Genomic DNA, 72,089 nt, shown 5'->3' with positions numbered 1-72,089 from the left:
TACAGATGACCAGCAGTAACAGAAACCATTATTACCTTACTTTTGTTATTTTTCTCTTTTTCACTTACAGTATTATATCCAATGGGTGGTTCAAATTTGATATGAAATCACAACTCATATGGTCTCCCAATTCCCTTGACTTGCATTTAAAATTAAGGTGTTCATTGATGAATCATAATACAAGGGCTATTTAGAGTCAGTGTTAACATTTCCCATGAACAGGTAACAAAACTCACTTGAAATGTTTTTAAAAATTTCAATATTGAGGGACACCTGGCTGGCTCAGTTGGTAGAGTGTGTGACACTTGCCCTGGTTTGTAGATCTCAGGGTTGTGAGTTCAAGCCCCATATTAGGTGTAGAGATTACTTAAAAATTTTTTTAACTTAAAAAAATTAAATATAAAATAAATTTTCAATATTAAAGCAACCGTTACTGCCTACCCTTCCCATTTCTTTATTATTATTTTTTTGTAATAATCAGATGAAAGCCATAGACACTTTCTCCAGAAACATGGATATTTACATGCAAAAACTCATACCTACACCTCTAAGGAGTTTCGAGAGTCCTGGAGGCCCATCTATGGATTCCAGTGATAAATCACTTTTTGGAGAATCCTTTGTGAAGCACATGTTCCTCCTCTGATTTGGATTTTATAACTAATGCTCTCTCTGACTCTCCCTGCCCCCCCACACATATCATGGTATATTGTCTTGTGAGCTGGCATGGTTGCCTTTTTGGGTTTTTAATCACAGAGCAGTTTTTGATTCTTTATATTCTGTGTTTCAAACAAATGTTACTATAACAAACCCTTGGATCTCACAAAACATAAACAAAACTTTAGCTACATCACTTGGCTAAACTGATACAGCAGCTGATGTAAAGACCTTTAATTTTTAATTTAAACCTGCCTTTGACCTGGTTTGTAGATTTCCTGCAGTATACGTTCAGTATTGCTACAGTTCCAGAGCTATAAAAAGCAGATGCATTGCAGGGGGCAGTTGGGATGGGTTCCACACCTGTTCTTCTAAGAGAAATACAAATGGTTGATCATGTAGTTGTTTCTTCTGGTTACTATTTTCAGGAGACTCTGGATTTAAAAGTGCCTCATACACACTTTACTCATTGGTGGGTCAAAATTTGATGTGATAGCACAACTCTCGTGATTCCCAAATTTACCAGGTCTGCATTTTAAAACCAGGATACTAATTGGTGAACCATAATATGGTATGATACAACTTTAATATGCTGTTGTTATAATCTTTACCCAAGTTCACTTAGAAGGTGATCATGTGCATCCTACTCCATGTGTATTAACATTAATCCTCACAACAACCCCAGAATATATCAGAACACCAATTTTACAAATAAGGAAATTGAAACCCAAGATCACACAGGTAGAAAGGAGCCTGTCCACTCTTTTTCAGCTATCACATTGCCTCTCTGGCCTCAATCTGGACTTGGACCCATGTTTATAAAGCATCTTCCCACCCTTTGCAAGTGGAAATGTTCACTTAATCCTTGAACAGGGCTGCCTTTACTAAAATTCCTCATGTTCCTAAAACTTGAAGTTAACCCAGGGAAAGAGGATGTTCAAGCAGAACTCTCAGAGAACATTCTAGTTTCATGTTGTAGTAAGTAAGGAATTTGACCAATTTAATTGTAGACTTTTTAAAAAAAAAATTTTTTTTAAGATTTTATTTATTTATTTGATAGAGATCACAAGTAGGCAGAGAGGCAGGCAGGGAAAGAGAGAGGAGGAAGCAGGCTCCCTGCTAAGCAGAGAGCCAGATTTGGGGCTTGATCCCAGGACCCTGGGTTCATGACCTGAGCCAAAGGCAGAGGCTTTAACCCACTGAGCCACCCAGGTGCCCCAATTGTAGACCTTTTTTTAAAAACCTACATATGCAGTTAGCATCTATTTTTTTTTTTTTTTTTTGGTCTCAGTAAATTTTTTAAAATCAAGTATAATTAATATAATGTTATATTAGTTTCAGGTGCACAATATAATGACTCAACAATTCTCTACATTTCTCAGTGCTCACCATGGTAAGTGTACTCTTCATCCCCTTCATCTGTTTCACCCATCCCCACCCACCCCCTCTCTGGCAACCCCCAGTGTGTTCTGCATATTTGAGTTTGGTTTTTTGTTTGTCTTTTGTTTGTTTGTTTATTTGTTTTATTATTTAAATTCCACACATGAATGAAATCGTATGGTGTTTGTCTTTCTCTGACTGACTTATTTCACTTAGCATTATACCCTCTAGATCTATCCATGCAAATGGCAAGATTGCATTCTTTTTATGACTGCATAATATTCCATCGTACAACTATACCATTTCTTCTTTATCCACTCGTCCATGGATGGACACTTGATTGGTCCTATCTTGGCTACCTTGGGTCTTGTAAATAATGCTGCAATAAAACTTGGGGTGCATATTACCTTTTGGAAATAGTGTTTTTATTTTCTTTGGGTAAATACCCAGTAGTGAAATTACTGGATCATATGGAAACTTTATTTTTAATTTTTTGAGGGACCTCCATACTGTTTTCCACAGCGGCTGCACCAAGTTGCATTCCTACCAACAGTGCAGGAGGGTTCCTTTTTCTCCACATCCTCACCAACATTTGTTATTTATTGTGTTTTTTATTTTAGCCATTCTGATATCGCATTGTGGTTTTACTTTGCATCTCCCTGATGATGAGTGTCGTTAAGCATTTTTTCATGTGTCTGTTGGCTATCTGCATGTCTTCTTTAGAAAAATGTCTGTTCAGGTCCTCAGATCGAGCCCCACGGCAGGCTCTCTGCTCAGTGGGGAGCTTGCTTCTCCCTCTCCTTCTGCCTGCCACTCCACCGGCTTGTGCTCTCCTTCTTTGTCTCTCTTTCACTGTCAAATAATAAGTAAAATCTTTTCTTTAAGTGTAATGCTTACATTTCATATGCTTAAAAATATTTTATTGGTTCCGAAATGAGTCATGAATTCAATCCTCCCAAAATGTATAATTAAGTCCAAGATTTCCTATCACTGGCCTGCTTTTGTGCTGTTAGGTAACATAAGCCTCTCCCGGAAAATAAATGCCACAGTCCTAACCAACCACCTGCCTACCTTGACGGACAAGCAAAGCAAGACCCAGCCTTTTGCATCAAGAGATAATTAAACAACTGGATGGTTTCAGTTTGTGTCAAGAGTCACCGTCTGCCTTTGATCTGTACTTCAGCTAAGGTACATCAAGCGTCTTAGGGGTCATGGGAGAAGAGGGGTAGGGCAAGAGAGAAATTTCAGTCCACCTTGAAGTGTGAAGTGTTTGCTTTTCCCCAGACATCCCGTCTCACTTCCTCTCTCCTGAAAATCTACCCTCTGTGTTCCTTAATGAGCCTGCCTTGGAATTAGCGGGCTCTTCCCAAGGCTTGAAGAGGTTCAAAATGAAGTCAGCACTTTCTGAAAATACCATGAGATTGGTGTGCTCTGAAGCATGCTGTGGGGTTTTTTGAGGCTTCTCTGATTTTTTTTTTTTTTTTTAAAGTGTGGTTCAATCTTTTCATACCAGAATCTACATGCAATGTCTTTATACTACTGAAAATAATCATCATACAATTAATTAAAAGTAATGGCCTTTTATGTAACCCTTCAGTTACAGCCCCACTGCTCCTTTGTCCATTCCTCCATGAATATGACCACAAATTGAAGATCCTACAGATAAGCACAGTTATGCAAAAGAGGGCTTTTTCTCTGGCTTGGGAGGCTGAGGGAAAGACTCATGAAGATCTCCCATGATTTTTCTCCTCTGAAGATGAGAAAAGCTTTATCTTTTTGTTTGTTTCCTTCCTATGACTTCATACCATTCATTGGCAAGGCAGTAAAGTGTGAAATTCTCCCTTTGTGCATCTTTATGCCATCCCCCAACTGCAAGGCCCCCAAATCCCACTAATTTCAAAGTGATTAGCCAGAGCGGAGATAAAACACTGTGGAACCAGAGCGGCTATGCCAGGAAACTTTTCCCCAGTTTGGCTAAGCCCGGAATACTTTTAACCTGATTTTATACATCAGACATCGTGGAAATGAGCAGAGGTGTCACTAGTATCCTTCAGAGGCAGGTGCCTGTAGACAAAAACACTAGCTCTCTAGAACTTGAGGTTTCTGTTCCTTATCCTGTGGAATTGGGAAATAAAATATTTGCCATTGTGATTTGAAGGTGACACTGATTAGCTCTTCACTGTGGACGTAGCTGACTAAGATGTGGAGATAGTGCTCTTTGATTTGTAGATACGGGTTTTTTTGGGAACCTGATAGGGTGACAGGTACCTTCTCCAGCCTGCCAACAGTGCAAGTCCTTGACTCAAAGAGATGAGGCATTTCTTTCTTTTTTTTTTTTTTCAAGAGTAGCAGGGACTGTTTGAATCCTGGCTTCAGGCTTCTCTGGGTTGTGGGCTCACAGGCATTCCTGGAGCTCTCTGCATTTCAGCTGTCATTCATAAGTACAAGTGGTATTATTCATGACCAGAGTAGCTGCGGGGGGAGAAGTAAAGTTGATGACTTCTCGCTGGGCTGCGTTGTTTCCACACAGTTCCCTCTTCACGACAAGCAATAAGGTTCCTCTGAAGGCAGTTTGCTTCCCGCTAAGACATCCTTCTGTCACTCACTTTATCCAGAAGCTGAAGGAAGTTTATCCAAAGGAACAATTCGGTCCTGCCCTTCAGCATGTAATCCTATTATATGTAATCCTCGAGCATTAACCACATAATAATTTTTTTAAATTGAAAATATTCATTTGTCTTTGAGACTTGGTCATTGTCCCTGTCCTCACGCAAACCCTCTTGTAGACTAGGCTTTGACTAATGAGCATGTCCGAATTCCAGTGCTCGTGAGCTTTGACTCAGCACACCTTCTTGGTTTTCATACCCAGCTATCTGGAGAATTGGGTAGTTTTTAACTTAGCTTGAGCCTGACACTGTGCAGACCACAGAAGAGGGTTCAATGTTGATTAAGGAAATAATGGCCTAAATTCATTTTTGTCTTAAGGTTTTGGATGGCAAAATGTTTCTACTGGCCTATCCAGAAGTTCGGTGACATCAGGCTAAGCGTGTTTCTCTCATTTAAAAAGTAATACTCAGGAATTCTAGGGGCTCCCTTGACACTTTTGACAGAAGCTTATTTTCTTATTTAAGAAAGATGTCAAAACTGTGTGTTAAAAAAAGTCTAAAGAATGGAGAAGATATTAGATAAAGGGCTAGTATCCAAAATCTATAAAGAACTTATCAAACTCAACACCCAAAGAACAAATAATCCAGTCAAGAAATGGGCAGAGGACATGAACAGAGATTTCTGCAAAGAAGACATCCAGATGGCCAACAGACACATGAAAAAGTGTGGCATCAGCGAAATACAAATAAAAACCACAATGAGATACCACCTCACACCAGTCAGAATGGCTAAAATTAAAAAGTCAGGAAACAGCAGGTGTTGGCAAAGATGCGGAGAAAGGGGAACCCTCCTACACTGTTGGTGGGAGTGCAAGATGGTGCAGCCACTCTGGAAAACAGCACAGAGGTTCCTCAAAAAGTTTAAAATAGAGCTATCCTACAATCCAGCAATTGCACTACTGGGTACTTACCCTAAAGATACAAATGTAGTGATCCAAAGGGGCATGTGAACCCGAATGTTTATAGCAGCAATGTCCACAATAGCCAAACTATGGAAAAAGCCTAGATGTCCATCAACAGATGAATGGATAAAGAAGAGGTGATATACATATACCATGGAATACTATGCAGCCATCAAAAGAAATAAAATCTTGCCATTTGCAATGATGTGGATGGACCTAGAGGGTATTATACTGAGCCAAATAAGTCAATCAGAGAAAGACAATTATCATATGATCTCTCTGATATGAGGAATTTGAGGGGCAGGGTGGTGGGGCCTTCGGGGGTATGGAAGGAAAAAATGAAACAAGATGGGATCGGGAGGGAGATAAACCATGAGAGACTCTTAATCTCACAAAACAAACTGAGGGTTGCTGGGGAGAGGGGGTTAGGGATAGGTGGTTGGGTTATGGACATTGGGGAGGGTATGTGCTATGGTGAGTGCTGTGAAGTGTGTAAGCCTGATGATCCACAGACCTGTACCCCTACGGCAAATAATACATTGAATGTTAATAAAAATAATTTTTAAAAAAGTCTGAAAGGAAATCAGCAAATGTTAACAACAGATGTATTAGATTGGTGCAACTACATATTCTTTCTCTCAACATTTGAGGGTTTCCTGAGTTTTCTGTACTGTACTTGTGTTAGTTTATAATACTTCATTGTGTAAACTTTATTTTGAAGGAAACAATTCAGGGGCACCTAGCTAGCTCAGTTGGTAGAGCGTGCAATTCTTGATCTCGGAATCATGAGTTCGAGCCCCATCTTGGGCATAATAATAATAGAAACAACTCACTCATCATCTGAGCCAATGTTTAAAACATACATCCATTCTGTCTAGTATTGTCTTCCAGAGTCTTTCTTATATTTTCATGAGAAACATCCTTTTATCAGGAATAGATTCAAACCACTACCACAAAAAGTCCTTTACTATTGAACATTGAGCAGCTATATTATTTGTAAGACATAGGAGTTACATGAGGGCGAAAAGGGACTCAGGCATAGTTTTAGATGGCAGCTGGGGTGACACCACAGAGAGGCACAGATTTTAGGGACAGAGTTTAGAAACTCTGATATCCTTATTTATCTTCGTGTGTTCGTTCTTGCCTAGATTGAAACTGCCTAGATCATTTTCGATAGCACATAAACACGTGTAGAAAGCAACCCTTGGAAAAAAATCTCTGTACTGGGGTCATTCCCATAGAATATGGAGCCATCACAGGTTGCAGAAACACAGCCACGGAAAGACCAAAGTTGAGGGAGGTAAGGAAAGCATTTGCCAGTTTGACTGTTGCCTATTCTACCTGACATTTTGCTGGTGTCTCCTTTTCCATCACGGCAAGTTGTCAAGGTGTTTGTGGGTAAACAGAGCCCCTTCTCTGGGTGATCTATCTTCTTGCCATGATTGGTTTGTGCACGGATCACTGCCCATCATTGAGGAGGCGGCCTAGAAACCTCGATGAGCATTAAAACAACAGCAACCAAAATCAATTGCAAATTGAATTGCTGTCCAATGCAAGAGATTGTGTCTGTGTCCCTGCACCGCTCCACTGAGGCCCTTGATGAGTTGAAGAGGTCCCACTGTCATCCTGAAAGATCTTGGCTTCTTATGACTTTCAAACTTCTGACATCTGTGGCCCTTCTTGGTCTGGTACCAGCCCAACCTCCTGCCTTTGCAACCTCATCTTCCGCTTCCACCATCCCCATAAAAACCCCCATCAGAAATGCCTGTTCTTCTTCTAGAGGCCACCCTACTCCTATGAGATCTTCCCCAGAAGCCTCCTCTGGGTGCCCCCAGATTTTCACTGCAAAGTCTGCTCATGTGCCTGACTTGTGCCAAACTGGTCGAGACTGCATTAGAGACCTCCCAGTATGGGAGAGACTGAATGACTTTTTGCTGCTAGAATGTTAAATACAAGCGAATTGAATTTATTTACATACACATTTACTCACACATGGAAGAAAATTTCTTCTACTCTAGTGCCCTGCATTTGGTGGGACTCTCTCCTCCTACCTGCCGCTCCTTCTCAGCACCTGCTCTCATCCATCCTAGCATCGAGGGAACCAATACTCACTTTCCCTAATTTATGGGCCCAGGTCGTCATTTCTTCTCCTCATTTGACATCTGGCTTCCAATGTGGAATTATTGTCAAGTCATGGGCCCAACAGACCAAGTGACTGAAAATCAATTTACCAAATGACTAATCTGCATAATCAAGTCTAGCTTCACAGTAAGTCTGAGAAGCAGAATTGTAGGAAAGGACTTATTTGAGCTGGCCCTGAAGATTGGGCAAGATTCAGGTGAGCCATGATAGGGGAGATGTGAAAAGGAACACTCCAGAGGGGAAAATCTGCCTGAGCAAAAAAATTCTAACATTCCCACCCCCAGCAGCAGCAACAACAACAGGTTTCAAAATGGCAAATGCAGGATACTCTTCCATGATACATATGCTCTTATTGTTGCAATTAAATAAATCATCAATACCTTTTGTCTTCATATAACTCGGATTTCATTTGAGTAGCTGCCTTCTTCTCTTCCATTTCTCAGTAACACAGGTTCTGCCAAAGGATGGAGATCTAGCCCAAAATAAATTTGCTTCCCTAAAGGGCTCAACTTATGTCCATGGAAATTGGCTTGAGTTAAAAGGAAACTGGCTCACTCTGTGCCACAGCTGGGAATGGGAAGGCAAACTCCAATATAATCAATCACTCACTATTTTTGATAACCTCCCCCCCAAAAGAAAAATGGTACATTCAGTGAGCCTGGCTGCTTTCCATGCAGTATTCCTCCAGTTGTGATGCGAGCTGCCTGCATTGGTGGTGTTACCACAGTGATGGCAGGTCGGGGGGTGGGGGTGGGTAGTTTGGGTCATGAAGCACAGGCTCCAGGACCAGACCTGGATCAGACTCATTGGGAGTGGGTCCCAGGAACCTAAATTTGAAAATCTGGTGGCCGGGGCACCTGGGTGGCTCACTTGGTTTAGTGACTGCCTTGGGCTCAGATCATGATCCCAGGGTTCTGGGATCGAGCCCCACATCGGACTCCTTGCTCAGTGGGGAGTCTGCTTCTCCCTCTCTCTCCGTTTCTCCCCTGCTTGTGCATGTGCTCTCCCGCTCTCCCTCTCAGATAAATAAATAAATAAAATCTTTAAAAAAAAACAAACAGACATAGTTTTCGGTTGATTTAACTTTAAGAACAAATGCAAGGAAATAAATATATCAAGAATGAAATGTGGGTCTTGGAAACATTTTACTTATGTTTTTATAGCCCTTAAGGCCAGCCCTTCTGCTTAATGTATGGTGTATTGGTATTCCTTCTTTCTGGCAAAAGAGCTACTTTAAATGTCTTACATGTAAATACAGGAAAACTCTTAAACATCACAATTAAAAGCCAGAGACTTTCAGACCAAATAAAAGGCAACTAGATGTTGCCTATAAGAAACCCATTTTAAAATTTTAAACCCACTTAGATAAATATGCAATAAATTAAAAGTATGGAAAAATATACACCATGCTAACACTAAGAAGAAAAGGTTGAGGGGCACCTGGGTTGCCCAGTCAGTTAAGCATCTGACTCTTGGTTTCAGCTCAAGTCATGATCTCAGGGTTTGTGAGATCAACTCCATGTTGGGCTCTGTGCTCAGGGCAGAGTCTGCTTAAGATTCTCTGCCTCTCCTCTTCCTCTGCCCCTCCCGCTGAGCATGCACACTCTCTCTCTCTCAAATAAATAAGTAAAAAAAATTTTTTAAAAGATTTTATTTATTTATTTGACAGAGAGAGATCTCAAGTAGGCAGAGAGGCAGGCAGAGAGAGAGAGAGAGGAGGAAGCAGGCTCCCCATGGAGCAGAGAGCCCGATGTGGGACTCGATCACAGGACCCCAAGATCATGACCTGAGCCAAAGGCAGAGGCCCAACCCACTGAACCACCCAGGCGCCCCTCAAGTAAATAAGAAAATTAAAAAAAAAAATTTTTTTTTAAAGTTAGTATGGTTATATTAGTATCAGACAATGAAGATTCCAGATTCCAAGAGATCATGTCATAATGATGAAATGGTCAATTCCTCAAGAAGACAGGATAATCCTAAGTGTTTATGCATCTAATTTCAGAGCTTCAAAACAGAAACAAAAATTGAGAGAACTACAAGGAGAAAGAGATGACTCTGCAGTTAAAGTTGGAGATTTCAATATGCCTCTAACCATATTCAACAGAACAAGTAGACTGAAAATCAGTAAGAAGACTTGGTCAGTATGATCCACCAACTTGACCAACTGACATTTTAGAACACTCCAACCAATGATAGCAGAAAGTATTTTCTTTTCAAATCCATGTGAACCATTTACCATGGTGGACTATGTTTTGGGCCATAAGCGAGCTTCAATAATTTTAAAAGGATTAAAATCAGGCAAAGCTTGTATCTGACTACAGTGGAATGAAAATAGAAATCAAGTCAAATATCTCTGGTAAATCTCCAAATATTTGAAAACTAAATAACATACTTTTAAATAACTGAAGATGAAATAAAAAGGGAAATTAAAAAGGATTTTAAACTAAATGAGAATGAAAAGGTCACATCGAAATTTGTGTGATGCAGATCAAGCTTAGAGAGAAAGTTATAACATTAAATACTTATATATTAGAAATGAAGAAAGGTCTTAAGATAGGGTTGCCAGACTTAGCAAACAAAAATACAGCATAAAGACTAGACCTTCAGGGGTCACTTCTATCATTTGTTACTAAAAATACAGGATATCTGGCTGACTTTGAATTTTATTTAGTGGAGACATGCCCCATGAAATGTTTGAGATATGCTTACACTAAAAAAAAGTATTTATCTGAAATTAAAATTTAACCAAGCATCTTATTTGCCATCATGCCACCTATCTGAATCAATGATACCAGCTTCTGCCTTAAGAAACTAGAAGATGGTGAAATACAAGAAACCAGTAAGGGTTTAAGACACGTGGAGTAGATGTTGGAGAAGAGAGGATTGAATGGACATCAGGTGTGAGAAACAGAGAAGAAAGAGACAGATTCGATAGAATAAAGACCGGGGCTGCCACCTGTGGCTCTTCATTTGGCCTCATCAACGCTGCAGGGGTGGGGGCAGAAGTCTGGTCAGCAGTGACCACAGAGGGGGACTCAGGACACACCTGGGGACAGAAGCCTGGTGGAGGGCTCAGCAGGTACTGAGTGGGACACATTACCATTTCATTGGGTTGTAATGGAAAGAACACTGGACCAATCATGGCCCATCCGGGAATGAGCTATATACAGTGTGACCAAGTGTGACTGATGAAACCACACGAGCCCCAGCTGTAACATCTATCCTGAAGGTTTGGAATGCCTGATCTCAAAAGTCTCTTCTTCCTCCAGTGACCTCTTGGGGACAGAACTTGTACCTTAAAATGAGTCCTGCTGGAGTAGGTGCTTACAAGTCTTTACAGTGTACAAAGCATTTTTAGCACTGGCATCATTCACCCTTTGAGTCCGTGACAAGTGTATGTTGTTATTTCCCTTTGATAGATGCGGAAACTGTGCTCAGAGAGGTTAAATGGTCTTGGGTAAAGCCCTACCAAGTCCAATGTCCTTTTACCCTGACCCCCGCACAGAGCAGCCATGACCCTGTTGCAGAAGACAAGCTCTCTCCTGGAGTGGTGCTCCCAGGGTGTGCCCACAGCTCTTCATCAGCATCTGGGCGATCCTTCTGGAAGCCCAACTTCCAGCCTCCTGGTTTGGAAATACTTGTGGAAGTGGGTGTGGTAGGTTGGATAATGCCCCTTCAAAGATGCCTGGGGTTCTAATCCCCCGAATTTGGGAATATGCTACTTAACAGGGTAAAGGGGGATTTGCAGGTGTGATTAAGTTAAGGCTCTTGAGATGCGAGATTATCTCGGATTATTTGGGTGGGCCCAGAGGAATCCCAGGGTGCCTGGAAGGGGGACTGGAGGAGGATCACAGAAAAAGCAGCGAGGAGAGAAGCAGGGGTTGGAGTGACATGCTTAGAACTCGGAGGGAAGGGATTGGGAGCCTAGGAAAGCAGGTGACCACTAGAAGCTGGGGAAGGCAAGGAAACAGATTCTCCCCCTGAAAACTCTGGAAGGAACATAGCCCTGATGACACCTTGATTTCAGATTTCTGACTCCCAGCACTATAAGAAAATAAATTTATATTGCTCTACATCACTAAGTTTGTAGCAACTTATAGCAGCAATAGGAAAACAATACAGCAGAGAAGGAGAACATTGATATTTTGGAATTAGAGGTATTCATAACATTTAAAGCCTAAGACTCTTTTTTAAAAAATTGTCGCTAAGATTCTGTTTATTTATTTGACAGAGATCTAGAGAAAGCAAGAACAAGCAGGGTGAGTGGCAGAGATAGAGGGAGAAGCAGGCCCCCCACTGAGCAGGGAGCCTGATGTGGGGCTTGATCCCAGGACCCTGAGATCAGACATAAGCCGAAGGCAGCCGCTCAATCGACTGAGCCACCTAGGCACTCCCCAAAGTAACTCTTTAATCATTTTCATACATTTAAAACAAAGAGAAATGTGAACAGGTGTACATGAAGGCAAATCTCTCTCCACCACTTCATCAATATAGTCCATCTATCCTATAACAAAATGGGCCTAAGTTTACTGTGGTTAGCAGATACCATTTAACACAAAGAAATTGTTACACGGTTCACCCTAGGATCCCAAATAAACTTGGAAGAAAGAAAACCCTTTTGTACCCAGAACTGTGCTCAAATAAACAGATGCTAGGGATAACTTTTATTAATGCAAACTCATTCCAGGGTTCAAATGGAGAAAAATAAGTGTTTTAAAGTTCATTTGGAGGTTTTGATCAGTATGCCTGTAATTCTCTGCTCCAGTTTCAAATTTGCCCCCTTTATCTCCATAAATACATGGCAACTTCCCAGGTACAGATTTTTGTTTCAGAAAAACCACTCTCCGTTCTCTGAAAAGAAGTATTGCAATATCGTAGGAGCTTACAAAAAGGCCCATGGGAATGAAGCTTCTTTTTTATTTTGAAAATTCGTCAAACATTTGTTTTAACCCAACTCTGGCTTCGAGAGTGATCTGTTCTGTTGCCCTAAGCCTGAGTTTAGCGATCATTCCAGCATGTGTTAACAGACAGTGACATCATCTGGAAGCAGAAATGGCTCTCAGGTTACCATATAAATTGACTTAAGCTTTGGAAAGGATTACAGGGCAGACCTTGGCTAAGTGTGGAGATGCCATTACAGCTAAATCAAAGGTAACTGTGAGGTCCGGCAGGCACCTGTCAACAGGTAAGGGAAGGAGGAGCCCACAAAGGAGACTTGAGTCAGGATTACATTCTCCAAGCTTTATTTTTATTTCAGGTTAAAGGGTCAGACAGAAAAGCCATTCGCGGTGATCTTTATTTATGGTTCTCAGAGGTCCGGTTGGTGAAGTGTCCAGAAGAAGAAGGATGGCTCAGGTGGGACCCCAGTTTCCCAGCCTGGCTGATGACAGACTGAAGGCCTCCATGCTTTGTGAAAGCCCAGCTTTTTATGAATGTGCGTTTGTGTTTGCAGGCACAACCTGGGAGCCCTTCCTATCTGTTACCTCCTGCTCAGAGAGAGGTGTGTGTTTCCCCTCCCTCCTCCCTCCTCGGCCACCTGAAAAGACTAGTTTCCACCACCTGCCATTGGCCTTTGAGGGACGGGCAAGGAGATCCAAGCATTCTTGGCTGGCCAGCTTGGGTGGGGGAGATTCCCACACACTTCTCAAAGGCTCGAAGATGAGCAAAATGTTTTTTATTAGAGCCTTCTCTTGGGGCAAGAGTAAGTCTCCACCCTTTGGAGAGGTGCCGTGCTTCGGGAAGGTGACCAGAGAGCAGCAGAGAAGCAAGGAGACCCCTACTTTCAGCCCCATCCTGTTCCTCAGGGCCACCTCTACTTCCTTCTTGTCCTTTACCATTCAACTTGGGTCTCTTTCCCTCTCCAATTGGACTTCATGGTCCCCTGCTTTTTCACCGCCGGCTGACACGGGGGTAGGAGACAGAGAATGGCTAGGGTGGAGGGGGAGAGAGCGGGATTGAAAATCTATTTTGCCAGCCGAAAATCTATTTTGTCATCCTCTAAGGATTGGCCTCCTCCCCTGCAGAGCAGGACCGATAATGCCTGCCCCCTGCGCAGTGTGGTTGGAGATACTTGTTCTCCATCTCGCAGCCTGGCTGTCTCTCATCCCCAAGAGAGGCCTGCCCTCGCTCATTCTATCGAAGGGAGCCCCCACTTCACCTCCCTCCTCCCCCAGCCAAAGTGAAGGGACCTCGTCTTTCTTGTTCCGTGAAAGCGGCCCCCAGAAGCAGCTTGAGAAATAACTTGTTGACTGATGCAGACTCAGCCAGCCTAGGGGGACGTGTCATCCCAGACCACTGGGGGGCACAGAGCACGGCCATGTAATCCTTCCATGCCACGGATTTTACTACGCGATGAGAAGTTGCCTTCGTTTTCAATTAATGACACCAAAGGGGTAGAGTCGAGGAAGGGCAATCAGCTCTTACTGGGGTAGACCAAGTTTGGCAGAAATAGGAGGAACAAAAGTATAAGGAACCGTGTTTCAAGCATCCCCCTACTTTTCTCAAGAGATCGAGAGCTCCCTGGGAGGCAGCTGATAGCTTATTCTCTCTTGATTCCTGCCTCCGGCACAGTATCTACTTCCAGGTGGTGGCAAGCAAAATGATGGGTGGATACATGATTCAAATGTCTTTGCAAGTACAGAGAAAAGAAACATTGTCCTCTTTGTTGTCTCCACTGGAGGGAGAGCTGAGTGCTTTCCCTACCATTTTATCTCTCAGCCACTCTGAAGACTCCTTCCCACTGCACATCATTGGCCTTTGGAGGACGGGTGAGTAGGTACAAGTATCTTTGACCATCTTGGCCATCTTGGACCTGGGAGGTTCTCACATGCTACCAGGCAGCTAAACTCTAATGAGGGGTTAACTGATAACTGATGTGTTCATTGATAATAAAGTGTAGCCATTTCAAGGAGAGACTAGCATTTAGTCTGATGATTCTTGAAGAGGTTTTAGCATGCACAACAACAAAGGTATCATCGTCAAATGAGTAGATCAAATGAGTATAATAATCAAATGATCAAACTGGAACAGTGAATGACCCTGAAAATCCAAGGGAAAGCATTTTCATTTCCCCCAAAGAAACTCCATATCCATTAGCAGTCGTTCCCCATCCCCCTCCCCACCGCCCCAATGAATGGAACCCTCAATATGTCATCATTGCAACTGTCTCGTGAGCCACATGCCTTTTTTTTTAAAAGATAGATAGATAGATAGATTGATTGATTTGACAGGCAGAGATCACAAGTAGGCAGAGAGGCAGGCAGAGAGAGAGGAGGAAGCAGGCTCCCTGGTGAGCAGAAAGCCAAATGCAGGGCTTAATCCCAAAACCCTGGGATCACGACCTGAGCTGAAGGCAGAGGCTTAACCCACTGAGCCACCCAGGCGCCCCTATGCTTTTTTTTTTTTTTAAGATTTTATTTACTTGATTTTTTTTTTTTTTTAAAGATTTTATTTATTTATTTGACAGACAAAGATCACAAGCAGGCAGAGAAGCAGGCAGAGAGAGAGGAGGAAGCAGGCTCCCTGCTGAGCAGAGAGACCGATGTGGGGCTCGATCCCAGGACTCTGGGATCATGACCTGAGCCGAAGGCAGAGGCTTTAACCCACTGAGCCACCCAGGTGCCCCTTGAGAGAGAGAGTGGAAGAGGACAAGCAGGGGGAGCAGCAAAGGGAGGAGAAGCAGGCCCCCTGCCAAGCAGGGAGCCCGATGCAGTACTCGATCCCAGGACCCTGGGATCATGACCTGAACCAAAGGCAGATGCTTAACCATCTGAGCCACCCAGGTGCCCCTGAGCATCATGCTTGCAAGGCTCAGCCATGTTGAAGCATGTAACTGCTTCATTCCTTTTTACTGCCAAACAAGGTACCCTTGGAGCCCTATACCATTTTGATTTATCCATTCATCAGTGAATGGGTCCTTGGCTTGTTTCTCCTTTTTCTGGCTATCCCTGTGAATTTTGAAGACACTTCTATGGATCTCCCTCTACTGACCAGTTATTACTGCAGTCTGATACGATCCTTTGTGTGTGACTTCTAACTTTTATTCTATCAGCTTTCGGAATATTACTCATTTATATTATTAATATAATTAATATATTTATATATAATACGATATTGTCTATTCTAATATATATTATAATAATATATATTAATGTTATATTTATATTATTAATATTATTTCTATTCCTAATGCTAAAATTCTGTGATGGTGTGCCCTGGTGGGCCATTTATTGTCCAATGTCCTGGCTGCTCAAGTGACCCTTGTCATTTAGATCCCTGAGGCTTCAAAACTGGGACATTTTCTTGTATTATTTCTTTATTCCTTCCTTCCTCCCATTTTCCTGACAATTTTTGGAATTCATATTATTGGATGTGAGACTTTTTTCTTACTACTCTAATTTTCTTATCCTCTCCTATTTTTCATTTTGTATTTTTGTTCTAGTTTCTGGGAAGTTCTTTCCACTTCACTTTCTAACCTTTCTGGTAAACTGGTGTGTGCGTGTGTATGTCTGTGTGTGTGTGTGTGTGTGTGTGTGTATTTTCAGATTAAAATGGTCATCAATTATGAACGGTTGTCTGGAAGTGCAAATGGGATAGCAAAATGTTCCTCTTCTGTAAAAACCCGAATAAATGTTTGCAGCAACAGGGACAGCAGTGGACACTGTTACTGATCCTGTGATGCAAACCAGGGGAGTCAGCCTTCCCCAAACAAAACTTTGTGGTGACAGAGGATGGGTTTCATCCCGAGTCCCCTAACCATCTGTACAGTGATTCTGCATCTAGGCTTTTCGGAAATTATTTAAACTACTGCCACCGTCAAGTTGGGGCCGTTTGCACTGCTCCGACAGAATGGGCCACGTTTTAGCTTGTACTGCATGGAGATGGCTTTGACCACTGATATGCAGATATTACTATCATTTTATGGGAATCCATGACACGCTTCTACACAAACTCTACACAAACTCTTTCTTCTTCTACACAGGAAGAAGAAAGAAGTAAATAAACTATGTTTTAGTATTTTCTGTTGCTTGCTCTTGAGGTGTGGTTAGTCCAGAATTGCCTGTTACTTTTCTCCTTATTTCGGATTTGTCTTTAGGACTGTGAGTTTTATTTACCTTTTTTTCATTATTGTTTTTATTAACACGAGATGCGATATTTAATGCATTTTCATAGTAAAAGACTTACCCTACGCCAAACCCAAGTCTGCTCCCAGTCTGCTAACACAGCCCATAAAAATACTAAAATACTGGCCACATGTCATGCTCAGGGATAAAGTGTTCCTATGTCCCCTGTAAAAGATTCCTCATCCTCATTTTTTTCTCTATTGGCATTTTTTTTTTTTTTAAAGAAGCCTCCACACCCAACACAGGGCTCAAACCTGAGATCAAGACCTGAGCTGAGATAAGAATCGGACACTTAACCGACTGAGCCACCCAGGCGCCCCTTCCCATCATCATTTTTAAGAGAGGAATATTTCTACTGAAGGATGACTGATCCCATAACTGTTTCTGCATTACTTTTGAGTTTTCTTTTGCATTTTTCTGCAGGGGTGACCTCTTGGAGAACATTGTACCTTACCCTGTCTAACACTGTTAATTTACTCTGTTTGCTTTTTTTTTTCCTTTTGTGATTTAGAGATGGTGCTTCACTAAGTTGGTTGTTCCTTCAGACATCTCTAGGGAAATGCTGTTCCCGGTACAGAGCAAGCTGGCTTGCTTTCCCTCTCTTGCCCTCCTCCTCTGTGCTGTTAGAGCTGCCCAGGGAGAGGCAGCAGGACCACGTTAGAGCTCTTGCTTAGGCTTTGCATAAATAATGAATTGGTGTTTACCTATAACTCCTCCCTGAATTTGTCTGTAGTCTGGAGATACTGGGTCAGTTGAAATATATAGGAAAGGGGTGACTGGGTGGCTCAACTGGTTAAGCTCTGCTATTGGCTCAGGTCATGATCCCAGGTCATGGGATCGAGTCCCACATCAGGCTCTTTTTCCTGCTGCTCCCCATGCTTGTGCTCTTTCCCTCTCTCTTTCTGTCAAATGAATAAATAAAATCTTTAAAAAGAGAGAAAGATAGAGATACAGTTGACCCTTGAATAATGTGGGGTGCCAACCCTCCTGAACAGTCAAAATCCATGAATAATTTTGACTCCCCCCTATTGTAACTACTAATAGCTTAAAGTTGATTAGCCTTACCAGTAACATACACAATCAACATATACTGTTACATGCATTATATACTGTATTCTTACAATAAAGAAAGCGACAGAGAAGAAGATGTTATTATGGAAATCATAAGAAAGAATAAATATATTTACTGGGAAAAATCCTCATGTAAGTGGACCTGCACAATTCAAAGCCATATTGCTCAAGGGTCAGCTATACTCTCACTATCTCTGCTGGATTGCGTGTGTTTTTTTTTTTTCTGGCAATGACTTTTCCCCTTCCAAGTAGTTGTTTTTCCAATTGAATTAACAATTGGATTTGAATTCTGTAACACTACTGCATCCAGTTCCTAGGATCTCAGGGTCCCAAACGTAAACCATGGCAAAGCCCTGCAGTATTTAGTCTTCAATTGTTTCTTCCCATGTATTTTATCTTTTAAAGATTTTATTTATTTTAGAGAGACAAAGTGAGTGGGGAGGGACAGAGGGAGAGAGAGAATCTCAAGCAGACTCTGAGCTGAGCTCAGAGCCCATCGCAGAGCTCAATCTCAAGACCCTGAGATCCTGACCTGAGCCGAAATCGAGAGTCGGACTCTTAACCAGCTGAGCCTAAGCCACCCACGTGCTCCTTTCTTATGCATTTAAAAATTTACTACCTAGGATTAATCTCATTGGTGCAGTGGAATATATTACAAAGTAGTGAGTTAAATGAGTACAGCTGATTTATTTTACTGAAAATATGTATTTCGAAATCTGCTTTAAAATGCAAACCTGGAATGATCCGGCTGAAAAATGGTTTCAATTTTCCCCATTTTATGTAAAAATCTTACAGCAAAAAAGACACAGGATTTATAGGGGAGGATCAGGAGGGTAGAAATGGCTGAGAATATGCAATTTCCCCACACATCTGAACATGCCTATTTCCTACAGAAAGCCCACGACCTACTGCTGCGCGGGCCATCATCCAATAAGCCATCATGCATATTTCATAGGGGAAAATAGCAGAATAGAGGCAAACTGCCACCTTCAGTGCCATCATCAATTACAGATTCCTTCAAGGATAAGCTCAAGATTAGAAATAAACACACCTTACCCTTCCCAGAAGCAGATTTTTAGGAAGCTAAATGAACACAGTTGCGGGGGTACGGCGTCATCGAGCCCTCTCCCCCGATTAATCACAAGGCACACCGGGCAGTCTTTACTCAGCAAGCGGTTAGCATGTGAGGCTCCATGTCAGAACAGGACACAGCAGTCGTGACCCAGGCCCTGGTAACCTGCTAATCGCGGAGGGAAGGCGCTGCCCCAAGGGGAGCGCCCATGCCTGCTGCCTTGGGCACGGCACATGTTGGGACTCCAAAGCTGCGTGAGCCGCAGAGCACCAGGCTTTTTCGCACTCGGTGGACAGAGTAGAGCTGACCAGTCTGGGGTCGTCTTGCTGCTTTTCCTTCTCTCTGGAGCAGGGCTGATTCTTTACATGCTACTTACAGAATCAGTTTTGTTTCTGAGAAGCTTGAAGTGTTTTTAGGCATCTTTCAATCTCAAAGCATCCCTGTTGGCAGCTACGATTTCTTAGGGCTCAGAGAGAAGGCAGCTGTACAGGAGATTTATTTTAGTGCCTAGCCTGCTGACCCCAAATGGAAAGGGGGGAAATTCCTGAAATTTAAAAATTTAAAATGATGCTTGTGGAACGCGGTAATCTGGCTCTTGGGGCTTCTAGGGGAGTGAATCAACCAACAAAAAGTGTGGCCAGGTGCAATTGGAGAAACCAGCTTCTGTTCTCTGTATTTCTAGAGGGCTTTTCTCTGAGGGCTCAAAGGGGTTGATAAATAATCATATCAAGACCAGAGGTCTCCTGGGGCACCTGGGTAGCTCAGTGGGTTAAAGCCTCTGCCTTTGGCTCAGGTCGGGGTCCAGGGATTGAACCCCTGGCTCTCCGCTCAGCAGGGAGCCTGCTTCCTCTTCTCTCTCTCTGCCTGCCTCTCTGCCTACTTGTGATGTCTGTCAAATAAATAAATAAAATATTAAAAAACTAATTTAAAAAAAAAAAAAAGACCAGAGGTCTCCTAACTTCCCAGAAGCCTGAGACCCACATTTGCATAAACATTTACATAAACATTTGCATGAACTGCAGTCCTGGGCACTATGAAAGGCTAGGCGCACATCATTTTGAAAATCCAACTCTTCCTCTTGCCTGGAACCTCAGTGGTTGGGATGGAGGGCGGCAGAGCTTCCCTGTTCACATACATAAAGGAGACTGGATCCCTCTTTGCAGCAATGGTGAGTGTGGGGCTCCTTTTATTCCCCAAATCCAAAGAGCAAGGCTTTGGAGGCTGGAGGCAGAGCAGCATGAAGGGAAGGGAGGGGTGAGGAGGGGATTTTGAGGAAGCAGAAGTCAGCTGTTTTAAAGTATGGATTACACACACACTCCAGGTGTTTGGAAACAAGCTTCCCAAAGCACTCAGCAGTCTGCATTCCTTCCCACAGCTCTCTAAGAAAAGTGTCTCTTCTGGCTTAGGAAGAGTCGTGAAAAAATTGCCACTCCAACCCCCTCATCTTAATCCCTCGCCATTTGGGGAACAATAGAGAAAGTGCACCTGACAAAGGTGTTGGGCTCCCGCCAGGTTCTTCTGAGCTTTGTGAAAAGCATAGAGCAGACTTCATCTCCCCTTCCTTCAAGTCTAGAGGCGCGGATCCAGCCAAGTCTCTGATGTGAGTTTCTTCTGAAAATGCATTAAGCTGCTCACGGAAAGACAACTTTCGTGTGTTAGTCGTCGGAGGCTGGGGCTTCTAGCCCTTGTCCTCCTGCTCTGCCCCATCGCTTTCTTTAAACTTGAAATTATTTCTCTCTTCTTCAGATCTAACTCTTTGGCCACGTGAAACTTGAAGACATAGTGACACCGAGATGCGTCTTCACATGCTTGGAAGGAGGGACGCTGCTTCTTTTGAAGCAGCTGCAATTCAAATATTGTGAGACACTTACAACCCCACAAAGGGTACAAAAGCGTCCTCAGATGAATCAGGCTGATGTTACCAGTCTCATTTTCACCTTTCCTCCAAGTACTCCTGGAAAATAATGTCAGCGGTAAAAATGAACTGATTCCGGGCAATAAAACCAAGTAGATTTGTTCATATGGGGAAGGTAGGGTCACATCTTCATCTTCATATAATTTCTGCAAGAACCAATGGCCCCTTGATTATGTGGTGGAACGGAGTGAGGGTTGGAGGAACTGATGACCCATCCGTTCCGGCTTTTTTGTTTCTTCGCCTCCTTGAAGCTGAAATCATCTGACAGGAGAAGCCTAGGCAGCAAGCAGGGAGACTGTGGAGTGCTTTCATGTTCCAAATGGAATTAAGTGCAAAAATTCTAATTAAAAAAAAAAAAAGAAAAGTCGACCAAAGGCGCATTTTTGCTCCCTCCCTGAGATTCCATCCTGTAAGTGACTTAGTGTCAATTGCCTTTTCCACATGCTTTCCAAACTGGGTTTTTTTTTTTTTTCCTGTTATCTTTGCTTTTGGTTGACTTACCATTCCTACAAAAGAGGTAGAAATTTTGACCAATCTAGGTTACAAAAAAAGAGAGGTTGATGAAGGCAATATAGATAATGTAGCCCATACCTGTCCAAGATGAAACAGGGGCTCTGCAGTTTAATTCGATGGTCAGTACGCTATATACCTTCCTGGTTAGGACACTTGTCAATGTCACTCTTAACGTCCAAAAGTGCACCGACAAGAGGAAAGGATGAAATCCCCATCACTTTTGTTTTACCCCCACTCCTGATACAGATCTTCCTCAAGTGTCAGTATCGCTTTCAGATTGAAACGCAAATTGTTTAAGTAGGTGTCCGACAGAGGATTGAACTTCACTCCAGAAAAATGAATGAAGTTACGGAACATGTAATTTTATTTCACAGAAAAGGCAGGGAAATTCCAACACGTAACAGTTCATTAATTCAACGATCGGCTCTTAAAGGCAGGTGTCTCTTTTAAAGGGTCAGAGGCCAAAACCCCTGCACCAGAGTTGAGCAGGTATTTCTCACCCCCCACCACCCTGCCCTGCAAAGGCTCTCATCTTCTCAGTCCTTGCTATAGACAGCTTCTGATGTCTGTCTGTCAGGCCGATCCTGCCTCTGCCTGCCCCTTCCCCAGGTGCAGCTCCTCCGCTCTGACTGGCCACCGCTGACGGGCTAAGGTAGATACTACTCAGCCAGTCTCCTCCCTTTCTTCTGGAATCCATGTGCCTTCCTCTCAACATTGGGTCATTCATCCAGCAAACATTTATCGAGCATCTGTTCTGTGCCTGGTGCTAGGCTCTGTCCTGCAAAGCCACAGTCCCGGGCCACGGTAAAGCATCCTACTTACCAACCGTGAAAGTGCTGTGAATACAAAGTAATAGGAGCCGATTATAAAGAAACCCTCATCTATTTGGTGAGGGAGTGAAGAGAAGGATCCAGGGCCCCTTTTGGGAGGATGGGGCTGTGAGCTGGCATCTGAAGAGCAGGTAGCAATTAACTGGCTGAAAGGCTGGAAAGTGGTCCAGACCCAGGAAGGAGAATTTGCCAAGACCCTCAGGAGGCAAGGAGTTTATTTCTCTTTTCTTAACTCAGAGTTACTTCTTATAATTATTCCCAACAAAAAGAGCTTGGAAAAAAACAAAAACAAAAACAAAACAAAACTGCATCCACAAGAACTGAAATTCTTTACTGAGCAAAAGTTATCCAGAAGTAAATTCAGGAAGGCAGGAATTTCCCATATGAAGCCATCAGGTTTGGGGAGGTGGGCTACGGACAGTGGCTTGTACTCGGGCACTGTTTCCTGGCTTTTTGTACAAAAGCCCTGCCCCTGCCCACTGCACCCCTTGTTTCTGGGGAGCTCAGGCCACCCGGCTGAGACTACATTTTCTAGCTTCCTCCCATGCCAGGTGTGTCCACCTAAGTTCCAATGGGATTTAACTGGAAATGAAGACAGCTTCCTTTAAGGGAGATGCCGTGTTTTCCAGTTCCTCTCCCTATCCCCTTCCCATGTTCTGTTCTAAGTGCCCGGAAAGCACCGTGGCTGGGACCTGGGAAGCCTGGGCTGCAGAGCCATGTCCCACATCAGGACTGGTCCATGGCTGAGAAGGCAAATGCCATCTTGTATGGGGGGCTCTGTCTAAGTTAGCCTGGCCCCTCACATGTCCCACTCACAGGAGTGGTTGTCTTACCCAATTATTTTGTCCTTATAATGCCAACCCAAACAAAAGGCATCACCAAAATCATACTTACACAATAAATCTGATCATATAAAAATGTTGGTTAGCCAACATCACAAGCCAAATTCAATGTTTTCAATGGAAAACAGTATCTGCAACACGTGACAGGACGAAGGCTAACATCACACATACTCTAGCGGCTGTTTACCACTTGTCAGGTACTGTACTGACTGCTTTATGAGACTGTGCTGATCAATAGTGACTATAACCTTGGGAGGTAGAAGCAGGGATTAATCACGGGGTTCCAAATTCCCTGCTGACTCGCTGTGCGGCTTTGGGGAAGTGACCTGAAATAAGGATAATAGTACCTTCTTCCTAGGATTATTTATGAAAATTAGATGAGACAGCGTTGCTCAGAAGAGTTGACCAGGCTGAGCCAGCACAGGGAAGGGCTGCCTTTGCTTACTGGCACAAAGGTGCCCTATGGACTAGGGGCCCTGACATGAGCTGATGCTTACTTAGCAAAGTACCTGACATAGGTGCCCAGTCTAGTAGTTATCATTCACGTCAGCATTACTGCTTTCCTTCTCCAGATGAGAAAACACGCTTGGAGAGACTGTGATTTGTCTAAGATGGGATTAGTGCAAAGATTCTAAAAAATAACAAAAAATCACACAATCCAACAAAACGGGCAAGGTACACTGTACGCTCCCCCCCAAAAAGAATACACATATGAAAAGAGAGACAAACTGACTCCTAATTAAAGAAGTGAATGTGAAAACAATAAAGGAGATATCTTTCATCGATGACATTAGTACACTTTGGTTATATTGAATCTTGAATAAGGGTGAGAGGAAAGAGTCTCTTACACTGCTGATGGGACTGCTAACTAGCATGAGGCTTCTTCTGACCCCGAAGTTCAGAACTAATCATTGAATTCCAAAAAAAAAAAAAAATATTTTACATACTCAGGGTTTCTGAAGCAGGATAACTGCAGTCGTGTGAATGACCAGCCAGCTGGTCCTGGATGGACGTGCTGTCTGGCCCGACACTGGCTCGTCACTCCAGACAGGCTTTCTCTGAGGTTTTCATATTTGTTTTAACTTTACTTGCCAACTTATTTATCTTGGCTAGTGGGAGATACAATGCAAACTTTTTTGAAATTACTGCTTTGAGGAATAACCACCAAAAATGTTAATATGAGTGCGCCATATAAAGCATTCACTCCCCTTGCCTCTTAACAAACACTACCCAATGTAATTTAATCTTTTGTTAAAGACTTGGGGGTTGTTATTTTTAAAAAATTATTTTATTTATTTTATTTTATATATCTATTTTTTAAAAGATTTTATTTATTAGAGTGAGAAAGAAAGAGAGCACAGGCAGGCAGAGTGGCAGGCAGAGGCAGAGGGAGAAGCAGGCTCCCCTCGGAGCAAGGAGCCCGATGGGGGACTCGATCCCAGGATACTGGGATCATGACCTGAGCTGAAGGTAGCCGCTTAAAGGACTGAGTCACCCAGGTGTCCCTATATATCTATTTTTTAAGATTTTATTTATTTATTTATTTGAGAGAACAAGTACAAGCAGGAAAGAGGAAGAGGGAGAGGAGGAAGCACATTATTATTAAATACCAATGACTCTTTCTTCTCAGAATGCAACATCAGATTGTTTTATATTATCTACGAACCCATATAAATTAAGGAGAGTATTCAATAAATGATGTTGGGACATCCAGGGGACCTGCTGGAGAAAATCAAGTTGGATCTTCATCTCTCATCCAGATAATGACAATGGGTCAAAGTTTTGAATATAAAAAAATGGAATTATTAAAGTACTGGTAGAAAACATGAGGGATGCCTGCGTGACTCAGTCAGTGACCTTCAACTCAGTTCATGATCCCAGGGTCCTAAGATCCAGTCCCACATTGGGCTCCTTGCTCAGTGGGGCGTCTGCTTCTGCCTCTTCCTCTGCCCCTCCCCTTGCTCGTGCTCTCTCTCTCTCTGGCAAATAAATAAAATCTTAAAAAAAAAATGGGAGAATTATTTTATAATCTCAGAACCAGGAAGGCCTGACAGCTATGACACAAAATCTAGAAGCTCTTAAAGAAGATACTAATAGTTGCTGAGATGACAATGATACCCTCATGATAAAACAAAACACTGAAACAAAGTCAAAGAGAGAGTATCGGGGTGGAAGGGGGAATACTGTAACTCATATTAGAGACAAAAGCCTCAATCTCCCCATAATGGATGGAACGCCTAGAAACTGATGAGAAAATTACTAATATCTTAAAAGACAAAATTGTTACAACTCCCCCAGAAGCTACTTCCAGCCTAACTACTTTGCTTTTTTGTTCTTCTATAGCTGGGGGCAACTTGAGGGCAGAAACTCTCTTTTCTCCAGGGTCTGGCCCATCGTTGGCACTTCATTAATTTTTTGACAAATTAAGAAGTTTGTATGTTATATACTGAAATGTCTAATGTTTCATTTGCAACCATTCTTCCAAATGCTCTCGTACAATAACAAGATTGGTCCAAACAATGCTCTACAGGGGAAATCACATACTTTAATTTTTTTTTTTTTTTTTTTTTTTAGCAAGAAAGTGTCTGTTTATCTTCATCTTGTGTTTCTGACCTGTGAGTTATCCATGAACAAAAGCAATACACTTCATTTCCAGGTTTATCCATTCTGAAAATAAAAGCCATCATTTACGGAATGCTTAGTGCTTTACACACATTGTCACATTTAATCCTTCAAACAATTTAAATACTACCGTCCATATTTCATACACGAGAAAAATCAAGATTCAGAGATTCAAATCGTATTTAGCTGGTGGTACTACCTCCTAAGCTTAACACACAGCAAAGCTGGGGTGGGAGCCCGGGTCTCTCTGACCACGGAAACCAGAGAACTGCATCATTCTGCTCCGTGGCCAAAAACGCTTCTGAGGCCTTCTGTCAGAGGTTTGCGGGAAGTTCTGCCTTAAAAGGGCAGAACTAAGTAGCACCCCACAATGATGTGTGCTCTCTGAATTCAAGTTCATTCCATTTTCATCTCCCAAGTCTCCATTAAGATAGACTTCCCTTCCCCCTCAAACTACTTCTTTTTCCCCCACAATATGTATTAACGTGTTCATGTGAAGTATTCCTTGATTTTTCCAGAACTGGTATATTCTTTGCTCCTTAGCGTGGCTCCCAACTGCCCCTGCTGCCTCTCCACTCCTGAGGGATGCTACAGGCGCATTCCTGCTGGTCCTGGCTCTCCATGTCATCTCCAAATGAGACAAGGGCAGGATTCCTATTACTTCAACAAGACTGATGGATTCTGTTACCTCTCACTGATCTCTCCAACTTGTGAAGCATTGCTTTACCGTTTATGTATACCTACACAACAGCATTTTTCCTCATTTTTAAAGTTCCGATAGGTAATTATGCTCCCAAACTCAAACGTCAAGATCACTGAAAATGGAGATCAAAAAGCACACGGCCTGCAGGCACCCTGCCCTAGGGGTTCAGACTCCATGTGGGCGGAGCCAAAGAATCTGCATTTTAACGACTTGGATGCAGGACTTGGAAGCACTGGTTAGAAAATTAGGTAAATCCTGCTTCTCCAATCTCAGATCCGACTGGGTGGGGTCAACCCAAGAAGATTCAGGAGCAGCCATAGGGTCAAGGTTATCATAACATCAATGTCATCATCATCATCACCATCAAAAACCATCTACAGAGTGCTTCTTCTACGAAAGGCCAACACAGGTTGAAAATTAAGACCATGGTTGCATTTTGACCTGTGACACATGTGACAAAGAGAACTGGTTTTTATTTTATTTTATTTTATTTTATTTTATTTTTTTTTGAGAACTGGTTTTTAAACTTACTGATTCATTCATGGCAAACCAAGACAGGCTTAGGAGCAATGCATTGGGCAAACAATGAGAGGGTGCTAGGGCCATGCTCCTTCGAAAGGAGAATGGACTCCTTTCGTGCAGGCTGGAGAGCCAAGACTATCTATTGTTGTGTGCATTGGAGAGATCTTGATCACAGAACATAGGCAGGATATTCCAGGAGGCACTTAAAATTATTAATTATGTTAGGGGTGCCTGCGTGGCTCAATGGGTTAAGCCTCTGCCTGCGGCTAAGGTCATGATCTCAGGGTCCTGGGATAGAGCCCTGCATTGGGCTCTCTGCTCGGCGGGGAGCCTGCTTCCCCCTCCCCCTTTGCCTGCCTCTCTGCCTGCTTGTGATTTCTCTCTCTCTGTCAAATAAATAAATAAAATCTTTAAAAAAAAATTAGTTAAATATAGGTCACTGAATTCTCAACCATTTCAATTTTATAAAATGTTGGGCAGGGACAACTGCTTCATACTTTTGCTCCACAGTTATCTTTTCTTCTCCTTTTTTTTTTTTTTATTTTATCATTTAAAAAAAAGACTTTAGTTATTTGAGAGAGAGAGGTGGCGAAGGAGAACATGAGCTGGAGGAGAGACGGAAGCAGTCTCCCCACTGAACAAGGGGCCCGGCTGGGGACTCGATCCCAGAACTCTGGGATCATGACCTGCACCCAAGATAGATGCTTAGGGACTGAGCCACCCGGGTGCCCCCATAGCTGACCTTTCAAGATAAGAGAAGAATTAAGTCCTCCTAGAAGAGCCCTTCTATCTTCCTAGACATCATATGCATGGTTGGGCGAGGGTTGACGAATTAGCATATCTGATAGATAAGTTTTGCTCACTTGAAAGCCTAATTTATCCTTAAAAGACATGCTTATTTCAGTATTTCAAGGCAAGATAAAGTGACCTTGAGAACTGTAAGCTTGTAGCCCGGGTCTTCTGGGTTCCTTGGTCCTCTGGGTCAAACAGAGTGGGCACTTTCCCCTCTCTGACACTGTGTGGGTGCAAGGATTCGTGATGTATTGTGTCTGGAGCCAGGGCCAGGGTCTGTCACGCTCAATATATATTCCTGGAACTCATAAATGAACCTCATAACAAATTAAGCTGAAATATTCGCTGAAAGTATTTTGCAGGGCATGAAAAAAGCACTTGGACAAGGTTGATAAAAATACTTTATAACATTGTCCAGCGACAGTGGTCACGGCACAAGAAATCCTTTCTCTGTTCCTTTTTGGATATTATCTTGGCTAAAACCTTCCTAAATTTACAATAGATCCTAAGGATTATTTCAGATGCTTTCCTGAATCAAACATTTAAAAATAAAAGTTGGCCAAACCTATCACATGGAGCAATTTAATAAATTTTTCCATTCCCAAGTAAAACACATATAAGCTGCAATTCTTTTTTTTTTTTTTTTAAAGATTTTATTTACTTATTTGACAGAGAGAGATCACAAGTAGGCAGAGAGGCAGACAGAGAGAGAGAGGAGGAAGCAGGCTCCCTGCTGAGCAGAGAGCCCGATGCGGGACTCAATCCCAGGACCCTGAGATCATGACCTGAGCCGAAGGCAGCGGCTTAACCCACTGAGCCACCCAGGCACCTCCCAAAACACATTTTTTTAAATAATGTAGAACTGTGTGTTAATCTTGATTTAAAAAAAATTATTAAACTGAATATCACTTTGTTACTAAACTGATTATAAGCAATGATGTTCTTATTGAGGAATTTATTTTCAGATTTAGGTTTATGTTAATGAAATTACATTTACCCTTACTTGTATTACTTTATTTATTTTTTTAAGTTTATTTATTTATTTATTTATTTATTTATTTTAGTACTCTCTACACCCAGTATGGGGTTCGAACTCATTACCCCTGAGATCAAGAATCCCACCCTCTTCTGACTGAGCCAGCCAGGTGGCCCTACATCGTTTATATTTTTATTTAAAAATTTCTTAATATTTATCACCATTACTTAAGGGACCAATTTTATTAGTAATATTAATGATCCATTTAAATTGTTTACCTTCTGTATATGACCGAGATTCTCTCTGTCTGTGTATAATATTAAAATTTAGAGTATAATTTCTTTTCTTTTTTAAAGATTTTATTTATTTATTTGTCAGAGAGAGAGAGTGCGGGAGAACACAAGCAGGCAGAGCGGCAGGCAGAGGCAGAGAGAGAAGCAGGCTCCCCACTGAGCAAGGAGCCCGATGCGGGACTCGATCCCAGGACTCCGGGATCATGACCCGAGCCAAAGGCAGCGGCTCAACCAACTGAGCCACCCAGGCGTCCCTAGAGTATAATTTCTACAGCAGTGCTATATGGTTGCCTTTCCAAATGGTGGAATTTAATTAATTAATTAATTTGTGTTCCAGGACACTTAACCTGCAGTGTTAGATTCGTTTCAGGTGTAAATACAGTGATTCAGTTCCGTACAGGTGCTCATCAGGACAAGAGCATTCCTTAATTCCCATTACCTATTTTACCCTCCCCCACCCACCTTCCCTATTGAAATTTAATTTCAAAAGTTGAATTAACTAAGAGAAAACTGCTGGGGCGCCTGGGTGGCTCAGTGGGTTAAAGCCTCTGCCTTCGGCTCAGGAGCCGTGATCACATGGTATTGAGCCCTGCATCGGTCTCTCTGCTCAGCGGGGAGCCTGCTTCTCCCTCTTCCTACCTGCCTCTCTGCCTACTTGTGATCTCTGTCTGTCAAATAAATAAATAAAATCTTAAAAAAAAAGAAAACGTTAAGGAGTCGAGCATACGTGATACAGAGAAACATGAAGAAGATATCAGAATGACTGGCTGTGGGGGGATACTGAGCTTTCTTAGAAGAGAGATCAGCGTGAGCATGGAGGGTAGACGAGCGAGACAGGCTGGCCAACAATGGGAGTTACCTCTCCTCGGATCACATCTGCCATTCTATGGAGCTTGGATCCTAAGAGCAGTAGAGTTGAAAGCAGGGGAGTGTCATGACTGGTTTTGCCATTTTTAAAAAAATCATTAAGAGGGGGATGTGGAGGGAGAATTGGAAAGCGACAAAAGGAACTCGGGAGATCAGTGAGGAGCCAACTGCAATAATCAGGAGAGGGAAAATGGTGGTTTAACCTTCGGTGTTGCCACTAGGACAGAGTCAAGAGGGACCATGGCAAGTTTCAGTCAATGAGGCAGAGGAACTCTGGTTGAGGTAATAGGTCAACGGGAGAGAGGGCGTCACAGAGATACGGAATACAGAGGAAGTAGATTTTAGGAGAATTGGGATGACCCTGCTTAGATGTTGGATTTGAGGTGACTTATAAAAAAATGAAGAGGACGGGTTCAGTAGGAGTTGATCACTGGACCAGGAGCTCATATGAGAAATTAGCAAATCACCAGCAACAACTTTTTTTTTTAAAGATTTTACTTATTTATTTGACAGAGATCACAAGTAGGCAGAGAGGCAGGCAGAGAGAGAGGGGGAAGCAGGATCCCCGCTGAGCAGAGAGCCTGATGCAGGGCTCGATCCCAGGATCCCGAGGTCATGACCCAAGCCAAAGGCAGAGGCTTTAACCCACTGAGCCACCCAGGCACCCCACCAGCACTTACTTTTTTTTTTTCCAGCAATTACTTTTGAAAGGGATTAAAAACTCACCTGTATTAGTTGCTAGGGCAGCCAAAACAAAATACTACAGACTGAGTGGCTTAACTACCAGAAACTTCTTTCCTCATAGTTCTGGAGGTTACAAGTCTAAGATGAAGGTATCAGCAGGGTTGGTTTCCTCTGAGGACCTCTCTTCTGGGCTTGTAGATGATCATTTTCTTCCAGTGTCTTCACATGGTCTGTCCTCTGTGTATACATGTCTGTGTCCTAAATGCCCCTCTTCTGTAAAGACACTAAATATGTTGGATTAAGGTCCACCTTAATGACCTCTTTAAAGACCCTATCTCCAGTCACATTCCGAGGTACCAGAGGTTAAAATATCAACATATTAATTTGGGGGGAACACAATTCAGCCTGTAACACCATCCTAACTTGCTGAATCTACAAGGAAATCTGTTGGCTGAAGAAACCAAGGGTATGATGGAGGATCCCGGGTAAAGGGATTCAATCAAATCTTGGATCCAGGATAAGTCCTTCCTTTCTGTCACTCAGGTTTACTTGGTGTCACCTACATTCTCAGGCAAAGTCTCCCTTATAATATCAAAGATAGCCATTTCAGGATTATAACCTCTGTACAGCAACCAATCCATGTGAAGAAAGGAGCTTCTTCCTGATAATCCCAGTAGAAGTTCCAAGAAAGTCTTAAATGACTTACCTCAAATCGCTCACCCACCTCAAACAAATCATTAGTGTAGGGAAAAAAATAAATAACATTGGTGAGGGCTACGTCTGAGTTTCCAGCCCAACGGCCCACCCCTGCCCAAGAGTCCATCCCATGCAAACCTCAAGACCCCTCAAGTAATGGAGGGGTGTTTTTTTTATAGAGTTGCCAAACAGGCAATAACAGCTACAACATGTCTACCCCAGTGATTAAAGCCATGGGATTAGATGTGACAACCCATGAAGGATGTATAGAGGAAAAGAAGAGGGCCAAGGTTCAGAATCTGAGGGAACAAAAAACCATATTCAAAGAATGAGATGAGAAACTTGTCCTTTTGGTAGATACAGAAGAGAAAGAAAGAAAACCAGGACAACGTGTTATGGCATACACCGAGAGAAGTGATAGTTTTTGTTTTTTGTTTTTAAAGATTTTATTTATTTATTTGACAGAAGAGATCACAAGTAGGCAGAGAGGCAGGCAGAGAGAGAGGGCAAAGCAGGCTCCCCGCTGAGCAGAGAGCCCGATGCGGGGCTCGATCCCAGGACCCCGGGATCATGACCTGAGCCGAAGGCAGAGGCTTTATCCCACTGAGCCACCCAGGCGCCCCGAGAAGAGATAGTTTTAATGAAGAAATTATTTGCAATCCCTTGGAGTAAAAAGGGTTCATGTCCTTAACTGCAAGGAGCTCAGAAACATTCACTTTTTTAAAAATGTAGAAACATGGGTGAAAGATCACGACAGGCAATTCATATAAAAGAAATTAAAGGGGCACCTGCGTGGCTCAGTCGGTTAAGCGTCTATCTTCCACTCGGGTCATGATCCTGGGGTCCTGGGCTTGAGTCCCACACCTGGCTCCCTGCTCAGCAGGGAGCCTGCTTCTCTCTCTGCCTCGGTCCCTCTCCCTGGCTCTTGCTTGTTCATTCTCTCTCAAATAAATAAAACCTTAAAAAAAAAAATTAAAATGACTAGGTACTTAAATTCATTCATAAGAAAAACAAAGCAAAACGTTTTTTTCAAAATATGTCTCTGTGCTTTTAAGATTGGTAAAAATCAAAAGAACTGAACAAATCCAGCCTTAGCCAAGGTGAAGGAAGAAGGCATCCGTGGGGAACCTAGGGGTGGCATAAACTGGGCCACCTTGTGGCAGAGCAATTTGTCAGAATCAAACATTTAAAGGTACATATCCTGTGACCCAGCAAATCCCAGCAAGGAATTTACTATCACAAGTAAATTAAGTCTTTTTTTTTTTTTTTTTTAAGGTAATAATCCTGAGGCACCTGGCTGGCTCAGTCAGTAGAGTATATAACTCTTGATTTCGGGGTTCTGAATTCAAGGCCCATGTTGGGTGCAGAGCTTACTTAAAAAAAAGAAGAAGACATAATCCAGGGATCCATCAAAAGTAGGTTACATTCAAAATATTGCCTAACAGGTCCAGAGGGGCACCCCCAATTTAGAACAAACACAGGCTAGAAACCATCTACACAGTCATACTGGTGGGTCCTCACTGAATATCCTAGGAAAGGGAACACCAGGTGAACAAAACGAGGTAGACATATGGACATATGGGCTGTTTTTGAAGGTTCTTCAAAATATATTAATGCAAGGAGAAGGTGCAGAGCCAAGTGAGGAACACAGATTCCATTCTTGGACATTTTAAAATGCATACAGAGTTGGACCAGTAAGTACCTCGAAATGTTTTCTGGAGGAGAGCATAAGACACTGCTGGCAAGTGGTTGCCTTTGATGAGAGAGGGTAAGAGGTGGCACCGTTTAATGTTTCAGGGATTACACCATCTATGATGTATAGAGCTGATACCATCTAACGGTTTTTAACTGTTCAATTTATTCAAGCAGCACACGATAATTGAGCATGTCCCAAAGTCAGGCACTGGACCGGGCTCTGGGGAAATAATGCAGGAGGCAGTTACAGCTGAGAGCGATTCTCAAAGGGCCCCTCAGCTGGCCAGCCTGGGCTGGAATCCTGGCTGCACTCTTAGAAGCTGGGAGACCACAGATAAATTACTTAACTTTTCTTTCTGTGGCTTCAACCATAAACTATGGTTTCTTTCTTATTTCACAGGATGGCTATGAGAATTCAGTGAGATGTTGCAGGTAAGGGGCTTAACACAAAGTTAGGTATTTGGTCCGTGTTCCTTAATTGTTAGCACTGGAAGAAAGGGAGCAGGGAATGACACAGTCCCTATCCTCCAGAACACCCAGGAGAGTGGGTGACAGATTTGGGGAGCAGGAGTTGGGTGACTGGAAATGAGGGGGCAAAGGGTGGGATGAGCCACCCGCTAATGTGTGAGAGCAGGGACTGAACACCCCCTGGGCCCCCAGGAAGGAAGTGTGGGAGGGGGAGTGCAGCCTTCATTTGAGAAGGCCTCAGGGAGCCCTATGATGTGGGGCTCAATCCCAGGATCCTAAAATCATGACCTGAACCGAAGGCAGACACTTAACTGACTGAGCCACCCAGATGTCCCTCAACATCCTTTCTTAAATCCCCCATATAATAAATGCACTAATAAATCTTCTATATTTTGGCTTATGTGGTAGTATTATCCTGGCTCCATGATTCCCAAAACCATATTCTCTAGTTACAATTTGAGTTTTCTTGAGTTCTTTGCTCACCTCCTCTGTTTCCTTTTTCATCTCCACTGGCACCAGAGTTTACTTCTTATCATATTTTCCCCAAGTGTTTTATTTGCCAGCGATGGAAACATGTGATAGCCTCTCTATTTCACATTGGCATAGAAGCATTAATCAATAGCCTTGACTCATCTTTTTGTGAAAAGGCAATGTGACAAAGTCTTATTATGGGGAGCTTGCATTTCAAGCACATTTTTTATCCTGTGGATTTTTTTTTTTTTTTAAGTACACCAAATGTTTAAAATTTAATTTAAAAAAATTGGGATTGGGGCATGTGGGTGGCTCAGTTGGTTAAGCCTCTGACTCCTGGTTTCGGCTCAGGTCATGATCTCATGGGTCATGGGATTGAATCCGGAGTCGGATTCTCACTCAGTGGGCAACTGCTTGAGATTCTCCCTCTCCCTTGCCCCTCCCCCACTCTCTCAAATAAATAAATCCTTTTTTAAAAAATAGGGATTAAAAATTATTTTAACGTTGACATTGAAAAGCCCCAGGCTATTGACCAATAATAGTTTTAAGCTTATCTAATTAAGATGTGATTGAAAGCAGAAAAGTAAAACTTTCAAACCCTAGAGGGGGTGTCCACCTTACAAATCCCTGCCAGATGTCTGCTGTAACAGAGGCAAAGAGCCGCTAGGTGGCTCTGTCATTTTTAAGTAAAACTAAAGTCCACTAAAGATAATACTGTAGTTAAGGCACAAAAATAACTAGTAGTTAGAACCTTTAATCAAAGCAAGAAACAATAATCTGCAATCATGGCCTCTTACTCAGAATAATTTGGAGCTACTGGGTTAAGAATTAGACAAACAACAAAACAACAATCCTGAAAAACTGCAAAGTATGTATACACAAGCAATTTGTTAAAAAATAAGGGAAGGTGTGATAGGCGTTAATGACATCAGTTAGGAAAGGGGAGATGGTCCCAAATGTTTTTTAATTTATTGCCATCTCGGTTCCTAGCTTTTCTTTTGGACTTTCTCTTTTATAGTTAGATCTTTAAACTTAAGAACAAATGTTAAATTGGGGCATTATAACTTATTTAAAAATTGCTTTCAAATTTCATGGGTTATAGTTGTCATCATTATTAACATCCCAAGAGAAGTCCCCAAACCACCTTGTTTGAGACTATTTGGGAAGGAAGGAAAAAAAATCCACAACACTGTGCTTAACTACACAAAGAAAATTTAGACCCTTAAACAAACACTATTCCATTCTATAGCATTTGCCAAGAGATTGAAAGAAACAGCGCCCTAATTTTGAGATGAGAATAATTCTTTTCTGGTTCCAGAAAAGATAAGAAAAATATTTACATTTGAACCGTGTTTTGCATTTTAGGTATCACGATTTACTAGTTAAATATCTCTGGATGTCATTTTTTAAGGAACGAGATAATAGAAGATAATAGTTTCCTGTAAAGTACATTACTGAATTTATAACACGAAAATAAATGCGGAGTGGGGGGGTGGATTTCCGAATTAGTAAATATTAACTCTCCGCCTGCAGTTGGCAAACAGAAAAGCGCTTTCCCCTCCTCTCTTCCCGCTTAAGTGAAATTCTCAGACTTGTCACCTGTTAAGATCACATTTAGGAATAATTTTAAACTGTAAGAGAAACAATTTTCTTATTATTGTACGGAGAGAATAAATAACGATTGCGGGGCTCGTGGGGTCGCCACAGTATTTTACCTGTTTTGCTTGTTTTTCCAGGGAGGATCCGCATTTCAAAACTTAGAAAAGTAGAAAGCAAGTCCTATGCCATAATTCGTTGAGACCATTTTTGTAAATGAGCGCTTCTGGCACAGTTTAAATTACAGTTGGCTTTAAAATGCTAATTCCGAACCCACTTATTTAAATGTCTCTGAAAACACACGCCCTTCTGTTTTTGAAGAAAACAAATCACACCAAAGGACTGCACAAACCGGACTTAAAACGAACAAATACTTGCCGAATGTGAACGAACGTATAGTTATGTGTTTAGAGACAAGGTTAGAAAAATTAAAAACCGATTTCAGTCCCTCCCGTCACAGAATCCCCGAGGGAGAAGGGGACACTCCAAGGATGCCCGGTAAAAAAAAAATCTACCGTATACCCCAGAGAGTTGTTAATTGCTTCTATTATTTTCGGCGAGAAGCCGATCTGTTGGGACTGGCCGGGAATCCAGTAACTCAATGACAAAAGGTGCAGAAGCTTGAGTAGAAAACCGCAGGGGGCCAGGCAGGTGGTCTGCGCGGCCACCCAAACTCCTCCGGGGAACTTTTTGGAAAACAGTTGTACCGTTTGGGTTCTCTTCTCTGGGTTTCAAAATTCGTTATTTCCTTTCTTCTCCTGAGCTAAGAACGCGCCGGCGGGGAATGAGGTGCCTTTCGCCTTCAACCTGGAGGCGCCGGCCTCTCCCGGGCTCCCCGCGCGGGCAGAGAAGGGGCCCCGGGGGCGGGGCGGGGGACTCCGGGGGAGGGGCGGGGGGGGCTCCAGGGGCGAGCGGGCGGCGCGAGGGCTGGGGCGCGCTCCGCCGGGCTGCGCGGGCAGGTGGGGCGTGGCGGGGGCGTGGAGAGCCCCGGCCCGCGGGCCGCCGCCCAGCCCCGGGCCGGCCCGGGAGGAGCCGCGCCGCAGACGGTTATAAGAGGCCGAACCGCAGGCGTTCCGCGCGCCGCCGACCCCCCCACCCCCACCCCGAGCACCGGTCGTCCTGCGAGGGCCGAGGCGGGGCCGTGGGGTGGGCCCCCAAAGGGATGCTCTCGCCCGCGCGGCGAGACCAGCCCCGCTCGCCTCTCGCCGCCGCCGCCGCGCCGCACCCGCCGACGGCCACCGACATGGCTCTCTACTGCGGCGACAACTTCGGCGTCTACTCGCAGCCCGGCCTGCCCCCGCCTGCCGCCGCCGCCGCCCAGGGCGCCCCTCCGGCCGCCAGGGCGCCCTACGGGCTGGCAGACTACGCCGCGCCGCCCGCCGCCGCCGCCGCCAACCCCTACCTGTGGCTCAACGGGCCGGGCGTGGGCGGCCCGCCCGCCGCCGCCGCTGCCGCCGCCGCCGCGGCGTACCTGGGTGCCCCGCCGCCGCCTCCCCCGCCCCCCGGGGGCGCCGCCGGGCCCTTCCTGCAGCCGCCCCCCGCCGCCGGCACCTTCGGCTGCGCGCAGCGGGCCTTCGCTCAGCCCGCGCCCGCCGCGCCCGCCTCGCCCGCGGGGCCCGCCGCGCCCGGGGAGCTGGGCTGGCTGTCCATGGCCAGCCGCGAGGACCTGATGAAGATGGTGCGGCCGCCCTACTCGTACTCGGCGCTCATCGCCATGGCCATTCAGAGCGCGCCCGAGCGCAAGCTCACGCTCAGCCACATCTACCAGTTCGTGGCCGACAGCTTCCCCTTCTACCAGCGCAGCAAGGCCGGCTGGCAGAACTCCATCCGCCACAACCTGTCGCTCAACGACTGCTTCAAGAAGGTACCCCGCGACGAGGACGACCCAGGTGAGGCCGCCGGACAAGTGCTGCCCGCCGGGGAGTGGGGGGCAGCGGCGCGCGGGCAAGGGTCGCGTTGGCGTGGGGCTTGACTTGAAGCTCCACGCAGGGTCCTCTCTAACTGGGGATGGGAGCCGGGGTGGGTACCCACCACCCGAACCTCCGACCTCGTCTGGCCGGGGTGAGGGCAAGCCGGAGGACAAAGGGAACCATCAGAGGGTCCTCAGAGCGGGGAGCCGGTGGGAGTGGAGCTCGCCCCTTACACCTACCCCCCCCCCCCACGCACACACGTTCTCACACACACGCGCGCTGAGGCTGGCCATTTAGAGAAGAAGGAAAAAGACCGTATCTTCAGACGGGAAGCCACCCCTGGGTGGTGTTCATCATGCCGATTGAAGGGACGGTCCAAGTCACAGGGAGGTAGGTTAGCAGTAAGAACCCGCGTGCGATCTTAGATAAGGGACAACTGTAAAGGGATTCAGGTGAGCTGAGAATCACACCCCATTGCACCGAAGCGGTGGTGAGAGACAGAGCAACAGCAGGCCTTTCAGGCTGTCCCTGGATGCCCTTCTTCCTGCCCCAGGTTCCTAAGACGTGATCAACGGTGTCCTTCATGAAACAAGAGCCTACCTTGAGAGTAATGTTATGGGGGTCGTGACACAGGCGTCGGGACAGAGGGCCAAGAGGAATCAGAGAGCTTTAGCTGGGGTCCTGCAAATTGTGGTTTCGGTGCCTTACCGTTTCCAAATGTAAAAATGAAAACTCCAAATTTGCTGCTAAGCCCTCTGCTGGGAAGGGCTGGGTTACAGTGTAGTGCTGTGAGTGGTTTTCCTCTACCTGAGAAGAAGTGGGGTGGACCCAAAAAGAAGGGAAACACGATTATACTTGACGTTTTCAGAAGGCTCTGGTAACCAGGTAGGGGACAGGTGTGATGGGCAAAAGAGAAATGAAAAGGTTTCAGTTGCATGCTGCAGAGACCGAGGAGTTTGTGTAAAATGCTCTGGAGTGTTCCCTCCCCCCACCCCCTGCCCCCAGTGTATTCTAGAGGGGAGCTTTCCAATGGAAATACAGTATAAATCACATGTGATGGCAAATTTTCTGGAAGCCACATTTAAAAAGGTAAAAAAAAAAAACTGATGAAATTATTTTTACTATTTTTAATTCACCCAAACTACTGTTTCAACATAAACCAAATAAAAAAAATTTTTTTTTAAAGATTTATTTATTTATTTGACAGAGAGAGATTACAAGTAGGCAGAGAGGCAGGCAGAGAGAGAGAGGAGGAAGCAGGCTCCCTGCTGAGCAGAGAGCCCGATGCGGGACTCGATCCCAGAACCCTGAGATCATGACCTGAGCCGAAGGCAGCGGCTTAACCCACTGAGCCACCCAGGCGCCCCAAATATAAAAATTTTTACTGAGATACTTTTTTTTTTGGTATTAAGTATTCAGAATCCTATGTGTGTTTGATTCCACTTGGCATTTTGGACTACACACTTTTCAAGTGCCCGACAGCCGTGTGTGTGGCAAGTGGTTACTGTATTGGACAGGACGTACAGTTCTGGAAGGTGCAGCTTCCCAGTCTGGCCTCTGAATCACCTGAGATTATCACATTAATTGTCATGTATATTCTTTGAGACTTTCTAAAAAGTTGGTGTCTTTAGCTAGTGTCTTGTCAAAGCCTTTGGGACTTAGGGGCCCAATATCAGGTGCAGGTACTACCATCTAGATGGTAGTTGTATGAATAAGAATTTTTTCTTTTTGCAACTATTTGCAAAAAATGTGTTAATGAAGATAATGGGCTTGGAGGGGTGTGTGCTGGTTTGTGCAGGCAACCTAACACAGTGGTTAGGTAAGAATGCGGAGTCTAGAGTCAGCCTGCTTAAATCCCTTAAATTCCCATTACCAACTGGGAATACTGCAGGTTACTAACCCATCTGCCCCTCAGTTTCACCATCTGAAAAATGGAGGCACTGATAGTGCTGCCTCCACAGAGCTGTGAGGGGCAGCAGAAGTTGTCCATGTAAAAGCACTTAATGGGATAAGTGCTGAGCAGTGCTTTCACATGTCAAAGATCCTATTTACTGGGAATGATAAAAGTTACTGAGAGAGAAAATCCTCCAAGTGACAAGTCTTTTTTACCTCAGTTGTACTAGGTAGTGGGGGAAGTTTTTTAAGCAGAAGACTGGCTCTGCATGCGTTACCTGAGGCTCTGATCTGAGATCTGCGGGGTGAGGGATGCAGGGCCTCTGCTGCTCAAGGTGGGGGAGGGGGGGCATGTAGACTGCAGGAGCTTCCTGTACCATGAACAATGTTACCCAAGTTGTTAAAACAACTGATGGCTCAGTGGTAACTTTTGTAATTTTTATTTGGCAAGATAAATGATTTGAGGTTGCTTTTTCCAGTGGAGTGTGTGTGTTTTGTTTGTTTCAGGGACAAATAGTGTACCTTTCAGCCAATAACAATAACAGATAGTGATTTTCACTGCTGTGTGCCAGCTTCTCTGTGGAGACAGCACTTAACCCTCGCATAAGTCTATGAAATGGGCATTATCCTTATGCCTACTTCTGTAAATAAAGAAATGTGGGCTCGAATTTAAGCAGCACCAAGATTTTGCTAGGGTACAGCGTATGGATCCGGAGGGGAAGGCGTTGGGTAATTAAAAGTGTCTTGGACCTAGAATTAGGTCTTAAGATTTAGGTAGCAGACACTGCCAGGGGGAGGTGGAAATGGCCAGAACACCTTTGTTCCGGATTTCTTGTAGAAGGTGAGGAGCAAGGTCTCCCCGAAAGGATAATCTTCATCTCAGTCCGCATTTATGAGAGTCTGTGCTCCTCCTTGCTGAACTGAAGGTGACTGCAGGGGCCTGAGCTGGGCGCTTCTCTGACTTACGTGCCTTTCTCCTCTCCACAGGGAAAGGGAATTACTGGACCCTGGATCCGAACTGTGAGAAAATGTTTGACAATGGGAACTTCCGTCGGAAGCGCAAGCGCCGTTCCGAAGCCAGCGGCACCTCCACGGTGGCCGCAGGGACCGCAAAATCGGAAGAAGGGCTCTCTTCGGGACTGGGGTCAGGCGTGGGTGGGAAGCCCGAAGGAGACAGCCCCCCTGCATTGCTAAGGCCGCCCCAGTCCCCAGAGTCCCCCGAGGGCGCAAAGAGTACTGCCTCCTCCCCGGGAGGGTCCCTGCTCTCCTCCGCCCCTTGCCTCAACACCTTCTTCAGCAGCCTGAGCACCCTGAGCGTCAGCAGCAGTGGGAGCACCCCGCGGGCAGTCCCCACCGGCCGCCACCTAGGGATCCAGGGGGGCCCCCTGGCCTCCAGCAGCACGTTCCCCGCCAGCTCCGTCCCGGAAGCCCCACCAGACAGCTTGCCGCTGAGCAACGGTACCAGCAACGGCAGCAGCAGCCAGAGGTCCTCCTACTACAGCCCCTTCCCTGCCAGCAGCGGTGGGGGTCAGAACAGCCCGTTCAGCAGCTCCTTCTACAACTTCAGCATGGTCAACAGCCTCATCTACCCCCGTGAGGGCTCCGAGGTCTAGGACAGCCTGGGACAGCCACCCTCCGGACTTGAATATGCACACCCGAGGTCTCGTGACATGCAGATTTCATGGGGCAGGAAGTGGGCTTCTGCATTCCTCTGGAGGCCCAGGTGCTCCTGTGGCCCGATGGAAGCAGTAGATAACTCTTCCCGCAGCCCCGTGCGCTTTTACAGGTTTCTCTGGAGAGAAAGCCACCTCACTCTGTTGGGGACAGTGCCTGTGAGCCCCGCGTGAGGGCAGGGACCATGTCTGTTCTGTTTGTCACTGTAGCACAGGGTTATGAGCTCATATGTATCCAAGGGTCGTCCAAAGAGCCAAAGAATGAAGCTGATCAGTAGGAAAGAGGTAGCAGTTGGTCCCTTGAAGCAGGTAAGGGAGCGCTCTGGTGGACCAACAAAAGGCTGCTGTGGGCCGTTTGTTACTTTCCTGCCTGGCAGCATCCTCATTTGTCTAGAAGAGTCATATCTGGATGTTTATAGGAAACCTCCATTTGCAGTTTTTGGCCACGAATTAAAGTTGAAATCCTGTGCTGGGTCCTACCGCAGTGCAGGTCATCTGAGCTCCATCCAGCTCCTGTGTCACCTCCGCTTCTGCTCCGTGCTTGGGCCCCGGTAGATACTAACTAATAGCCGGGAAGCTGCCCCCGAGAACTGTGAGTGCCCAGCGCTGTTTCAGACGGACACTCGAGGTTGTATTAGGTCATTTAATCCTCACAACAACCTTGGGAGCTAGGTATGGTTACTACCCCTCACGTTCAGATGTCAGGTGACTCCCCCAAGGTCACACAGATAATAAGTTGTGGAGCCGGATCGGGTCCAGGCAGTCTGGCTCTAGAGCTAGTGCTAGAAGGTCTGTTCTGGTTCTAAAAAAAAGAAGGTGCCATTGTGCATAGGCAGACATAGCGTCTAGGGGTAGGAATGAACTAGGTCTCATTTAACCAAAGATTTCTGGTTGAAGTAAGTATCGCTGAGCAGCAAGGATAGGCACCACCTCTGCCTTCTGCCATGTGCCTGAGGTCCAGGGTGACCATGGTCCTCATTAACTTGATGTCCTAGCCCTTTTAGCATGTGTCTTGGATTTCTCATTTTTTAAAACAAAATACTAGAATTTTATTAAAAATAGTTTTTTAAGTGGAATTTTTATAGTTTCTTAATAAAACATTTGTTGTCAAAAAATTATCAATATAATTTATTTTTGGCACTCCCTTTTACTTCTCAAGAGGTATCTTCATTTGAATGGTGTTCATGGTCACCCTCCCAGGGCCCAGTCAGAGCTCAGCCATTGTTTGAACTTATCTAAGAGGTGCTAATTAAAATGGGGATAATTGTTGATTTATTGGAACAGCCTCCATTAAGATGAATAGAATGCCCTGAATTGCCTTTGTACCATGTTGTTGGGTCTTTGATAGGAACATTGTTGGTTTGGGGATTTAATTTTTTTTTTTTTTTTTTTTGGAAAAGGACCACACGTACATTGTAAAAAAAAACCTCAACTTTTCCCTGTGTATTCTTTTCTGAGACTCACAGCATTATTCTTAAATTTTTCTTTTGAAATACACAATACAGAAAATTATTTTTTAAACAGTTTATCGAGGTATAAATAACATCACCATTACTTTTTAAATATTACAGAGAAAGACAACCAAAGAGACTACCTACCCCCAGATTGTGTGTGTACAAAAACCAATTTCTGTGGATATTTTTCTTTGTGAAAAATCGTATGGACTTTTATAAATATTGCTTCTAACACAATTCTATATTTGTAAATTAATTTATAATGTGAACTGGGACAGAACTTTTTTTTCCCCAAGAAAGTACACTGCATGCTGACAATCACATGAAATAAACTCTAAGTGGGATGATTTCTGGCCACTTTTAGGGATTTGTTTTTCTGTCTTCAGCTTCTCCTAAAGGAAGAGAGGTGTGAGGGGCCTGGCACTGAAGCCATGACAGGGATTTTGTTGAGAGTGAAAGCAAACGGTTTTTTGTCGGATTTGTCCCACCTGCTCACATCTGAAAGGCTGGAACCAAACAGTTACTCCTTGGGGATAGTGTGTAGGCCGATGAGCAGTTTGATTTTTAGCAGAGTAACAGTTCTGTCTTCGATCAAACTAAGTGCACAGACAATCTCTTCCAGAATGAAATGCTGCTGTGAGATCTCACCACCTGGCAGCGGTCCACAGGTGGGGCTCTGCAGCCTTGGGTGCGGTGGCCCCCTTGAGGGCCACAGGTAGCCCATTATTTCCAAGGAAATAGGAAACTTTTGAACTGGGCTCCTTCTAGAGGAAACCTGAAAGCTGTGGTTTCTAGACCAGGGCTTCTTGGCCTCAGCATGTGGTATTTGTGGGGTGGGTAATGGGTTGAAGAGGTTATTCTGTGCATCAGGACATTTCAGCGTCTCTGGTCTCTACCTGTTTGATCCTCAAAGCACCCCCTCTCCTCCTGGCTGGGGCCACACGAGACCACCAGGAGTATCTCCAGACATTGACAAATGTCCTCTGATGAGGAGGGGTGGGGCAAAATCAACCCTGCTGGAGAACCCCTGATCTAGACTGACACCTACAATTTGCCAATGAGGAAACCTGCTCCGTAACTCATTCAGGGCATTGTTGAGCCATGAATGAATTGGGCCACCGGGTCTCTGGTATAGGACAGTTTCTGTCCTCTGGGATGCCTTTTGCCCTCAAGAAAATCAGTCTTGAGCAGGAGCAGCCTGGGACCTGAGGCATTTCTCAAAACAGACCCACCGGTTTGCCCTGTCACATTGGAGGTAGATTTACTTGAATACTTGCGTTGCTGATCATCGATTCTTACAGTAGCTTTCTTCTTGGCATCTATTTCTACTAACTCTCCTAGGCTGGAGTACTAGGGGTCAATAAACTACCTGGGATATTTTTTCAGCAGGGGTCGATGGGATGGGAGGAGGAGGGAGACAGGCATATGATTTCTTGGAAAGAAAGACACGTAAAAAGAACTTGAGTGACATGTGTTTGGAAATATCTATATCTGAGTGTTTGACACTAAATGCCAGAACAATGGTGTTTATGAGAACAAAGACAAAAAGAAGAATCCCCTCCAATCTCCCTCTGAACCACTAGAGAGGGCAGCCGGGGTGGCTCCCGCGTCTCCACTCCCAAACCAGTCTCCCATCATGGAGTTGCCTCCTGCTGGGCATGGGACTGAGGCATAGGACAGAGGGATGAAGCTGCCTGTGCGGGTGATGTTTCCAGGTCAAAGTCTGCACCAGCGCCCCCCCCCCCCAACTGGCACCGATTTCCTGCATCTGTGACACATTCTGCCTGGGAACCAGGTCAGAAATTCTGGATCTCAGATTTCACTTCCTGTTGTTCGGGACAGTACAGAGGGAAAGATGTGGGATCTACAGGACTGTCCTTCATTCTCTGGGTTGGTCAGGGGACCCGGGGCTGCTGGCGAGCTGCAGCCCAGGCCGAGGCCCTTTGGGCACACGTATAACTGAAAGCATGTGCTTTCCAAGCCGCCTGGAATCTCACGTACCTTCCAGAATAAGACGGGGCAGAGAAGAATTAAAAACCAAGAAGCTGGATTTAGGTTTCCTTCTAAGTACTTTGAGAACCTTTATCCCCCCACCCCTTCTTTTTAAAAGTAGGCTCCACACCCAGCACAAAGCCCAAGGCGGGGCTTGAACTCACAGACCTGAGATCAAGACCTGAGCTAAGATCAAGAGCTGGACACTTCACCCATTGAGGCATCTAGGTGCCCCCCTTTTTATCCCATTCTTAAATGTACTAGGAAAGGGGGCACCCAGAGGCTTCGAGAACTATGAGCCTATGCACCCCAACTTCTCTAGCTCCCAGGGCACTGTCAGTCCCAGGGCAAACTGGGTCAAGGTTGGGCCATGAGGAATGTCACTGAAACTGTGCTCCTCTTCCTCCCTGCAACCACCCAAAACTTGGAAAGAGGCTAAGTGTGCAGCATCTAACTGGTTTTTTGTTTTTTTTCCCTGCTGTAGTAGCAAAACCCTGAGATTGTTAATGAAGAAGAAACTCCCAGTGGTTTACCTGAGGCAGGGATTTGCTGGTTTCTGGGGCTGAGAACCTGTCGCCAACACGGCCTTGCCTTTTGTCATGGAAAGTAGTCAGCTGGGGCGCGTGGCTGGGTGGCGGGCATCGCTGGAGAAGGAAGGAATTTCCTGTCAGATTTGAAAACAAAAAAGGTCAAAAAGACCAGCTACCTAACGAATTCCTCCCTGCTTTTTTATTCAAGATGTCAGGGGATCCTCACCAAAACCCCGGGAGGCCTGGAGAGCAGCCTTTTATTATTTTAAAAAAGGCAAACATTATAATAATAATAACTCACTTACTAGGTGCCGGGAATTGTCCTAAAGTATATAAAGATATAAAGTATAAAACAGGTATCTTAACACAACAACTCTATGAGGTAGACACTGTTTTGTTTTTGTTTTTTATTCTAAGTCTATCCCCCGTATGGGGCCCAAACTCATGACCCTGAGATCAAAAGTCGCACGCTCTCCCGACTGAGCCAGCCGGGTGCCCCCAAGTAGACACTGTTATTATCCATTTCACCCTTCACACAGTTTGTAGAACTGGGCCATGGTCAAAAATCTAAGTAGCCACTGCAGACAAGTGGTGGAACGGAGATTCAAAATCAAGTCGCCCGATGTCAGGACCCACCTGCCCTTACACTGCTCTATTGTCTCCCCATTTTGAAGATGAGAAAGGAGAGGCACAGAGTGGTTAAGCAACTCGCCCAAGGCCACACTTGTTGATTGCAGATTTGGGGGCTTAGAAGCCAGGCTCCTGCACCCCTCAGTGATGTTCCCTCGAGGTATTTCCTCTGGATGCTCCCTGAGGTTGGTTTTTTTCCCATCTGGGGAAAAAGGTTCGCAGTGGGAAGGAAGCCGGCAGCTAGGTCAGAGGCCCAGCCAGATCTTGGGCTCTGAAGCTGCCCAGAGAAGCCAGATGTTGGAGACGCTGGTTTGGAACCTCGGACAGAGACTCAGCAAATCCCTTTGGGCACCAGGCCCCATGCTGGGCACTGAAAATATCCAGAGAATTCAGAACCATCCGCACCTTTAGCAAGTGTGTAGCCGCAAGCAGGCTAGAGCAGAGGTGGGGGGTGAGTGCAGGGGTGGTAATGCACAGGGTCAGCCTGCTTTCTCCCACCAGACTGCCGGTCACCCCGCTCAATTCCCCCCCAGAGGGAAATAGCGCAGCTTAACCTTCGGGAAGAGCCGCCTACAGTTCCCCCGGTCCTGCCCGAGAGTCTGTCAGCCCTGCCCTCCTTCGCCGTCCTGTGGCGTGTGCTAGAAGACAAGGACCAAGCTGTTCCTCAAAGCAGGGGAGCCTCTGGACTGACAGAAGCAGCTGCAGCACCTGTGGTCAAGTGGTGGGGTTTTCTCCTCCCCGGTTTACCCGCCTGATATGCATTAAGCAAAGCACAGCCTCGGGGATCCTTCTGCTCCACGCTGGCGTCAGGAAGGGGGGCATATTCACAAGCAAGAGGATCTTCTTCCTTCTCATCTCCAAGGATGAAACCAACTGACTCCATTCTGCAGCTGGCCTCCTCCAGTTCTCCTTTCCTGGGCCGACCCACAGGCACTGTGTGACCGGGGCCAGAAACACACACTCCGGGGGCCTTAGCCTTCTCCTCTGCAAAACCCTTGCTTCACGGGCCCCCCCTCGAGAGGACTAATGCATCTATTTCGTATTGCATCTGTGTGCTCGCCCACGAGAGCCTCCAGAAGGGCCTCAGCATCCACTCCCAGAGCTTCCTCTTGTCTCTCCTCAGAAAGTCTGAGGGCCGTATTATCCAACTTGTTTGCCCAGTGGCCTCGGAGGGGGGTGTATTATTAGCCGCATATTCCAGAAGGGCCGCACAGCTTACGAAGCACGGCAAGCAGCTGGCCGCCAGGAGTGGACGAAGTCTTACTGGACAGGGGAAGGCACATCTTCAGGGGCTCCAGTTCACGGGTCAGTCAGTGCATAAGTGTACTGAACACCCACCAAGTCTTCTTTTGCTTCCTCTGTTTGCCTCACAGCCCACATCCAAGCCTGGAACAAGAACCGGCTCTCGTATTCAAAACTGGTTTCCAGCCCATGACCTCACACCGGTTCACCTGCGGTACCCGGTCTGTGCCCAGAAGGCACAGCAGCCTCCTAACTGGTCTCCTGGCCTCAGCCCCTGGCTCCCTGCTGTTCCCATTGCCTTCATCCCTGCTGTTCTGAGCTCATTCTTTACTTGGCAGCGGGAGTCATCTTTTAAACAATAGATAATGATTATCCTGCTTTCCTGCTTAGAACCTTTCCGGAACTTCTATGACTAGCAAACTCCAACAAACTCTAGCAAACTCTGTGGCCCGGCAAGAGCTAAGCTCCCTCCACTCTCCCCACCTTCCCCTTTTACTTGGCTCTAGCCATTCACTGCTTGGAACTCCTCAGACATTCCAGACGCTTCTGGTTTAGGGTCTTTACAGTTGTCCCTTCTGGGGCAAAAGCTTAATGCCCCAGAGCTTGCCAGGTTTCTTCTCAAAGGCCAGTCTTCGGAGCAGCTGTCCTTGAGCATCTAACCCTCCCCATCCTCTCCGGCTGCCTTTTGTACATTCTTCTTCCCACCTTAACTCAATCTTTGATTTAAAAATAAAACAAAAGCATGTGAATAAGATTATTTCTGGGGATGAGGGGTGAGCAGAGGAACAGGGACTGGCATGAACATTCTCAGTTGACCCCATTCATGTCTGTCTCCTCCTGTTTTAAAAAAGAAATCCTACGTCCGAGTGAAATGATTGTCTTACTGATCTTATGAGAAAAGCACATTGTTCCTCCTTGCTGTTCTGGGAAACCAAGGCACAGAGCAACCACTTTCCCCGGACTGATTTATGAGACACCTCAATTCCCCATCATGGCATCAGTCAGTACATAGAATAGGAAAAGTTGTCTTTCTCCTTCAGTTTTAAATGGGCAAAACCCCAAGAATTTTTGCTGTGTTCAGGCTGGATTGAGAACGCAGCCTTCCCCATCACTTCCCCCTCCCTGCGTTCCTACCTCCCCTGCGTTCTGAGTCTCAGCCAAACACCTGTAGTCTTTGATCAGCATCGGCTGATCCGCAGCTCTCCTTTCAGCCAGAACACTTTCAAGGTCTCCCCTTTACTGCGCTTGGGAAAGGGGAAAACACCCATAGCCACGGTTACCCTGCACCCCTCCTTGCATACTGGTGGTAAGAGCCAAAGAATTGCTACTTCCGCAGACTTTATAAAACCTTCCTTCAATGGGATTAACGACAATGATTGCCACGCACAATGGCAATGTCCGCCACAGAACTCCAGCAACTTGCCCTGTCTGCTCAGATTATGGGCCGATGTCCTGCTGTATCTACGGTTCCTGGATCAGGAACCACTGAGAATGGCATACTTGTCCTACCATTATAGGGTTACTACCATTGATCAAGTCATAGCGGGGCTGGCACTTGCATGGCCAATAACCCTTCTTCCCAGCATCTTAGGTGCTAAGATTTCTCCAAAGTCAGCATCACAGTTCATTCCAATGCTTCCAAATTTAGTGTCCCTTCCTCTGCTCAGCAGTTTTCATTAACCACTTCCTATACCTGTTGGGAAACACGTTAAAATCAAGATCTCCACTTACATTCTAGTGGAGGAGAAGAAGCAGAGGGGAAGAAGCGGGATGACAAGTGCCTTGATCAGAGAAGTGTGGGGTGTCCTGGGAATCTCTGGGAGAGGTGCCAACCCTGACCTGAGTAGGAGTTCCTAATGTGAAGAGAACAGAGAGGAAGAAATAGGTGTGTGTGTGGGGGGGGTGGGGCGTGGAAGCAGAGTGCGGGCCTGAAAACGAGAGGCCAGGACTCCTACAGGGAACGGAGAGAAGCTGCACGTGGAAGCAGGTGGCACTCAACAGTTTCAGGCGAGGAAGGGCAGTGGAGGAGGCACAAGGTGAACCTAGAGTCTGATAAAGCCCCTCCATAGAGGAGAATTGGGCAAAGCAGAACAGATAGGGATGAATCAAATTTCATCTTAAGAGTGATGTTTGTGGGGTGCTGGGTGGTTCAGTCGGTTAAGTGGCTGCCTTCAGTTTAGGTCATGATCCCAGTGTCCTGGGATCAAGCCCCGCATCGGGCTTTCTGCTCAGCGGGGAGCCTGCTTCTCCCTTTCCCCGCTGCTTCCCCTACTTGTGCTTTCTCTCTCTTTCATATGAATGAATAAAATAATAAAATCTTAAAAAAAAAAAATAAAAGAATGTTGTTTGTGGGGCACCTGGGTGGCTTAGTTGGTTAAGTGTCTGCCTTGGGCTCAGGTCATGATCTCTAGGTCCTGGGATGGAGCCCACCATCGTCAGGCTTCTGGCTCAGCAGGGAGTCTGCTCCTCCCTCTCCCTTGGCTCCTCCCCCACCTGCTCATGCTCTCTTTCTCTCTCTCTGAATCTCCAGGTCTCAAATGAGCCAAGAAAATCTTAAAAAAAAAAAAAAAAAAAAAACAAAGAAAGAAAGAAAGAATGATGTTTGTATTTCAAATAGAGTTCTTTTGGAGAATCCTCTGGAAGGACAAGATCCTCTAAGAGAGACCCCTCTAGAAAACTACTGTAGAAAAACAAGTGACAAGAGGTGATGGCAATGTGAAGTAGGACAGAGAGTACAGGGAAGAAAACAGTGGGAGGTCTTAGAGACACTTAGGAAGTAGAAAGGGGAGGCTTTGTGATTTTCTCAAAGTGGTAGTTGGGGGAGAAGGAAGACTACTAGATGACTGTTGGGTTCTGCCTGAAGTAATGGGGTGAGAGGTTCACTGGATCAGGACATTCCAGGAGAGGAGGGACTGTCTGTAGGTCACTCAAGAGGAACTTTCCAGCAGAAGCTGGAGCCCTTAGGTTGAGATTAGGGGGCAGGGCCAGGCTGGCTATGTAAATCTGGAAGATTTACATAGAATGTGGGTGAGACATTTAATTTAATCATTTAATAAATATTTCTTAGCAGCTACTCTGCATTAGACCCTGTGCTCTGGGCTGGAGACACAAAGGTGAGAATAGCCACATAGCTGAGAGGACAGGGTGGCAGGGGCTGCCCTGGGACCACTTGTGGTGGTGTTTGATGTACCATATAGGCATGCTATTCCTTTCTAAAATTTGAAAGATTCAGGATTACAAAACACATTAACCTCCAAAATTTTGAGCGGGGCTTGCAGATCTGTAAGTGTGTCCTATAGGTACAGATAGTGGTAGGGACCATGGATAGGTCCCCACCCATGGCTAGGTCCCCACAGGGCACAGCCTAGAGCACCGCAGTTGTGCTCAAGTAGGAGCACGGGTTGGTTTCTGTGTGAATCAGGAGCCTGGATTTGTCTACACTTGTGGTGCTGGCTATGGAGACGGGTAAAGCAGAAGAAGGGGCTAGTGCGAGACCCTCCCCAGAGGAGAGACACTCACTCAGACAGCTGTTAACAGAAGCCAAAAGACATGAAGTAACATCCTTGGAGGGTTGAGAGATACAACTGTCCATGTAGATACCTGGGTCCTGAAAACCTACCATCGTTTAAGTAGAAGGGCAAAAGGAAGCATTTCTATGTAAATCAAGGCTGAGGGAAGCATGGCCAGAGAACCTAAAGAACATTTCTATGACTTACTTGAGTAAAAAAGAGAACATCTGTGAAGAAATCTCAAAGAAGGTGGTGAACAAAAAGTGATGTTAGGTAAGTCTAAACAGCTGTGGTTCTTAGAACATAACAGAAGTGCTGTTTAAGGACAAAGATTCTAGTTTGTGCCCTCTTCACCCCCCCAACACTTATGGCCTCACTACCAAAATCTGTCTTAGGAGCCACTAGGACTGATCCTACTATGCCCACTGTCTGTGTAGTCAGTTATCAAGAATCAGTAAGGTTAGGGCACCTGGGTGGCCCATTTGGTTGAGTGCCTGACTCTTGGCTTTGGCTCAGGTCATGATCTCAGGGTCATGAGATTGAGCTCCACATCAGGCTACTCGCTCTGCAATTAGTGGGAATCTGCTTGAAATTCTCTCCCTTCCCTAACCACCCCCCACTCCGGCCTCACCCCTCACTGCCCATCCCCCCCCACATTCTCTCACCTTCTCTCAAATAAATAAATCTTCAAAAAACTTTTAAAGAGGAAAGAATCAGGGGTGCCTTGGTGACTCAGTGGGTTAAAGCCTCTGCCTTTGGCTCAGGTCATGATCCCAGGGTCCTGGGATTGAGCCCCACATCGGGCTCTCTGCTCAGAGGGGAGCCTGCCTCCCTCTCTCTCTCTCTCTCTGCCTGCCTCTCTGCCTACTTGTGATCTCTGTCTGTCAAATAAGTAAGTAAGTAAATAAATAAATCTTTTTAAAAAATAAAAAGAAAAAATAAAAAGAAAAGAATCAATAAGGTTCTCTTCTCCTATTGTCTCTTCTTCAGGCAAAGCCGACCAAGAGATCTATTTCTTGAAGGTTTTGTCTTTTGGGAGAATTCCCTTTCTCTACCATCTTTCAGGACTCCTCCTGTGTGGAGGTATAAGGATGAAATCAGATGTTTCTGGGTGATGCTGTAGTATTGTGTGTAGCCATTTGAAAATCAGGAGTAAGTTGTTTTTTTCTCCTTAATCAACTTCCCTTGAGGCCATATTGCTCACACTTAGAGGGTATGTACTTGGACCCATGTAGCTTCTTAAGCGTCCACAAAAAGCCCACTTCATAAGGCCCACTCCCTGCCAAATCCCTGCTCTGTGTCTTTCATCACAACTTGAAGGGTTGTTGTGAGCAAGCCTAACACTTGGGTTAGTTAGACCTGATAGCACTCAGTCATGGTGGGTGGCTCCGTTCCCATCATCAACGGATACTCCATGATTGGGTATTGAGTGTTTCCCAAACTTCAACCTTGGACAGGAGCTGCATCTTACAAGAAAAATTACATACAGAGTGGAACACACTTCTGTTCTAAAATTTTAGTCACTTCAAGCATCCTCCCGCAACCGCTTGTTGTAAGTTCTAATCTGCTTCGGACACATCGAGCAACATGCATATATTGAGACATATGAGGAGTAGAGCTACTCATGATCCACTTTGGGGTAAACTAGAGAGCTTTCTCTTTCTCTGAGCTCCACTCAAAGATGTCCGATTGTAGGTTCCCTTGGAGTAGGGTTGAACCATGTGTTGACCCATCAAGCACCGGGCTTTCTTTTTTAGTTATAGAAGGTGCAAATTACTCAAATTTGTTCTCGCTTTGGAGTAGATATTTTGTCATGCTACAGATTACGTCCTATGGAAACTTCACTAGATAGCGGCCCTATATGTTTTTGAAGACTTATTTTTTTGCTTTCTCCCATAGGCATATCTTATAAAAACAGTTATGAATAGCTACTTTTCTCTTTTCGTTATTGTTATGTCACTAGGGAGAGTACTAGCATGATGTCCTGTGAGATGAAAAATGGTACAGTTAGCAGCCCATAATACCTACACTGTGTGCTTAGAGAATTAGCATATATATTCTAGGTAGAATTGTAAAGGTCCATAGCTATCCCTGACATAAGAAAATGAATCATTTCTAATTTTCTGTTTAGAGAATAAAGAAAAATATTATGCAATAAATACTTCCATGTCAGATATCAAAGGCTATATTGATTTTCTCTAGTAGAAACATCTAGAATACTGTTATCAATGATCAGATTAAGTTTATCATAATATACTACTATTATCCAAGCCCTTCACTTTTTATACTCACTTAACTTGGATAGCTAAACATGAATATGAAAAGTATAATCAATCTTGCATCTTTCTTGTGTCACAGGTCTCTGGTATCTGAATATTATTTAGTGTGGGTTAGAATTAATCCAGGTTTATGTGAGTCTCCCTAGTAAATTATTACAGTTTCAGTCATCTGTCCGAGCTAACACACTGAGTGAAAAGTCTCTTTAACTGTATCCTTATCAGTAAATTAAGCCAGATTTAAAATTATGTTCTGCCCAGAAGATAAAGTTCTACAATGTTCCCCATTTAAAAAGTAACATAGGGATGCCTGGGTGACCCTGTCCGTTGGGCATCTGTCTTCAGCTCAAGTTATGATCTCAGGGTCCTGGGATCAAGCCTCACATCAGGCTCTCTACTCAGTGGGGAGCCTGTTTCTCCCTCTCCCACTCCCTCCGTCTACCACTCTGCCTACTTGTGCTCTCTCTCTGTCAAATAAATAAATAAAATCTTTAAAAATATTAAAAAATTTTAAAAAGTAACATAAAAGAGTAAATTCCTGCATCATCAATGCTGTATTATAGTAAACACTTAAATCAAGATGAAATGGAAAAATTTCTAGGAATATATCAGTTAATGAAACTGACACAAAAGAGGTAGAAGCCCCGCATAGACAAATACTCATAGAAGAAATTTGAATAGTAGTCAAAAATCTGCATCAGTGAAAGGCACTAGGCCAAGATAGATATACGCATAAGCTCTACCAATGTTTCAGACCATATGATCCCCATGTTCCTTTTAAACATGCACAAATGTGAAAACTTACTCATTTGTTCGATGAAGTCAAGATTCTGATACCTCTTAATCTGGATAGCTCCAAAAGAAAATTGTACCCAAATTTCCCTTAAAAATAAATGCCAGTACAGACCAATGTCTGCTGGGAGATAGACTCTGAGGAGCTCTTGGGTTTCTACATGTCTTGCAAATGGAAGTGCTAATGACTCTTCTGCTCCAGACTGTATTTTCAAAGATGTTTGTACAGTAAACAGCCTTGGAAGATACCAATAGAACCTCCTTCCAGAACAGAGAGCAGTTTTGCTTACTGTCATGTATGTTGAAAATAATGTCTCCCTCCAGTAGTTTTGCTTATTTCCCTTTATAAAAGGGAAGCCCAGAGTTTCTTGGCTGTGAAGCAAGTTACCTGTGTGTATAGCATCCACCTGTGTTGTCCCTGTGGGGTTTGTGGGACAAGGGAAGCCAATGGGAACATGACACTTAAGTCCTTTTTCTCTGGCCCAGGAGTCTAGTGTATTCTGTCAGCTTGTGCGATGCTATGACAAGCTAACTTGTTAGCTTGCTATCAATGAGAAAAACTCAAACCTTTTACATTCTCAGTTAGGTCTTAAATAGGTTATTAGTGGGCTGAATTCAGTGTTAAAAGAGCATATATGATGGCATGATAGGATTTATTCTAGTTAGTCAAGTTTATCATCATCAAAAAATCTATTAATGTAGCTGACTATTAAAGGACAATAAAACGAAGCATATGCTGAAAAATCATGTGTTCTTAGAATCACCTAGTGCTTGGGCGCCTGGATGACTCAGTTGGTTAAGCATCTGCCTTCAGCTCAGGTCATGATCCCAGGTCCTGGGATCGAGCCCCACATCAGGCTCCCTGCTCAGCCGAAAGCCTGCTTCTCTCTTTCCCTCTGCTGCTCCCCCTGCTTGTGCTCTCTTGCACACACTCTCTCTCTCTGTCAAATAAATAAATTAAAAATCTTTTAAAAAGAAAGTCACTTAGATCTTATTAAAGCTTTAAAAAGAAAGTCACTTAGATCTTATTAAAGCTAAATAAATCAGTGAACATCAACAAAACTATTTCCCATTGAGCTAAGGATAAAAGAAACATTCCTTAGTTTAAGAACATGATTTTGGGGCACCTGGGTGGCTCAGTGGGTTAAAACCTCTGGGTCCTGGGATCATGACCCGAGCTGAAGGCAGAGGCTTGAACCCACTGAGCCACCCAGGCGCCCCCAAATAAATAAAATCTTTAAAAAAAGAAGAATATGATTTTACCAGGAACTAACAACAGTATTTTTATTTTTTTTAAAGAATTTATTTATTTACTTGACACAGAGAGAGACATCACAAGTAAGCAAAGAGGCAGACAGAGAGAGAAGGGGAAGCAGGCTCCCTGCTGAGCAGAGAGCCCGATGTGGGGCTCGATCCCAGGACCCTGAGATCATGACCTGAGCTGAAGGCAGAGGCTCAACCCATTGAGTCACCCAGGCACCCCACAACAATACTTTTAAAGCATTCCCATTAAAGACGGGAATGAGGAAAAAGTTTACACTGCCACCTATACTATTCAGCATCAAACTGGAGTTAACTAGTCAGTAAGAACAATAAACAGGAGGCATAAATATTGAAAAAGGAGAGAAAGAGATTTGCTGTTTTATTGATGGGTAATAGTACTCTCTAAACAATACAAGAGAATTATCTAAAAATCTATTAAAGCTAATAAAATGGGGCTCCCAGGTGGCTCAGTTCGTTGAGTGTCTGCCTTTGGCTCAGGTCATGATCCCAGGGTCCTGGGGTCAAGCCCCCAGTTGGGCTCCCTGCTCAGCTAGGAGTCTGCTTCTCACCCTGCCACTCCCCCTGCTTGTGCTCTTGCTCTCTCTCTCTCTCAAGTAAATAAATAAAATCTTTAAAAAAACAACAAAAATGAAATAGTTCAGTAACGTGATCACAATCAGATATAAGATTTGCACACGAAAAAGTCATGGCTTTCCTAACTAGAATAATAATCAGTTAGAAAATAAAAATGAAGAGTCTATTCTCAATAACAATAAAAATCTATAAAATTCCTAGGAACAACTTGACACAGAAAAGGCAGGCTCCATATTATATATAAATATTTTTATTAAAATCCAGAAAATATTACTGAATGTCGTAAAAAAATACTATGTTCTTAAGTAAGAAAACTCACTATATAAAGATGTCACTGTCCCCCCGAGACAATCAATAAATTTAATGCAATGCCAGTTGAAGTCCCAGAAGAATTTTGTAATGCAAGCAATGAATTCCAATGCTTATCTGGAGTAGGAAATACATGAGACAGTTTTGAAAAAGAAGATACATATATTTCCACTCACCCCTGACCAGTTATTAAGACATAACATTTACAGACTCCAAAGCAGTAAGCATCAAGGTGCAGGAAAATATGAATGAATCAAGGAGACAGTTTGGAGATTCTACAAAGGGACCCATCCACACACTGGAATTTAAAGTATCATCAAAATGGCATTTCAAACCAGTGGGAAAAGGGAAAACACTCAAGACAAAGAGAGCCACTGAATTCCATAAAGAAACATAAATTTAAACTCTTATGAATGACATCTATAAAAACAAAGTCCAGATGAGTTAAAAAAGAAATTAATAAAAACAAATACAAAAGTTTGAAATATTACAAGATGATGTAGGAAGATATTTTCATAACCTTGGAAACAGTTTCATATGAAAAGTTAGTGCTTTCCATATATTTTGAGCAACAAATCCATCAAAAACAAATACAGAGCAGGCAATTCCCAGAAGAAATACAAGATGCTACTACCTACATAAAGATATTCAGCCTTGTTAGCAGTCAGGGACATGAAAATGAAAACAAATACTGGTGTGTTTTTTATTCGCATTAAATTGAAAAAGATCTATAATTTCAACATTGGTGATGCATAGTCTCGTACATTACCAGTACCAACATAAATTAATTCTACTATTTAGCAATTCCAATGGCCGTATCCATATCAAAATTTAAACTACACTTGAGGTGCCTGGGTGGCTCAGTGGGTTAAAACCTCTGCCTTCTACTCAGGTCATGATCCCGGGGTCCTGGGATCGAGCCCCGCATCGGGCTCTCTGCTCAGCAGGGAGTCTGCTTCCCTTCCTCTCTCTCTGCCTACTTGTGATCTCTGTCTGTCAAATAAGTAAAAAAAAAAAAAAAAAAAAATATATATATATATATATATATATATATATATATATATATAAACTACACTTATTTTTGACCCAGAAATTCCACTTCTACTAAATTATTTCAGAAGCCACTCTAAGATGTGTGCAGATGGCATCTGCTATTCACATAAAACCTTGATCTCTTCCCAGCAGCACTTCATGGTGTCTGTGGATCTGCCTTCCACAACCATAACCTTTGGAAGACAGTTTTTCTTTAAGTTATGACTTTCTCACAGCATACTGCGGATTTCGTATCCGAAACCTTCTGAAAACCTTGTTCTTCTGTAGGTGAGCTTCTCACAGGCACATTCATTTTCATACAGGTTTGATTTTATTTCTGTCACCTTATTTGATTATTTTTCTCCTTTGCTGTTTCGTTCTGTTTCATTTTTACATTGGACCATGAGGACAAATTCACAAATCTTCTTTCCTTTCTCTCCCTGTTTATTGATCCTACTTCAGTCCTGCCACTTCAACTCAGGGTCTCAGTTTCATCTTTGGCAAAATGAAAATCATAATATTTATTTCCCGTCTCTTGGGGCTTTATCTTTGCTTCCTGACAGCTTCTTAGGAAGCCTTACTGGGTTAAAAGCTTCTGCTCCTGAATTCAGTTTCTTCAGGCTTCAAGGGAGAGAGGACCCTTTTCCCTCTGGGCTTTTGCCTGCCCTGTGCTAACCGTTGGTAATTGGTTCCTGTCAGAACAATGAACTCCTACTCCTGATTGCCTGCCAGAACTTTGCATGGAGAAGGGACCGCACAGTTTGGCTTACTCTTGAGGCTTTAAACGCTTTCTACTAGTGGAACAACTAGACAGCACCCAATCAACCAACCGAACCAAATCCCTCCCTTCTGGCAAAATCACACAGAGAAAGGCTAGGGGGCTGGTCGGACCAATATCAGAGCCTGGTTGGAAGTCTCCCCTACCCCTTCAGCCCCCCACCCCCATCCCCAGGATTCCCTACCCCTTCACCCCCCAACCCCATCCCCTACCCCCATCTTCAGTTCACCCTACCTTGACCTTCCTTCTCCCTACTTCACCCTCGTTCTATCTAGACCAGAGGCACAAGCATCCCAGTCAGCTCTGTGGGAGGGAATGTGGCCATGAGCTCCACCCCAACACAGAGGAATTTGGACTTGTTACTCCAGAAGCATATACTTCTGGTGTATCTGTGGCTTCCCTCGTCACTGGAGGTCCTATCACCAGTACTTTCTAGGCCTTGCCTTTACATTTGCCCCTCTTTAGACTGACAGTCGCTTGAAAGTTTTTTTTTTTTTTTCATTGTCTCCCTATCCGGGGCCTCCCTCTCACTGGTGGTCCCCAACCCAGACAAAGCAAAACTCTCTCTTCCTGTCCTAGGCTTGACCTTGGGGTTACAGGGAAATCTGTGCTACCAGCCCAGACTCCCCAGGGTTGGGACTATTCCAGGTGTAAGGCACAGGGCTGAATCTCCAGGGCTTGGCTGGAATTTGGAAAGATTTGCAAAACTCTCCCTGCAAGGAAACTCCATTCTCTGACATTCAAGGTTTGTTTTCGGGCCTCTCATTGGGGAAACTGCTCTAGCAGATAAACATCTAATTCCCAAAGTACCCTAAGGCAGTCTTTCATTCCACCCAACAGAAATCCCTGATAAAAAGGGCAGGGGGTTTTCTTCTCCTGAACTCTCTTTGTCAGAGAAAGGACCTCTTTCAGCCTGTTCTAGCTCAGGCAAACATCATCACCCTGCCCAAAGTGCGGGGTTGGGGGGTGCCCAGTATGACCTCTAGAGAGGCTGGGAAGCCATTTTGGGGTCCACTGGTTAAAGCTGCTTTACAAGACACCCTTAAGTGTGTGTAACGTTTTACCCACGCTTAGAAACAGTAATCATGGAGCGGAAGGGGAATCCTATCACAAGAGTTCAAGCCCAATGGATGGCACAGGAGGTCAGAAGAAAGGACCGTGGCTCCAGCAAACTGGGGATCAGACCCATCCACAGACCTGGGTTGCCTCTACGTTCCTGAGCCTTTTAGGGAATCGCTGCATAGAGATTTGAGAGGTGGAGTAGGTCTAGATCAAGTGTTAGTGGACTACAGCCCTCTGGCCAGATCCCACCGGAGGCCAATTTTTATACAGCCTAAGAACAAGAATGGTTTCTTCATGTTTACATGCTGGAAAAAATCAGAATACAAGTTTGTGACACATGACCATTCTATGAAATCCAAAGTTCCAGCATTTAAGCTAAGTTTTATTGATTTTCATTTGCATATCGTCTAAAGCTGTGGTGGGGCTCCCGCTGCAGAGCTGAGTGGTGGGTGGACACAGACCACGAGCTCCTTCGAGCCTGAAATGTTGACTTCCTTTTTTTTTTAATTTTTTTTATTTATTTGACAGAGAGAGACACAGCGAGAGAGGGAGCACAGGCAGGGGGAGTGGGAGAGGGAGATGCAGGCTCCCCATGGAGCAGAGAGCCCGATGAGGGGCTTGATCCCAGGACCCTGGGATCATGACCGGAGCCAAAGGCAGACGTTTAATGACTGAGCCACCCAGGTGCCCCTGAAATGTGTACTTTTAGGCACTTTACAGGAAAAGTGTGCCGACTATTGGTTGAGATCATATATAAGGTAGAGTCCTTGATTTGGCATCATTGAAAGAGAACAGCTTTTACAGGTAGGTAGACCTCTGCTTAATTAAAAATGTATTATTATTATTTTATTTTGGAGAATATGCCAATAAGTTAGCCAAAGAAGCTACGACAAGGTTAGTCTTTGGTTTTGAGCATTTTTGTTTCTTCCCTCTTAGCTGTTTTTCAGTTCTTTGGGACTGTTCTTATTAGTTGTTTTTAAAAGGAACATGCAAAACTTGCAAAACAGAGCAGCATTCAGGGACTCACTCAGCTCCACTCATAGGCACCGGTGCCACCTAATTGTTTGCCCCACACAAAAGGTGGATCAGAGAAAAATCACTTCTTTATTCTTCCCCTTTACATCATCTTCCCCGCACCTGGGGAGTCTGTATGCACGGGGACCGAGTACAACATGCGTCTGATGATGGGTTACACCAAAGCACACCAAGACCTAAATCCCTCCCAGATTTATGGAGATTTTCTATAGCTTAACTAGATTTCTAATTGTCCTGTCACCTGTACTGAAATGTACAGTATGTGTTCATCTCGAATTCTTTTCTGTTTCCATAATCTTGGTAAAGTTTCCTGCACTCAGAGAGTAAATCCAGTTTGGTGCATGGGTTTTTAAGAGGGAGCCAAATTCACTTTTATGCTTTCCAACAGAAAGGCTTCTTGGGAGGGGTTTGGGCAGCTGAAAGGCCAGCGTAACTTCTCTTTCCTGCGGTCCCTGTGCCTTGCCTTCCAGGGTGAAAGCAGGAGTTCAGGTGTCTGTGTCTCATTTCAAGGCTGCTTGTTATCATTTGAAATGAGTTTAGGAGGAAACAGGGAAGGGTCTCTAGATATCTAGCCCACCAGCGGTTCTGCTCTCCTCCTAAGCAAACTGTTCATTGAGACATGACAACTCCTGGCTTGTTTATTTCCCGGTGGCAGCTTGGAAGGTTTGGAATGGGACCCTGGACTCAGTTCCTGTTTAGGTAACCATTTTTCTGGACACTTTTCAAGGCAACTGTATCTGAGTCTGCCATGTGACTTGAGACAAATTGTTTAAATGTCACTTTCCTCTTATGCTAAGTTGGAATTATCTGCTCTGCTCTCTCTTAAAGGTGTTTGCAGGAATTAAATCGGTTAAAATAGATAGCTATGTCCAAAAGGGTGAAATATTTTATCAGTGAGAGTGCTCAGTCCTCTTCAAAAGGAGAATTCCCTATCTTCTGATTGTTTCTTCTCTGACCCCTACTCCCTCCAGCTCCCCAAAATTAAGAGAATTATTATTTTTCCATTGAAGACCTTGAGTTTGTCTGTCTTTAGGCAAGTTGCTTGACCTCGCATCAGTTTCTTTTTCTGGGAAGTTTCATCTTGACAAAAAATGGTATTATGTTTATGTATGTAGGATGTTATTGGGGGACGCTATAGGAACCCTATACAGGCCTTTCTTACTGTTTTGGCCTCTCTTACTTTCTGTGGATCTAAATAACTTCAAAATAAAAACTTTAAAATTACACATAAAGCACTGGACACAATCAGACGTGTTTTAGAAGTTCGTATATGGTCGGTTAAGAAAATGAAGAGGTGAAAGTCCTTTTGTGCTCTGATTGTTCTACAAACTGGAGCTTGAGTAGTAACATTATTACCATTTGATATTATTATCTAAGACCATAATAACAAATAACATCTGTTGAATACTTACTATGTACTGAACACTATTTTAAGTCTCATCTTATTTTCTTCTTATAGCATCTTTGGTGAAAGTTACAAATATTACCCCATTTCATTGATGGGAAAGTGGGGGCCCAGAGAAATTAGGTAACCTGTCCCAGCTCACAAGGTTGAGAAGTTGAGGAACCAGGGTGCCAACTCAAGTAGCATGACTCTACAATTCTCATTCAAAGAAAAGGCCATTATTTAGTCATTTGTGGAACTTTAGCCAAGACCAAGCTTCAGGGTGGGAAACCTGCACTCTATGTTCTCATTTCCCCTGTTTCTTTCTAGTGTGTTCCCTGGAGAATTGTATCCGGTGGGACTTGTGAGCTACTTAAGAACCACACCCCCCAATAATTTACCTTGTCCAACTCTCGAGCGGGTAGAAATCCCTCTGATTATGATGATCGTTCACAAACGGGGATGCCTGATTCCACATGCAGCTTCCCTGGGCTCTGTGCTAATGACTCAAATTCAGTGCTCTGGCCTGGGATTTCAGAGGTTGTATTTTTCATTTGATAAATTCTTATCATCGACCCAATTTGGGAAACAATGACTTAAGAAATTGTATTTTCCTTAAAATAACATGAGGTAATAACTTAAAAAACCTGAACAAAACAGAAAAGATTGTATTTTCCAGAGATACCAGATATGACACATATGGTGGTGGTGGGGGGGTGCTGGGGGGTTTGAGCCAGGGATAAACATCTTAGCGGGGACGCTGAGATGAGTGGGCTGGGGAGCAGGCAGTCCTTGGTTCTAACCCTGTCTTTTCTGCTTTTGGATTGTGTGGGGCCTTTGGTTTCAGTTTTCTCTTCTTTAAAATGGAGATAATTCCACCCCTCTGGGTGCTAATGTCAGAGGAAGTTCTGTGCTTTGTATATTACTATTTTTGCTATTTTTAAAAAGATTTTTATTTATTTATTTGACAGAGAGAGACACAGCGAGAGATGGAACGCAAGCAGGGGTCGGCGGGGAGGTAGGAGAGGGAGAAGGCTTCCCTCTGAGCAGGGAACCCAATGCAGGGCTTGATCCCAGGGCTCCAGGATCATGACCCAAGCCAAAGGCAGACATTTAATGACTGAGCCTCCCAGGTGCCCCCCATTTTTGCTATTGATTTACCACCTACAACCACAAAGATAGGGTGGAATTATCAGCCAAGTGGCCAGTCACCTTGGATGGTGGAGTCAGGCACCAGGGAATTTCAAGAGTATGGCACTTTTGATTAAATGGAGGAAAGTTGCCAGAGATGGGAAGACACAGAGGAGGGTGTTTTAGCGGGTGAAAGTTGAACCCTCCTGGAAAGCAGCCCTAACCAGATTTGCATCTTAAAAAGGCCACCACTGGTCAGTAGAGAAGATGACGATGAATATCACAAATTTATTACCATTATTTAAAGAAAGACGTGAACAAAACAGGTCACTGACTCTGGGAGTAACGGTATCTTTGAGCAAAGGGACAGGACCTTTTCACCAGCCTTCGGGTGCCAGAAATGATTCCACCTTTTAGGAGAGAAACCCAGCCTCTTGCCTCCAGGGATGAGGAGGTCTCATCCTTATGGGCCTTGATAGAATACAATGTCATGGCACCCAGATTCTTGGAGCTAGCAACTGAGCACAAAGAAGAGATCTCCTCATGCTTCCTTCTTAATCGTGTTTCAATGTGCACATCCACAGCCAAGATCTCTTCTTATCGTCTCACAAAATCTCCATGTCAGAAAACAGTTAAATGTCTATCGAAAGCTTGAAAATCATAAGCAAGATAAAAGAGTACCTTGACCAGTAGGTAAGGTATTTCTATTTAAATTTTTCTGTCTACAGGGCTATGCTCCAAGGGGTGTCACTTATTTGGAACATCACATGAATCATTATATTTGGCAGCTGGGGAAAAAAGTGGCCATGCAGGAATGCTCCCCCGCATACCCACCTCCCAGTACAATGGTCTTGGATGCAGTGGTGTGTCAGAATCATCTTGGGCACTAACTATGAGGTGTCCTCACTGCACCTGGAAGGTTCTGAGCGGGAGGCTTAGCAGAGGACTCTAGACCCAGCATTTTTAAAAAAGCCTTCCCCAGTGATTCAGATGCACACCAGAATTGGAGAACCACTGTGCTAGGAGATTTTAGCGTTCTGTTTGTCCAGAAAAACTTGGCAACCTTGGGGCCAGCAGCTAGTTCAACTTCTCTTAGTCTTTGGCCGGGTTGGGTGGTGGTTCATCCACAGCTCATTCCATAGTCCTTCTGCCCTCGCAGAGATCTTGGCTGGCCCAGGTCGCTAGCCTGGTGGGGTGGCCTGATCCTTTCTTTCTGAAAGACCTGAGCCAATAGCAGAGTCCTGCCTGAACTGGGCTGCTGTAGTTCTCCTTTGAATTTTATCACAGCCCCAGGGAAGCCCCCACATTCCAGACATATTCCTCCTGACCTCCATTGTGTGGATTCAGCCTGATTTTCTCTTGAGAGTCAGGATCAATCACCCCAAACAGTACAGCGACCCGACCCCTTTGCTTGTTGATCACTGGAGTGAAGAGCCACCACGGCCAGGGGGCAGGCCCAGCTTCCACTTTTGTGGACCCCCTCCCATGTCCCCTGTGGAACTCCTCCTTGGCAACTATGAAGCGCTCTCTGCCAGCGCGGCCCAAAGTCATGGGGTGGGAAGTGGAGGTGGGAGTTGGGAAACCGAACACTGCTTATGGGTCAGGAGGGATAATAATGAGAGGAGCTCCTGCTATTTCCACTTCTTGATCCCCTGGCCTGTGAACCCTGACCATGGAAGAAAGGGTAGCGTGGGGCTCACTCACCGATTTAGAGCACGCCTGGCCCTAGTTCTGCCAGAAATGTCACCCATGCTGATGACACAACCGAGTCCTCAAAAGGCCGCCAATTGTTCTATGAAGCCTCTGCTTTTGAATGACAGGGAGCACGGTAAGACAAGGGAATTCTATGTTCATAAGCCCATTGCTGGCCTCATTTGCTATAAAACGAAACATCCCTGGGTCAGGAGCAGTGCTGTGTGAGTACAGGTGAACAAGGCACTGTCTAACTCCACAGGTGGTTTCAGCAGAAGCATTGTGGGAAGGAAGACACATCCATATGCAGAATTAGTGTCTATTTCAGAAAGAACGTATGTTCTTTCTCCCAAGAGAATATTGTCTTGATGAGCAGGGAAGTAACGTGTAAGATATCTGTCTCTCTCCCTGTTTCCATACCTACATTGACATCTATGAAAATCTCGATCAATATCGATCAATACCTATACCCACCCACACTTCCATCTGTGGAAAGCATTGCAAGGCAATGAAGAGCCACAGATATTCCAGCAAACCCAGAGCTACAACATAACTAGTAACCTACATCTATTTTCATTTTTGTTATTCTATTTTCTTGCATCTGTTCTTAGATAACCACTTTCTGAAGTTTTGCAATGATCATTTCATTGCTTTTCTTTTAATAACTTTATATTAAATTTTAAAATTGTTTCAGATGCTGAAAAAGCTGTGAAAAAAACAGAGAGAGCTCCAGTGTACCATTGACTTAGCTCCCCACACTGATAATATTTTACATAAGCGGCATACATCGTCAAAGTCCAAAAGCTAAGGTTAGTGTAATAGAATAAACTCAGGTACTGACCTTATTTGGATCTCACCAGTTGTTTTTTTTTTTTAAAGATTTTATTTATTTATTTGACAGACAGAGATCACGAGTAGGCAGAGAGAGAGAGAGAGAGAGAGAGAGAGGAGGAGGAAGGAGGCTCCCCGCTGAGCAGAGAGCCCAATGCAGGTCTCCATCCCAGGACCCTAGGATCATGACCTGAGCTGAAGGCAGAGGCTTTAACCCACTGAACCACCCAGGGGCCCCTGGATCTCACCAGTTTTATATGCAAGCTTGTGTGCATGTGTAAGCAACTATAAGAAATTTCATTCTGTGTAGATTTAAATTACAGTAGCCATCGGCACAGCCGGGATAGGACTACAACTCTAACAACAGTTAATCTCTTTTCCATCACTGCCATTTTGTCACTGCAAGAATTATTGTATAAACAGAATCATAGTCTTGTCTCAAAATGCTTCACCTGACCCCAGGGGATGAAGATGTTCTTCTGTTTTCTTCTAAAAGTTGTATAGTTTTAAGTTTGGCAATTAAGTCTATGATCTATTTTGAGCTAATTTTTTTATAAGTTATGAGATTGAGGTCAAGGTTCTACAAATATCCAGTAGTTTCAGCACCATTTGCTATCAAGATTATCCTTCTTCCATTGACTTGCTTTTGCACCTTTGTCAAAAATCAGCTGGCAAAACTTTGTGCCCATCTATTTCTAGACTCCACTCTGTTCTATGACCCAAGCGTCTATCCCTCTACCAATGCAGCCCTGTCTTAATCACTGTAGGTGTGTAAGTCAGTCTTAAAAGCAGGTAGTGTGATTTGTCCACTTTATTCATTTTCAAAATTGTTTTAGCTATTCTAGTTTCTTTGTCTTTCCATATAAATTTCAGGATTAGTTTGTCTATATCCACGAAGAATCTGGCTGGCACTTGGATAGATTAATCTAGGGTTCATTGCCATTTTTACTATGTTGGGTCTTTTAATTAATGAGTGAGCATAGTTTGTCTCCATTTATTCAGCTTTTTTCTTTTTTTGCTTATTTCATCAGCATTTTGTAGTTTTTATATAGATTGGCTACGTTATTGTGCTTTAATTTCTGTTTTCAATTGCTCATTGATAACATGGTTGTTAACGTGATTGCTTTTTGTGTGTTGACTTTGAATCATAAGAATCTGCTAAACTCACTAGTTCTAGATCATGGTGGTGGGTTTTGTTTTTCATGATTTTGGGGTTTTTTTTTTTGGTAGAGCTCTTGGAGTTTTTCCAGACAAACATGTTCTCTGCAATAGGGACAGTTTATTTCTTCCTTTCCAATCTTTACTTGCACTGGAATATACTACAACTTACTTATTCTCCTCTTAATAGGAAACCCGTCCTTACTTTCTCTCACGGGCCTCTTCCGATACAAGGACAAATTCACAGTCTTTATCCAGATCCCGACGATCCCAGCCATATTTTGGAATTCTGAATTTTTTGGATTTTAAAAAGATAGCTCGTTGTACTTACTGAATATTTCAAAACCCTCCCAGCAGGACCTGATGCAGCACCCTATAACCAGATACATTATTTATTTATTTATTTATTTTGCAAAGAAATTAATGAATATTCACACAGAGTGAGATGGATAAAGTCTAAAAATAGTTTCATATCATTTCTGGTTAGGTTTTGCTGCAAACGAGTTTGTGCCAGACTTATGGGGAAAAACCCCACTTTCTGTTTTGAGAGCTTTTGGATTTAGGAACTGCAAAAATAAGATGGTGAATCTTCATTATCTGACTTGGAGTTTGGTGTGTCTGCGTATTTGTTTTTCCTCACTTACAGCTTTGTCTGAGCCCGTTTGGAATTTCTCCTCTCATTTATTTGTTCTTATTCATCTGTTTCCTTTCTTCATTCTGTCTTCTGGGAATTCCTCATGATCTCTGCTCTGCCAATGACATCTGTTCTCATTTCCTACGATAAGCTTTTTTTCTATGTAGATCACTTTCCTGTCATTTTAAGGTATGTGTGTTCTCATCTGCTACCTTGTTCCAATACCCCAGCTCATCCCGTTTTCTGCTTTTTATATTTATGATACACACACATGCTCATGCGTGTGTACCTGCGCGCACGCACACAAACACAGAGTATTTTCTTTTATAATGACCACACGCTACTTTTGTAATCAGTAAGTAAACATGGCCTTGAGGAAGTATAATCAGGATTCCTCTTCACCGAATCCCCAGAGCGAGGTGGGTATTAGCCACTTTACTTTGTAGAGAACCAAGGACCAAGGGAGGGAAGGGGCTTGCTCAACAGAGCTCTTTCTAGAGCTTCGCCCCTTCACAAGAGTCACTCCACGAGTGAGGAAAAAAGACCGAGAGGAAATGTGCCGAAATGCGAGCAGTAGTCATCTGTGGTTGGTCAAATCACTAAAGTTATTTACTGTCTTCTACTTTTCCATATTTTTCCAGATTTTCTAGTGGCCATGTAGAGGTTTTTTTTCTATGTTTGAAAATCTTTTCTATGGATTGATCAAAAATAGCTCGAGTCTCACATCTGCCTCTCTATTCAGTCAATTGTGCTACACTGTGTTGCTGAATATATAAAGAAAAATCCACTCTGGACATTTTCTTGGAGCAAATGGTCATTGTTGGCAAGGAGGACCTTTGGAGAATAACAGATGAATATGATATACCTCAAATAGCCTTTACTTCTGTCCTAGGAGAATATGGTTCAAGTTTTTTAATAAAAGATGCTAGAAGAGACTATGGACTCTGAAAAACAATCTGAGGGTTTTGAAGGGGCGGGGGGGGGGGTGGGAGGTTGGGGAGCCAGGTGCTGGGTATTGGAGAGGGCACGACGGATTGCATGAAGCACTGGGTGTGGTGCGAAAACAATGAATACTGTTACGCTGAAAATAAATTAAAAAATTAAAATCATAATAATAAAAGTTAAAAAAAAAAAAGATGCAAGAAGAACATGGCCATAAAAACCCCACCCCTTCCTGGGATGGAGCCCTGAGCCCTGCATTTCTGCTCAGCACGGAGCCTGCTTCCTCCTCTCTCTGCCTGCTTCTGCTTCTCCATATACTTGTGATCACTCTCTGTCAAATAAATAAATAAATAATCTTTAAGAAGAACAAAACAAAACATAAACCCACCCTTGCTGTAAAATATAGAAGGGAAAAACAGTGAATAATTTCAATGTCAATAGAAAAAGAAATGAGGTTCTTGGGTAAAGGAAACTATGGTATTAACATGCACAATCCATTCAGAAAACTCTTTCATGAAGTGGCCATTCAAACAGAGAGAAAATAAGATTACCTAAAAAGTCATTATTGGTTTTTTCAGGACTTGAAGGCCGTTTGTTTAACCCTTCGTGAAGGACATTTGTGTACACAAAAGGCAGTTCTTCTTTATGGAAAGTAAAACCCAAAATATAGCTGAGGAGGTTTTTTTCAAAGTAAACAAAATTCTATAAACACCCAGCTTACATTAGAAGTTAAAATGTAATGTTCATGAGTGACAGGCACAAATATTTCTTTTGGTTATATGCTTCTTTACTTAAAATTCATATGTCACTGAAGATTGTTATACCTTATAAATGTCTGTTTTTATACTTTATAAATGTCTTACATGCATTGCTATATATATGATATTTCCTTATGCTATTAAAATGTAAAATGCCATTAAAAAAAGAAAAAGAGGAAGAAGAAGAGGAAAAGAAAAATCCAGCCTCACATGGATGTATAGTTAGAAAGGTATGGATTCATGGACATGCTGAAAGATCTTGAAAATTACCAGGTTCCTTGGCCCGCAATTCGACCATCATTTTTCTGGAAGAAGATTAGCAAATTACACACTTTTTTGAAAAAGTATACAATTCAATGCCTTTTAGTATACTTATAGAGTTGCACAACGAACATTGCAATTTTAGAACATATTTCGTCATGTCAGAAAGAAGCCCTGCACCCCGTAGGCATCTAGTCCCCAGCCCTGCATTCTCCCCAGCCCTGAGCAATCACTAATTTACTTTCTATCTCTCTATATTTGCCCATTCTGGGCATTTCATATATGTGGTCATGTAGTAAATGTTGCTTATGTGTGACTGGCTTCTTAGCATAATTTTTCAAGATTCATTCATATTACATCATATATTTCATTCCATTTTCATACCAAATAATATTCTATCATATGACTATACCACTTCTGTTTATCCACTTGTCAGTTGAAAGACATTTGGGTTGTTTCCGCTTTTGTGCCACTATGGATAATGCTGCCATGCACGTTCACATACAAGAATTTTTGTGGACATCTATTTTCAGCTCTCTTGGGAGAATTCCTAGGAGTGGAATTGCTGGGTCAGCAGATAACTCCTTATCCCACCATTTGAGGGTGTGCTGGATTCTGTACCAAAGTGCCTCCACCATTTTGCTACTTGAATGGCTGTACCACTCACAACAGTGTAAATGATTGTGTACATGTCTATACTAAAATACATTTGTATTTTCTTTTTCAAAAGAAAGGAAAGAAACATACCGAAATCTAATGCTGGATCTTCTGCAAAGAGCCAGTCACTTTGTCTTTATCAATAAAATGGGAACAACCAACGGTACCATCTGGAATTCTCTGACAGGCACAACAGGTCTGTGCTTGCTAAATACCATGAACAGAATTCTTTCACAGAAACTCTTTGAACCTGAAACTGAGTAGTTCTCAGTGACCATGGATCCCCAATCTTAGGAAAGCCTTAATCAGCCTTGGCCAGGGAGGCAGAACCGATACAGGAGTATGTGGGGTCTGCCCCCAACCCTCAATTAAAGGGCAGTTTATGCAACATGCCTTCTTTTTGAATCAGAGCCAGGGTCATTGTTGGGCTGAGGTAACATTAATTATTTTTCCGCTTGTCGGATTCCATGAAAAAGATGTGAAAATGGCCTGTTTGTGAAAGAGTGCAGGCAGAGGCTGTGAGCTGATTATGTCAAACCTAGTCAAAGCTTCCTTGGTGTGGGAGACTGTAATCAACAAAGCATGGCGGCATCTGCGTCCGTCACAGGAGGAGCCCCATCCCGCTTGGCTCCCCAGCAGAGACAAGAAGCCAGCTTTAACCCCTGCTGGACTGAGTCGCACTGAACTGTGGAGCAAAGCAATTTTACTCTCATCAACCATCTAGTACACATCTAGGGGCTAGAGCGGTGGAGGAGGTAATTGTCCTGGTTTTGCAGGGGGAGAAGGCATTGAATTGTGCCCCTGATGGAGCAGGACCAATTCTTTCTGTGGCTTGGGGGCAGCCATTCAGATGGGTCAAGGGACAGAGTTGCAAAACTTGAAACACACAGAAATGAGTCTTTTAAAAGTCTGAAAAAGACCGCTGAGATCCTTAGCAGGTGCTCCAGTCTTTCTCCACAGGTGGGGCTTGTGCTCTGGTTGAAAGCGGTGTCCCAAAGTGGCAGCTGACCAGCACTCACTTTAGGCAAGACTCGGAAGTCTTCAGTTGTCTTCTCAGAGAACTGAGTGAGGCAGTTGATGGTGCTGTGGGCAAATGAGAGCCCATCAACCAACACTGCCCTTGGCAAATATTTTGCCCAATGATCATCAAATATGTTGGACCCAATTTTCTTTTTTTACAACCAATATCTGTAATATCCTCTTTCCCTTCCTGAAATAAAATACATCGATAATAAGGTTTATTTATATCTATAACTATGGAAAGATCATATGACATACCTGAAATATACTGTTACTGGTCTTCAGTGACATTAAACTGATACTAGAAATGAAAATCGACTATATCACTAAGCACACTATTTAGTTTAATTGACATTTTTTTTTTCATGGCAAGACTTTCCTGGTGAAGAAAGTGAGATATTGATATATGCCCTGGCCATTGGTCCTTATCAAGAGGCACACTGACATGTCAAGTAGCCTTGCTGTAGATGATATAATGAAGTCATTGAATGCTTGCACTATAGAGTCAACGGGAATGTGACAGCTGCAAGGCATGTAACAGTAGCAATTTAATTAAAGCCTATGAATACTGTTACCATCGGTGATGTGATTTTCCAAAATGGCAGTCAAGTTTTTGGTAAGATTCTAACTGCACACAGTATAATCTTCTCTTGAAGATTGTAGTTGCATTCCTGGAAACTCCCGTGCATGTCAAACCGTTTATGTGCACTTCTTGACTAGATAAGTGGTAGTAGGATTTTCTCCTCTTATCTGAATGTCCAGAGGAACATCATAAAATCATGCAATAGCCAAGACAACTCAAGTTAAGAAAATACCCTGTAACCACCAACCTCTAGCACTCACGGCTCCTACATACTCCATGTCAGTAGTGAGACCCAATCACTGACCAAAAAAAAAAAAAATGTCTTTCATACATTTCCACAATGCCTATGAGTCTAATCCCAAACCCGGAATTTCACAGATGGTCTTGGAGGGAAGAGGCTTCTGTCACATCACACTGAATCCAAGGGAATCACCAGGACCAGAACTAAGGTGATTGATGTCTAATTCTGTCCTACTGTTCCCAGCCCAGAGTTTCCTTGGGACACTGCCTGCACTCAGTTCTGCACAGCTCTGTGACTGGTTACCAGTCCTGCCAGCCATTAACTCACTATTGCCTGTAAAGCATTAATGACTTACAGTGTTACCTGAAGCCCTTGAACTCTCTGCAGGATTTTGATAATGTACCCTCAGATGATTCTGATGCAGAATGTCCATGACTTGCTCACACTCTGAGAATGATTCCTTAAATTTAGTGTTGGAAAATCTATTAAAAAAAAAAAAGGAAGAAAGAAAATCTATGACAAAAAATAGTTGTAGGACACCAGAGTGGCTCAGTCAATTAAGCGTTTGTCTTTGGCTCAAGTCACCATCCCGGGGTACTGGGATTGAGCCCCATATTGGGCTCCCTGCTCAGCGGGGAGTCTGCTTCTCCCTCTCCCTCTGCCCCTCTCCCTGCTCTTGCTTTCTGTCTTTTAAATAAATAAATAAAGTTTAAAAAAAAATGGTTTGTGGTCAGATAAGTTTTGGAAATCCTGGATTAGCCAAAGGTGAAAAGTTCTTTTGCAGACCCTTTAATTAGTGAACCTGAACTTAAATCTCTAAGATGGAGTATGACTTGACCCACTTTCCAAGTTCATTTGATCATGAGCTGTCTCCATCCCCTGCTTTGTTGTTTTTTGGTTATATAGCCCGTTACTAATGAAATAGAGATCATTCACATCTCTACCCTCATTTTGTAGATAAAAAAGAGGACTGAATGGATACTGCCTAAAGTGAGAAATCTAAAAAGGCTATGGGAAGTTTGTGTATTATTCCAAGTAGAAAATAGAGGAGAGAGATATTTGACCCTTTTTTCTTTCATTTTCTAGGCCCCATGAAGACGAGCTCATATCTTACTTTCTTGTTGTTGGTTTGATTTTTTTCTCTTGCTTGGGCACAGAGCCTAGCCCATATTTGTTACTCAAATAATGCTTGTTAAAGAAGTTATCTAATGAATTAAATAATCAATAGCAGTCTACTTAAAAGACGATGGGATAGCGTCAGGTCATTCTGAGAAGAGGGGTGTTTTGTTATATCTCTTAGGAACAGATTGATCAGAGAACTCAGGCAAA

General features: G+C 43.9%; 1 protein-coding gene across 1 annotated transcript; it reads left to right on the top strand.

Moving 5' to 3' along the window:
• Positions 1-36,591: 36,591 nt before the first annotated feature.
• Positions 36,592-42,661, top strand: FOXI3 (forkhead box I3). Its single transcript, XM_032353788.1, has 2 exons — positions 36,592-37,383; positions 40,285-42,661. Exons 1-2 carry the CDS (start codon positions 36,657-36,659, stop codon positions 40,908-40,910), a joined length of 1,353 nt encoding a protein of 450 aa, XP_032209679.1. The 5' UTR covers positions 36,592-36,656; the 3' UTR covers positions 40,911-42,661.
• The last annotated feature ends 29,428 nt before the right edge of the window (positions 42,662-72,089 follow it).

This window comes from Mustela erminea, chromosome 7 (genome assembly GCF_009829155.1).
Source record: "Mustela erminea isolate mMusErm1 chromosome 7, mMusErm1.Pri, whole genome shotgun sequence".
Taxonomy (NCBI): domain Eukaryota; kingdom Metazoa; phylum Chordata; class Mammalia; order Carnivora; family Mustelidae; genus Mustela; species Mustela erminea.
The sequence above is the reverse complement of the archived record's forward strand: the minus strand, read 5'-3'. Positions and strand labels throughout refer to the sequence as shown.

Bases quoted from the DNA above. Each gene is read 5' to 3' on its own strand.
- FOXI3 (XM_032353788.1), top strand. From the start codon at position 36,657: ATGCTCTCGCCCGCGCGGCGAGACCAGCCCCGCTCGCCTCTCGCCGCC. The intron at 37,384-40,284 runs GTGAGGCCGCCG...TCCTCTCCACAG, and splicing joins CCGCGACGAGGACGACCCAG to GGAAAGGGAATTACTGGACC.